General features: G+C 40.9%; 1 protein-coding gene across 2 annotated transcripts; it reads right to left on the bottom strand.

Annotated features, from left to right (window-relative positions):
• Positions 1–21,163: 21,163 nt before the first annotated feature.
• Positions 21,164–65,127, bottom strand: KDR (kinase insert domain receptor). Of its 2 annotated transcripts, XM_059161102.1 has the most exons (30): positions 64,754–65,127; positions 60,474–60,567; positions 58,376–58,572; positions 55,273–55,403; positions 54,876–55,044; positions 54,134–54,273; positions 53,327–53,504; positions 51,789–51,903; positions 51,537–51,700; positions 49,486–49,639; positions 48,442–48,565; positions 47,811–47,919; positions 46,613–46,954; positions 44,341–44,487; positions 43,851–43,982; positions 41,133–41,239; positions 40,570–40,705; positions 40,107–40,211; positions 38,658–38,771; positions 37,995–38,083; positions 36,836–36,989; positions 34,804–34,901; positions 32,459–32,581; positions 32,196–32,307; positions 31,819–31,918; positions 31,309–31,414; positions 30,103–30,254; positions 25,192–25,291; positions 24,603–24,688; positions 21,164–22,819 (listed from the first exon to the last, which is right to left on the bottom strand). In XM_059161102.1, the coding sequence occupies exons 1-30, from the start codon at positions 64,818–64,820 to the stop codon at positions 22,597–22,599; spliced, it is 4,068 nt and encodes a 1,355-aa protein (XP_059017085.1). In that variant the 5' UTR covers positions 64,821–65,127; the 3' UTR covers positions 21,164–22,596. The 2 variants fall into 2 exon arrangements, with proteins under 2 accessions (XP_059017085.1, XP_059017075.1); XM_059161092.1 differs by lacking the exon at positions 32,459–32,581 and having other exon boundaries at positions 64,754–64,964.
• Positions 65,128–72,089: the final 6,962 nt, after the last annotated feature.

Here is a 72,089-nt window from a genome sequence, read left to right as displayed (position 1 = left end):
ACTGTCCCCATAGAATTCTATATTCAACTAAAATAAATCTTCAAAAATGAAGGTAATAGACATTTTCAGATGTAAAAGGGCTGAGAGAATTTGTAGCAAACACACCTATACTAAAATAAATGTTAAAAAAATTTTTTTCAGACTAAAGATACCAGATGGAAATTTGAATATACAGGAAGGAAGAAAAAAATGAAGAAAATATGTAACATATTTCCAGTTTCTAGTCCATCAAGGAGCTTAGAAGTTGTCAGTCTGTCCTAATAAGTTAAAAACATAACAAACTGAAAAATTAGCAACTCTTTTCAGATCTGTCAGAGAAGTGAGGTCACAGGCAAACCACTGCCCCCTCATACTGGAGAAATAGACATATGAATACAGAGAACCATAACTTGTTGGAGCAGAAATTCACAAGCAGAAGCCACCTTGGGACCCAGTGCCAAGATAGAAAAACTTGAACTGTAACTGGTGAATTGTTGGGGGCTGAGTGTGGACAACTCTGAAAATTAAAAACTGAAGGGGTCCCAGGTATTCAAGGCTAGATCAACATTCAAAAATCAATTAATGTAATTCAACACTTCGACAGACCAAAAAAGAAAAACAGCATGATCATATCAATGGATGCAGAAAAAGATTTGACAAATCTAACACTTATTCATGATAAAGGAATGCTTTAAATGATTGATAAAATAGGAATAATGAGAGACTGTGGACTCTGAAAAACAATCTGAGGGTTTTGGAGGGGAGAGAGGTGGGAGGTTGGGTGAACCTGGTGGTGGGTATTGTGGAGGGCACATATTGCATGGAGCACTGGGTGTGGTGCATAAACAATGAATTCTGGAACACTGAAAAGAAATTAAAAAATAAATTTTTTAAAAAAAGAAAACAAAAAAATAGGAATAAAGGAAAACTTCCTCAACTTGAGAAAAGCTATCTTCAAAAACCCTATAGCTAACATCATACTTAATGGTGAGAAACTCAAAGCTTTCCCATTAAGATCAGGGAGAAGGCAAGGATGTTCTCTCTCACTACTCCCTTTTAAAATCATACTGGAAGTCCTACTAATGCAATAAGGCAAAAAAAGAAATAAAAGGTATAGAGATTGACAAGGAAGACATAAAACTGTCTTTGTTCTCAGATGACATGGTTTTTTATGTACAAAATCCAAAAGAATTAGCAAAAACACTCCTGGAACTAATAAGCAATCATTACATGTTTGCAGGATATAAGATTAAACACAAAAGTCAATTGCTCTCCTATAAACCAACAATGAATAAGTGAAATTTGAAATTGAAAACACTTTTTTTTTTTTTTTTTTGCTTTGTAAAAAGGCATTCATTTTGGGCTTTTAATACAAAATAAGTCAGAGAAGCATAGAAAGAAAGTATCATACAAGACAGTTATTGAAAAAAATCCCCAACAAATGAATTTCAGTCACACTCCTTCTCTTCAGCCTGGATTAGAAAACAAGTAACTGGGGCACCTGGGTGGCTCAGTGGGTTAAGCCTCTACCTTCGGCTCAGATCATGATCCCAGCATCCTGGGATCGAGCCCCAAATCAGGCTCTCTGCTCGCTCAGTGGGAAGCCTGCTTCTCCCTCTCCCACTCTCCCTGCTTATATTCCCCCTCTTGCTGTGTCTCTCTCTGTCAAATAAATAAAATCTTTTTTTAAAAAAAGAAGAGAAAAGAGGAAACTATAAGCCAACCAATGTCTGTCCCCTTGAAAAAAAACTTACTTAAAAAAAATTTAAAAAGGAAGAAAAATACTCTGTGAAATATGGCAGGAGGTTGGCCACTGGAAGCTTGTCTTAACCAACCTGATGAAATGGAATACATGTGACCATTGGAATATGACCACCTCCTTGTTTCTTTCTTATAATGCTCTTCATCCAAAGGGAGGGTGCTGGCCTGGGGACCATTTGATGCCTCTTATGCATAAATGGCAATCTGAGGTCTCAAAGTCAAGCAGGTTTAGAGTCTTCCATTTCATATCTTCACTCTCTCCCATATGTGGTTTCTTGTCACTGGAAGCAGAAAGAGTGATGGGCTTAGCAGAAGATGGTGGGGGGGAACCACTTCATTGATTCAGCAAGTGTGTGATCAGGCAACTTATACAAAATCCTCCTGCTTGTGGCATCCCACACATACCCCAACCTGTCAGCTAAGCCAACTGCTCTCTTGCTTCCTTAAGATGACCAAGAACATGTCAGAAAATTCTTCTCAAAGTTGTGCACACTTCCTTAAAATATATTATTGACACTACCACCTTCAAACATGAAATACTTATCAATGTAACAAAACATGTATAAGATCTATATTGAGGAAAACTATAAAACAAATGAACAAAATCAAAGAACTAAACAAATGGGGAGATATTCCATGTTCATGGACAGGAATAGTCAATGTTGTCAAGATGTTAGTTATTCCCAACTTGATTACAGATCTGATGCAATATCAATTAAAATCTCAGCAAGTTATTTTATAAATATCAACAAACTTAATCTAAAGTTTACATGGAGAGTCGGAAGAAACAGAATAGTCAACACAATATTAAAGGAGAAAAAAGTTGGAGGAACAAAACTTCCCAACTTCAACACTTACTATAAAGTAACAATAATCATGACAGTGTGGTACAAGCAAAAGAAGACAATAGATCAATGGAACAGAACAGAGAGCCCAGATTGAGTCCCAAATAAAGTCAACTGATCACAACCCAGTGGAGCAAAGACAGTCTTTGCAATAATTGGTGTGGTGGAACGTCTGGGCTCAGTCAGAGTAATGAAATTAGATTCTTGATTTCCATTCAGGTAATGAACTTGGAATCATGAGATTGAGCCCTGTGTCAGCTCCACACCGGGCATGGAGCCTGTTTGGGATTCCCTGTCTCCCTCTCCCTCTGCTGCCAGTCCCCTCACCCCACACACAATGTGTGCATGCCTGTGCTCTCTCTCAGAGCAAAAAACAAACAAAAAAACCCCGAAACTGGTGTGGGAACAACTGAACACCCACATGCAGAAAAGAGAAAAGAAACCTTAAACACAGATCTTAAACCCTCCACAAAAATTGACTCTAAATGATTGATCACAGACTTAAATGTAAAAATGCAAAACTAGAAATCTCCTTGAAGAGAACATAGGAAAAATCTTGATGGCCTTGGGGAGGACAGTGACTTTTTAGATACAACACCAAAGGCGAGATCCATGAAAGAAAAATCGAGAAGCTGAACTCCATTAAAAGAACTTCTGCTCTGTAAAAAACAATGTTAAAGGAATAAGAAGACAGTCCACAGATTGATATTTGCAAAATAATACCTCAAAAGGATAAAGGATTGTTACCCAAAATATACAAGAACTCTTACATTCAACAATAAGGGAAAAAATGATTAAAAATGGACCAAAGGTCTTAACAGACACCTCTCCACTGAAGATAAACAGATGGCAAATAAGCATATGAAAAGCTATCCCACATCAACTTTCATCGAAGAAATACAAATTAAAACATCAATAAGAGACCACCACCTGCCAAGTAGAATGACCAAGCAATAAACAGGCAATTCTCAGACTTTTGGAAAATATTTGCAATTCATTAATCCAAGAAAGAACTGTATCTAGAATGAAAAGAAGTCACAGGACTCAAGATAGTATGGCTAAAAAATGAGCAGAGGGCTGAAATAGACACTTTATAAAATATATCATTAGTCATCAGGAAAATGCAAATTAAAGCCACATTGAGATACCATTCCACAACTATTAGAATGGATAAAAAAAATTTTTTTAAGATTTTATTTATTTATTTGACAGAGAGCACAAGTAAGCAGAGCAGCAGGCAGAGGGAGAAAGAGAAGCAGGCTCTCTGCTAAGCAGGGAGCCTGATGCCAGGCTTGATCCCAGGACCCTGGAATCATGACTTGAGCCCAAGGCAACCGCTTAACCAACTGAGCCACCCAGGTGCTCCAGAATGGCTAAAATTAAAACAAATGACACAAATGCTAGTGAAGAATAGAGGTAGAGTGATGAACTCCTGCCAGCAGGACAAAGCCAGTTCACCCTGGTTTTGTAAATAAACATTTTTTTTCATAAATAAACTTTTACTGGAACACAACCAAGTTCATATGTTTATAAGATGTGAATAACAGAATTGTTTAGTTGCAAGAGTCCATATAGCTCACAAAGCCTAAAATATTTTCTCTCTGACCTTTAACAGAAAAAATATACCGACCCCCAATGTAAATCAGCTACAATGCTTATGCATTTATTGATAGACTATAACATGGTACATCCACTTTGGAAAACAGTTTGTCAATATCTAATTAAATTAAACATATATTTGTCTCTTTTTTTTAAAAAGATTTTATGTATTTATTTGACAAAGAGAGATCACAAGTAGGCGGGGTGGGGGGGGTGGAAGCAGGCTCCCTGCTGAGCAGAGAGTCGGATTTGGGGCTTGATCCCAGGACCCTGAGATCATGACCTGAGCCAAAGGCAGAGGCTTAACCCACTGAGCCACCCAGGCACCCTATACTTGTCTTTGATGCAGCAATTCTACTTCTAGGTATTTACCCAAAAGAAATAAAAACATACATTCACAAAGTACTTGCATAAGAATGTTCATAGTAGGGGTGTCTGAGTGACTCAGTGGGTTAAGCATCTGTCTTTGGCTCAGGTCATGATCCCAGCGTCCTGGGATCAAGCCCCGCATTGGGCTCCCTGCTCAATGGAGAGCCTACTTCTCTTTCTCCCACTCCCCCTGCTTGTGCACGTCCTCTCTCTGTCAAATAAATAAAATCTTTTTTTAAAAAAATTGTTCACAGTGACTTTATTTAAAATAACCCCAAACTGGAAACAGTCCAGGTGTCATCAATAGGAAAATAGATAGAGTCTGGCATATTCATAAAATGAATACTACTCAGTAACACAAAGGAGTGAACTACTGATACAGACAATGTGAATAATCTTACAAATTTTACGTTGAGTGGAAAAAGCCTAACACAAAGAGCATATTCTCTGCAAATCCACTTATCCAAAATTCTAGGACAAGGAAAAAAGTATTCTCTGGCAGAAAAAAATCAGAACTGTGGTTGACGTTGGTGGGGACAGGAGTTGGCAGAAATTGAGAAGGAAAAGGGCATTAAAATTTCCTGGGTCTAATGCTACTGCCTTTTTTCCTGAAAGAGGTTTGGGTTATATACAGTTTCATGAATTGTCAAAATCAGCAAATATATACTTAATATTTATGAAGATTTATTCATTTGTGTATTTTACATCAAAGGAAAAACTATGAGTACTGAATCTACTTAATGTGATGCAACTGAAATATTTATAGGGAAGCATAATGATGCTGTAATTTACTTTACAATAAGGAAGAAAATGGGTCAATGGTTAGATAGGGAAATGAATAGATGGACAGATACACATAAAGCAAATATAGTTAAATGTCAATGGCAGACTGTAGGTAGACAATGTTCAGGTATATGCTGTAAAATTCCCTCAACTATGCTGTAGCCTGAAGTATTCATAGTTCAAATCCTGGAAATTTAAAAAAGACAAAAAGCCCACAAATTCTTTAGGAAAGGGGAAAGGGGTAGGCAGGCAGGGAGAGAGTAGTTGGTGAGTTGCTCCTTCTTTGCTGTGATTCTTACTTTACAGATAGAAGAAAATACTTCTATAAAAACTAACTAAAGGATCCCAGGAGAACAGAATTTTACAGGATATCTATATTAAGTGGTTTTCAAATCCTTCCAGAATAGGTCGGAAATGTTCAGGTTCCTGAAGTTGTAGATTTCCTTGCCTGAATTTGCCATGGCCAGTTCATGGCTGGTGTCCTGTTTGGGATTGAGCTAGGAATCCCCAAATGTAGTAAGCATTTGCTTCCCAAAACACTCAGACTAAGATCTATTGAGAGGATGAGGTCTATAAATGGGCATCTCAAAAGATCTTGTTATTCTACTGTTAGCCATAGAATATTTCTTATAGAGCCCTAAAAAGGAAACAAGAAGAAAAAAAAATACACCTACACTGTAAGCCCCACAAAGGCAGAAATGCATCTATCTTGCCCACCATTTTATTTTTAGCACTTAGTTTACTGTCTAGCACAATGTCTTAAAGCCCTGTTGAATATTTGTTGAACAAACAAATCACTAATGATTCCTCCTATTGGAAATCTTGGAGTAACTTTCAAAATAAATGGTCCACACATTTCAACAAACTTCTCTACTCAGCTCTAGCAGAAAAAAACTTTCCAGCAAGATCTTGACTAAATACACAACTTTATGTCTTTGTCTAAATGGCTAGTATGTTCTCCTAATGAGAGAACAACCAAAACAATTACCATGGCTACTACCATTCATTGAGCAAGTACTATAAATCTAGGGACTATGTTAAGCACCTTACCTTATTGCCCATCTTTGCAATAATCCTGAAAGGTAAGAATGAGATAAGAAAACCAGTGCCTAGCCAGGATAAATAATTTCCTAAATGATATACTGCTAGTAAGACCCAAAACATTCAAATATAAGCTGCCTAACATCAAAGCTTATCAGCTGCAACACCTAGCATGGTATGAGGTAAATGTGTTCTCTACAATATAACACATAAATAAAGGTAGGAAGGCTAGCATCTAGTCAGCTTGCTTTTCTACATGTGCATATATGGAGAATCTACTCTTGGCAAGCCCATACTGTAGACCACTGTGTGTGTGTGTGTGTGTGTGTGTGTGTGTGTGTGTGTGTGTGTTAGTAACTGCTTGAACAATTAAAAGGAGGAAGGAAGCACATCCTCCCTGGCCTTTGGCCTCTCTCTTCCTCACCCTCTAGTAAATACAAGGCTGTCCAAACCAGAAAGCTCTTCCTACCTCTCATAGAAATAGTTGCCCCAGCATTATTATTCCCCACACAGCACACTAATATTTTTTGTTTTTGTTGTTTTGTTTTGGATATCTGTCCCCATGAGAGGACTGCTCCTGGGGTCTGCTGTTTCTCCATGCCCTTGATGAACACTCCAGAGCCCTGTTCCTCTCCCCACTGAAGGTCACTTGGAACACTAGACATGTATAAATGTTTCTGCTCTGCTCGTATGCACCCCTGAACAATAGCACAAGAATAGCACCCCATGGGGACGTGAGAACCACAGATCAGATGAAGCTCATTCTGCAGAAAATCAGGAAGTAGCTAAAATAGGTCTTAATGCAATCCTCCATTCCCTATCACAGTCTCTGTTGAAAAACCTTCCTATCGGAGTGGACCTTATTTAGAAATTAATACCTACATGGATCTGAATTAGAACAAGCGATTTCTAGGCCACAGTGAAAATGCTGTCAAGTGGTTACAAGTACAGATTTCATATTATAAACCATGGTTCTACTTCTGAAAACATACATCATATCACTAGATATAAAAATTGATCAAAAAATAAAATAATATTCCTATATATTTTCTTCTTAATATGAGATCTATCATAGTCCAGAATATTGCATAAGACTTAGATGTAGTTAAAATAATTACAAAGTTAATGCCCATATTAAGACCAAAATCCCAAGAGATCCACCCCAGAGGACAATTACCTAATTTAAGAAATTGAATATAACCAGTGCCCCTGAAGCCCCATGTCATGGCTCTCCCCAGTTACATTCTCCTGTTTCCTCATCAGAGATAATCACTATGTAATCTTTAGTGATAAAAATTCCTGGTTGTTCTTCACAGTTTTAGTATGTATGTGTCCCCAAACAGTGTAATTTGGGTTTGCCTAATTTTGAACTCCATACAAATGGACTTCAACCAAAAGAATTCTAACCTTAGGTATCTTTTTGTCACTTGCACCTGCCTCTCATTACATCTATGGATGGGATTCATCCTTGTTGTTGCTCAAATAATGTTTTAAAATGCTAAGGCTAAGCTATTTTTAAATGTTCACCTTCATAAATTTTTCTTCCTATATTGGCCTAGGTGGACTGAAGACCTCATCTGGGTAAAACTCCAAATAGTAAGCATGGGTATTCTTTCTTGCTACACACTGCCTTGAGCAGTCTTGTTGTATTTTTGACTTGCAGCAATGTCTTGAAAAAGAAAACGTTGGGGATAATAACTTCATTCTCTCTCTCTTCTCCTTTTTCTCCTTCCTCCTTAAATATCACTGGAGACCATTTTCCAGGCTGCCTACTGCAATTCATTTACCTTCCCACAAACCCATCATATGTGAGAACTGTTTGATCCACAAGTCACAGACAAAGAAACTAAAGCACAGAAATGTTAATTACCTTAATGCAGTAAGGAGCCAAGAAATGAGAGATGTGAAACAAAAATCAAGGAAACCTGGAAGACAGAATGAAAATCTCCAATCTCCAATGCACCTCTAGAAATTCCAGAAAGAACAGAAAGAGTGGGAAAGAGGCAATATTCAAAGAGATTATAGCTGAGAATTTTCTGGAAATGAGGAAATAAATGAGACTTCAGATTGAAGGGGACTCTACATCCCGAGCAGCATAGATAAAAATAAATCTATAGCTAGACTCATTATAGTAGAACTGCAAATACTAAATTCAAAAACAAAAGTGTTAAAGCTGGAAGGGAGAAAAAACAATCATCTCCAAAGAAATGGCTATTAGACAGTAAATCCTCATCAGCAGTAATAATTACCAGAAGGTAATGGAATAGGGGTGCCTGGGTGGCTCAGCCATTAGGCGTCTGCCTTGGGCTCCAGTCATGATCCTGGGATCCTGGGATCGAGCCCTATGTTGGGCTCCCTGCCCGGTGGGAAGCCTGCTTCTCCCTCTCTGACTCCCACTTGTGTTGCTTCTCTCACTGTGTCTGTCTCTGTTAAATAAATAAGTAAAATGTAAAAAAAAAAAAAAAGAAGAAGAAGAAGAAGAAGAAGAAAATGGAATAATCATAATTCTGAAAAACCATTAAGAAAGAATTGTATAACTGATTAAATTATCATTCAAGACTGAAGATGAGATAGATATCAGATTAGCAAAGGTTGAGGAAGTTTTTTCTGAGAGAGAGAGAAAGCAGGTGAGGGAGAGGGAGAGAGAGAATCTTAAGCAGGCTCCACAGGTAGCACCAGGCTCAGTCTCACAACCTTGAGATAATGACCTGAGCTGAGATCAAGAATCAAGTGCTTAACCCACTGCACCATCCAGGCACCACAAGGAAACTTTTTTTTTTTTTTTTTTTTTTAAGATTTTATTTATTTATTTGACAGAGATCACCGGTAGGCAGAGAGGCAGGCAGAGAGAGAGGAGGAAGCAGGCTCCCCGCCGAACCGGATGCAGGGCTCAATCCCAGGATCCTGGGATCATGACCTGAGCCGAAGGCAGAGGCTTTAACCCACTGAGCCACCCAGGTGCCCCCACAAGGAAACTTAATGCATAAATCCTCACAGAAAATAATGGATGCAAAAAGAAACTGAAACCAGAAATCAGAAATGAATGTATAAAGTAATGGCAAAAAAAAAATTGGCAAATTTTGGTAAAGCTGAGTATTCATTATGAAAAAGATTGTAACAATTTGAAAGCTATACATTTTAGAAGTCAACTCCTACAATTCACAATGGGAGTCAGAGCAACTCAACTTTCTGTGTGATGCTAGGAAGCTACTTTAACTCGCTGAATGTTACTTTTCCACATCTGAAAAATAAGAGTTACAGGATTTCCAAGAATCCTCAAGTAATGTGTTTCTAATGCACTCGGATTGTTTCCAAGAGTTTAATGTTCTAAAGACGCTGCCAGTAACACCTTTGTACAGATAGCCCTCTCCTACTTTTGTTTAATTCAGATTAATTCTTCAGCATAAATTCCGAGGAACAGGTTTAATAGATACACACATATTAAAGGTTTTTGATACAATTGACCAAATATATTCGCTAAATTGCTTTCCTTGATCATACCAATCGTGTCAGTTGATAAATCGGCAATAGTTATTAAAGGCTTTAAACAGTGTTCTTGTTTTAAGTCTGCCACTCTGCCTCTAGGAATAGATCCCCAAAAGAAAGAGCAACACGACCCTGTTTAACAAATTACTATTTATAATATAGAAAATGTGGAAAGGAAGCAAATGTCCAGTAACAACTATCGTAACAGGCTATGAACAATGGAATACTGTGACCATCAACAATTAGAATTTAGAAGAGTATTTAATAAAATGAGGAAATGTTCACAGGATATTTTTAGTGAAAAAGCAGATGTACAAAACACCATGTTTATTATAATTCCATCATATCCCCATATATGCATGCATTTGTATGTATATATACAGAATACACTTATATACATGTAAACACAAAATATATATATGTGTGTTTTTAATATTAATATTTGACTTGTAACTATATATATATTTGGCTTCTAATCACGTTTTCTGTTTATATATTCCATATACATATCAATATACTATATATACAATGCTATATGGATATATTCTAAGTATACATATTTATATGAATATATATATATAAATCTATATGTAGAATGTATATGGGGGTAGAAACCAAAATTTAATAATGTTATCCGGTAAAAAGAAATATGATTTTAATTTCCTGAATTTCAAACATTTTGCACTAAGAACATATATCACTTTTGTGATCTGAAAACAAAGTAGTAAAAGCCAAAGAAAAATAAAGCCAAACGTTACTCCAGTTCACATCAACACTCGTAGAGAACTATACTCCAGTGAGTGTTCGAATTGCCTACCTCATTCACGCTTCATTTTCCTTTGGTAACAGACCGGGGTCTACAGGGACACAAGGCTTCCCAACAAAGCTCTGGGCTTCACAGTCCCACCTCCAGTTCCAAGGGGATACCTGACTGGTCCTACCCAGTGATTGATTCAGAAATGGGCCAGCTCTGGCCACTGAGCTGTCAGGTGAAGTTTCGTTGGAGTTGGTGAACTACTGGGGACCCTTGGCTTGCTGCTGAGAGGGAGCCCAGGATGAGATGGTTTCTCCTGGTCTGGGCCAACGGCAGCCATCTTGCTTCCTGTGAAACACTCAACTTGCCACTGAAGATGGGGAGACATAGAAATGGAAATAACCTGGGTCTTTCAGGGGCATTGTAGTGCTGCTGAAGCCCCTCTTTCTCTGGACTTACTGTCATGTGAGGTAATATATTTCTTATTACTTAAACCAGTAGTTCTTAACTTTCACTCTGTGTCAGAATCTCCAGGGAGATTTTAAAAGCTACTAATTATTAGAAAGCTACCAAATTATTCTAAGGCAAAGTCACGGTCTTCAGGGATAAACCCACAAGTCAGGGTTTCCTTTTGGTTTCACCTGAATGCATTTTCACCGATAAAGACACCTTTGCAAACATCTCTATCCTTGTTTTCCTTAAACCTTCAAAATGGGGATTTGCTTTGGGGTTTGCTATGTAAGTTTCTCCTGGGACTGAGGTCTTTGTTTCTAAAATACATTATGACTGATGTCTAGTTCTTGGGAGCCTTATAGAACCCACCCCAAGCCTGTTTCATGTGACTGTGTAATTGTAACACCTTAAGGATCAAGGATGTGGATAATCTGTTCAATCATTCTATTAAAGCATTTATTTTTTGTTTACAAAAAAACACTTTGTCAAGCATTACCTTTAACAACGGTTTCACTGTACTTCAGTAATTACCGAGTTTAGTTTTAACTACCAAGTGAATACAACATTTAACAATTGTATGTGTTTGGTTGGTGTGTTGTGGAAGGTCTGGGCTCTGGAATCTTCACACACTCCGTTTTTATAAATTCCAACAAGCTTCAGAAAGCTTTTTTCATGCAAATCACTCTTCACTCCTCTAGAGGAGGAGTTCCACAAACTCTCAGAAATAAAATCCGGCACAGCATCCAATCTCATCACAGATTATCAAAAGCACTGTGTGTGTCTGGACAGTTGGGGGACAGGGAGTGGTGACTTAGGATCTTTTGAGGTAAACGTGGACGAAAAAAAATCAGAGAGCCACAAATAAGAATGGCAGTTTTCAAACTGACCCACAGCCTTCTCTAACCAGGAAGCAAGCTGGTCTAAGGAGAGACAACACTGCACCTCTCAGGGACCAGCTGCTCGTGGGAATAGCCACACAATTAACACGGCTGTGGGTTGCCAATAAAACATAATAAGCCAGGCCCACAAGACGGCGGGATCACTGTGGGAATGCGCTCAGGCCTACCACACTACTGATGGTTTTCGTGCCATTAAACAGCGAGGGGGTTCATAATTGCGGAGGTTTATCTCAACGCTCCCTGCTGCTCTAAACGCTTAATTCAAATGTAATGTTCATCAGCTGCTGCCAGTAGGCCAGAGGGAGAGCTTTATCAGAAAATGTAAAGATCGCTTTGAGATTCTTAGTTCACCTTAGGGCAAGGCTGCCCTCAATGCCCCCACACAGCGCCTGGTGGGACGTTATCTCCTGAAGGCTCTGGAAGCTAGTACTTCGGCATTCAGTTTTCCCTCCATGCCTGCCCCACTCCCCCCGCCCCCACACACACTTTTTCCATTTAATACTGGGCTGTCTTAAATCACGCAAAACGGCCATTGATAAGATATGGAGTCAGCTGTGTTTTCGTCTCAGCATAGCCTGGTGGACTCGATCACCTCTACTCCAAGCCCACCTGGTTCTTGCTGTCCACAAAGCCACTTACTTCCTTGCCATCCTAAGCCTAGTGGACATACTCTGTTGTCTGGTGCGCCAAACTCTCAGACGGTCACCCTGTCCCCTTGTGCGGATCAGTGCTTTACAGAGAGGGCCCCGAGCAGGACCATGGACTAGGCACTCCAGCTGCTTGTGGTGGAGGTCAGGAGTAGCCTGAGACAGACATTTAATTAAGTGCCTGGTGGAAAAATAATCTGTCCTTTCAGAGAGATCATTAAAGCTTCCTCTTAGAGTGATCTGGTCCCTAGGGAATTCCCATCCCAGGTCAGTGGATCAAAGATCCGGCCAGCGTCATGAAGAGAGCCCTTGAGTCCTGAAGCAGTCACATGACAATCTGCCCCTGCAGTGAGTGCAAATTGGATTCTCAGATCAGACATTTTTAGTGTTCAACGGTTTCTGGTTGGAAGATGTGTAAAGGCGGCTGGGAGAGAAAGAGAATGTTACCCCAAAAAAGATAGCATGCCAATCATCACCCTTGAGCATCTCACCGTCTTCAGGCATACCAGCTCCTGATAACCTGACTACTGGAGTGATAGCTGGCCATGTCAAAGGAAAGACACTGTCTAGATTTCGCTTATTAATCCCAGATTTTAACTTGTAGTGATCTCCCCAGCATCCTCCCCTGACTCTTGGTTATTTGCCTAGAAAACCCGGTATCTGTAAAATTTGAAGACACTCAAAAGCCATGATCACAATTGCTTTTCACAGATCACTTTGTTCCTTCATCATCTGGAAAAGTTCCCAAACAACATAAAGTCAACTATGACAAAAAAAAAAAAAAATCCCCACATGACTTTCCAAAGATCAGGCTAGATCAGGCAGACGAAGAGGAGATATAGAAGAGTGTATTGTTATAGACGCCACGAACATATTTTTGAAATACATTTTATTTAGGGTTAATCTTGATACCAACTGGAGTCTAAGAAATGGTAGATTTCTCCACAAGGCTTGTGGAGAGAGATTTCTTTTTTTTTTTTTTTAAGATTTTATTTATTTGACAGACAGAGATCACAAGTAGGCAGAGAGAGAGGGGGAATCAGGCTCCCTGCTGAGCAGTGAGAGGGTCTCTATCCCAGGACCCTGGGATCGGGACTACAGCCAAAGGCAGAGGCTTTAACCCACTGAGCTACCCAGGCATCCCTGGAGAGAGATTTCTTATGAGCCTTAAAGTATTTGTTATAAATTTTAGCTCTAAATCAGCTTCTGGGATTAAAACCTGTATCCACTCCTTGCTAACTGTATAACTTTGTACAAAATTTAACCTGCCTAAACCTCAGTTCTCTCATCTGTAAATTGGTGATGATATTACTACTTAACTCATAGGGTTGTTACAGGAAATACATCAGAAGATAGTTCCATAGCTGCTTAGTACTCTGCCCAGCACAGAGTAAGCGCTTAATAATTTGCCATTATTAGTATATTGAGTCAATAGAAGTGCCACAGATGTGCCACTGGTACCCTCAGTGAGGGCCATGTAGTAGCTACTTGGCCACAAGTGAGCCTTCTGTCTGCCACACTGCAGCTTCAACCCAGCCGGCAGTCCTGGCTCTCAGCCTTCACCGAGACCACCCGGCAAACTAACCGCAGTGGCAAACCCTACTTTAGCAGAAAGCACTAAGTGAGCTGGCTCCACAGTGAGCCTGGATGTGATTTATTCAAAGCCTCCCTCAAAGATAGCTCTCTGACCCTCCCAATATTAGAGAAACAAGAGGCCCGTGGGCCTTGGGTTGTGCATAGCCACAGCTCCCCCAGGTCCTGCGGAGTCTTCTGGTTGCTGCAGCTCCCATAAGCTCAGCCTCTTGGTCCGTCAGCAAGTTGTGACTCTAATGATCTGGCAGGAAAAGGAACCCCCTCTCAGTTCCCCTAGTGTGGTCTCGCATGCATTCGTGCACCAGAAAGGCCTCCCTTCCTTGCTACTTACTATGCTTAACAGCTAATTACATCTCTGTAGGGATTATACTTTACATTGTCCAGCTTTATGGAAACAAACCCCCAGGCTTCCTCAGATTCCCTTAAACAGCTCCTTATCTCTGAGAGAGAGATTCTTATCAGCGCCATATGTTAGAGGTCCTGTGCAGTTTCCAAATGACCCCAGGAAAGTCTGGGGCCTAATCCATCTGCAGGTCCAAAGTGGGGACTGGACAGAGTCCCAACCTGAGCCAGCTGGGAGGCCAAAGCCTTCCGTCATCCATAAACCTGTCAAAGGCTGAGTCTGGACCGAGTTGACCCACAGGAGCTCCTCTCCCCAAGGGACATGGGCTTCCTATGTTGATCTTCATGCAATGTGGAGCTTGAGTGTACAAATCCCAGGGGATTATGGGCTGCCTAACCCAAAGCCAAAGTGAAGTCTTCGCCCTTTCCAGGGGTGCTGTGCAGGGACCATTTTGGTAGTAACACTTGACTTTTTAACTCACAAGGGAGCTAGGCCCCTCCAACCCCCAAGGAAAGGATACTACTGTCTTCCTTTGGCCAAGATGGCAAGGTAAGCCCCAGCAAGAGAACCAACTGGTCTCACACACAGTTTTCTCAAGGCTTGGGAGATTCCCAGCCTTGGCAGACACTAAAAAACGCTCCTTCCCTTGGCATATAACCTTGTTTTAAGGAACTCTTGGGGGAGGGGGTGCGGGGAGTGCAAAGAGCAGGAAATGTCTCCCAGTGTGAGAAGCCCAGGAGCCGGAGGGGCCCTGCAGGAGCTTTCCAGCCTGTGACTCACGGGGCCACTTCCCTGCTGATCCCAGCCTGGCCTGCAGCTCCTGGGCCACTGTGTCTCAGTGCCTCTTCCTGTCTCCAACCCGCCCAGGCCACCGAACAAAGCAAAAGTCTGGAGTCCACGGCAAAGACTGAAGTGTTGTATATATATGGGCGTCATCTGAAAACAAAAAATAACTTCCCTCCCATCAGAAAAACTTAGTGAGCTCTTAGAAGTGTCTGCCTTAACCATTTGAGACTGAAACCTTGATGATCACCCCTTGAAAAAAGAAAGGTAGATAGAGTACATTCCTTTTCATTGATTCAGAATAATAGGGGAGGCATTGGTCTCGTGCTTATTGTGTGCTAGTCACTGAACTAAGTGTTTTACATTCATTACTTTATTCAGTCCTTACAGTAACCTTACGAGATATGCAGTGTCATTATCTCGGTTTTATGAATGAAGAACTAAGACTATTACTCCAAAGCACAGCCTCTTGGTCTGTGATGTGCTGGGCTGAAAAGGACCTTGGATGTCACCCTGTTCAACTGGTGCTCTGATTCCTTAACTCCTTACAACTTTTCTCCAAAACCTATAGCACAGAACACTCTCTACTGACTCCAGGGAAGGGAGAATCCATGAGGCATAAAGAAAAGGGCATGTGATTGGGAGTCAGATAACACAGAGTCGGACACTCTCATGGTTTCTGTCCAGTGATTGAATTTGCTCTTTGGGAAGACAAAAGAAAGTCAGAGTACTTTCCATGGAAGCCCCTTCATATGTTAAAAGAGAACCCTCGTATATTCCTTAAATCTTCTCCAGTCTAACTATTTTTAATTTCCCAACCATTCTTTATGTAAGATTATCCTGTTAACTTTCTTCTGGGCATGCTACTACCTGTCAAGTAACCTCTTAACTATAGTTATAAGAATGGAGCGTCAGAATCCAAGTGAGTCTGACCAGCTTGGAGAGAGCACCCTTTGGTATCTACATGTTTACTTGGTTTCACAGCTTAAAATTTTCCTCACCTCTTTGGAAACCCCAACATACACTGAAAACACAGTCAACAAAAAACCCTATATTTTTTGGCCCCTGCTGGTGCCTAGCAGAGCAGCCGAAAGCCCAAAATTCAATTTGTTAAGAGCCAATTGACTGAAATTCTATTTACCAAATGACTGATTTTATTGTTGCATTCCAAATAGTGAACCTACTATTGTCAGGCACTGTTTTAGGTGCTAGAGATAAAGCAGTGAACCAAAGAGACAAAAATGTCTGTCTTGATGGAGCTCACATTCTTAATATAATGGAACTGTGCCAGCCACTTTTGAATTCTTCTGGCTCCTTTTGAATGTCATTTCAACAATGCCTCAACTGGCATATAAGCCTAAATTCTGGCATTTCTAGCAACTGGTAAGAAAAATTCATCATTTCATGTTGATGTGATTAGCTCAGATCCCTTCACAGAATTTTCAAATTAATGGCAATATATAATATAATCTTATGCTGTAATTGATAAATATGGATGAATCTTTGAAAACAATAAAAATATTCATGGAAAATTTAAGCCTCTGTCCATTAACTTTTGAAAAATTGAGCATTCTATAAAATTCAGCTATGAAGACAGAGTAAAAAAACCAGTCTGTTACAACTTCAAAGAAATCATCTATACAAATCTTCAATACAAATTGTTCTAAACTTTATAAATAATACTTAAAGATTTGCATTTATTGGTACATTTCACTTGGTGAGTTAATCATTGGGAAAACTGATTTTTAGCAAATCAGTCATTGTCTAACTGATTTTGGCAAATTGATACTTATTAACCAATTTAAAGCTATTGCTCAGCCACAATGCCTCATCCCAAAATTGTGCAGAAATATCAAATTGATTTATTCAACTCAGGCTTTGAATTCTAACCAGTGAAGTCTTTCTAAATCCTGACTCTTACCACATAAGGGTCTCCCGAGGTACATGGCAACTAGCAATTTGTTCCTCATGCTATGAGAGTCTTTATGTGAGTTTTAAAATCTAAAGCATCAGGATGATCAGTAAGTTCCATTGGACCTGCATCCAGTTTGTCAATAGTAAATTTAAAATCTTTGAGAAATGTCATTCAACAAGTTGTAAATCTAACTTACCTAACACCAACATCATCATAAGAATATAATAATGACTAACCTTTATTGAAGGCTTTCCACCCATTGGATAGTATGACAGGTACTTTTCACACATCTCTTTTAATTCTCATCCAGATGAGAAAAGCAAGACTAAAGAGGTTAAGTAACTCACCCAAGACCATATAGCTAGTAAATAACACACTGTCTTTCTTTTGGCAGTTAGATGTTTATTACAACATTAAGTTTTATGTTTAGCCATTGTCCAGTGGATTTATCTTCTAGATAAAGCTACCTGAAAGATGAGAATACAGGAGCCAACACACGTCAGCGTTGGTGGTATAGTGGTGAGCATAGCTGCCTTCCAGGAGCCAACACATATTAACTAAGACACATAAAGGTACCGGGCCACCCTAATATGTACCTCTCATTTGCTTAGTTGATTTATCAGAGGATGAGTCGGCTCACTGTCTTCCATCAAGGCAGAAGATTCCATCCTGGCTCCTATCTCAATTATGAATGTGTCCCCAAGGTGAAAGTAGACTGGGTTGAATCCTGGCATGACCTGACCTGCTGGGCTTCAAATCTTTGCTGCTGATCTTCAACTGTGACATGGTGATAACAGCACCTAATACAAGGGTCCATGGCAAGGATTCGGCGATACAGTATCTGAGGAGTGCATAGCTCAATGCCTGGCACAGAGTAGATGATCAAGGTTAGTTCTCTGCTCTTCTAGCTACTCACAGGTGAGGGACTGCAGAGCTACTTGAAACACCTATCACCATGAAATAGAGAAACAGAGTGAAAGCTAAATCCATAATATATATTTATCTAAAAATTGTATTCTGTTACAATTAAGCTTGCTCTCTGATACATGTCATCCAAAATTAATACCCACTGGCACTTAAAGTTTATATTACTAACTAATTCTGTAAGATCAGACTCAGGAATGTTTTTTGGCATGACATCCTCAGGTACAAATGACTTCAAGAATGAAAACTGGGCTGAACACTGAAATTCACTGATGAATAAAGGTGATAAGAGAAGAATGGGGATCTTTTTTTCTCTCTTCATGACAGATCCTCAGGGCAATTTGCCAACCACACTACATAGGAGAGAGGGGGAAAAGGCACAGCAATATACCATGATCTATTCACAATGATTGAATAAAGTTCCCTTCGACCAACTTCAAGCACAGGCTACTTAAGAGGTGCTCAGGGTAGTTTATATAGGAGTACACTTTGATCTGTGAAACAGATGTACTTATGAAATGTTGCATGGTACCTGATAATATTCTGAAATACCCAAGAAGTCGTTATATAAAATAATCCCTACTGAAGAATTCCTAGTAAAACTAGTAACAATGATGGAATTTATTCTCTCTGCACTTTGGATTTTCATCCTCTGGAAAAGTTTATAAGTAGATCAGGAGTATAAAGGACAGCACAATGTTATTTACAATAAAACCAAAGGTTCCTTCTGTGTTGCCATACTATACCTGCCAACCTGGAATTCTGGAGCACTATCAGGACTTCATCTTGCTTTATAAGCCACTACAGACCTGAGAAAGCCTGTTATGTGAAGTAGCCATGTTATGTCTACTGCCCCTACAGGGAAAGAGCATGCAAGTGTGCAAAGGTGTATACGGAAACCAGAGTCTCAAAAGCTTTAGCCTCCTGTTTGCCTACATTTTATCATCTTGGAGGTTAATGTGTGGGTGAGAGGTAGAAAAACATGCTAGAGGGGGACATAGGAAAATAGGGTTAACTACAAAGTTGTGGGTTTGAGATTTCCACTTTTCTACTTTTCTTTCATTGAGGAGGACAAAGGAATGTGCCTTGTTAAGAAAACTTAGTGGGGTAATGAGCTTAAATCCCCCCACAGCTCTCTCAGTCCTGTGATGATGGAGGAGGAAGGCCGCAGTGGGCAGGGTCAGAGGGTGCGGGACAGAGGAAGGTTAGTGGAAATAGAGTAAGGGTGAAGGAAGGTGAAGGGCCAGAGCAGTTTGAAAGGAGGCAGAAGAACGAAGCAAGTAAAGGGAGAGAAGCAGGGAGGCCAGGAGCCAAGGGGAGGGGGTGGCCACACCTAAAACAAACCAAATGTCTCCAGTTAAGGCTCTGAAAATAAGAACATGCAGGAAGCGCTTTCAAAAGCCACAAAGTTCTCTTCAAGGGCAAATGAAGAGAGAAAAGGAGCTAAGAACAAGGGGCATGGAAGACAGAAGAGAGAGGAAGGAGAGAGCCAAACCTCACCTCCGGATCATTCTGCCGGAGGTGCTGAAAGCATTTCTTTATAAAGTGTGAAGTTTCAGCTGAATCCAAATTTCCAGCATCGGAGACAGCGCCAAGGGGCGCTTATGAGAAACAAAATCTCTTTTTCCTTCAGCTGAAGAAAATTCTGTTTTTCTATGAGGGTGTCCTGGTCTCTTCTCCCATTCATTTACTGGATGCCATCATCATAACAGGAAAAGACAAGGTCAGGCCTGACAGATAGTGTAACAACGTCTGTCAGAGACCCTAACCCACTAATCCTGGCCAGTAGCCCACATCTGTAATCGCTGTCCCAGGAATCACACACGCCCATGGCGACCCTCCTCTCCACCATACAACTGCACAGAATGGCTCAATGAGATGACAGGGCTTGAAAAGAGTGCAATGAGCATTTCCCCAGCCATGGAGGCAAAGAGGTACATTTAATCAAGAGTACTTCTGTGATCGACAACTGGTTGAAGAAAACGAAGCCAGATTCCTACCTCACTCCATATAGATTTCATTGTAGTGGAAGAAGAACATTTAGAACTTATTTTAGAACTGAGGCAACCTTCTGCATCAAGACTGAAAAACCCAGAAGCCATCAAAAATGATAGGTACATTTGAGGGGTCCTTGGGTGGCTTAGTTAGTTGAGCATCTGACTCTTGATTTTGGCTCAGGTCGTGATCTTGGGGTCATAGGATCAGACCCCATTTTGGACTCCGCCCTCAGCATGGAGATTCTCTCTCCCTCCCTTCCTCTCCCCCACTCACAAGCTCTAAAATAAATAAGTAAATAAAAACTTTTTTTAAAAAATGTATATTTGACTATAAATATTGCAACACTTGTATAAAAAAATACCACAAAGAGTAGGGCCACTCATGGGTGCCAATGATTTTCAGTAATCACTGAATTCAGGTAAAAGTAATCACTCAAAATGTCAAAGTTGGGTCTGACCTCTGACACTGTAAGTATAGAGTCATCTTTGAGAACTACAAGTACGCTTCACACTTCCCTGAGGTGCCTGGGTCTGGCCACCTGTCTGGGGATCTCTCACCCCCTGATTTTCATGGTTGGCAATACAAATACTGTTAGAGTACTTTTATCTCTCAGTCCACGTTTTAAGAATCTCAAAAGTGCTCAGAATATAATGAGAGTTCACACGTGCATGAATTATTTGTGTAACCAAAAAGAAGGGGAAAAGCAACTACACCTCAAGCCAGAAGTACTTTGCCTCAAAATAGTCATGCAATATTATTGCGTTGTATTTTTTTTTAACTAAGCATACATGTACTGGTTTAAAAAGTATAAACTACTTTATAAAAATATTCTTTATAAGAAGAAGGAAACAATTAAGAATGAAAAACCACATGGCAATTTGTCTGATTCCCCCTCCTCCACTTTAGGAGTAAGAGAAATGATAAGAACAGAAATGCAAACTTGCAAAGGGACTCATTTAAGTTTTTTCAATTTTTTTTTTAATAAAATGGCATCAATTGCTGAAAGCATTATGGCCTTTGTTATGCTACATAATACTGGTATAAAATGTGAATAGTACAAAGTTCATCATATATAATATAAGGTTTTAATATATTACATTTGTTTCTACATAAACAGACTATAAATATATGTGCCATAGCATGTTTTACAGTCATGGTTCCCAGCATCTCACACTATGGTACCAAATGAAAAATACATATTCTCTTTTAAAAAGGAAAGTACAAGGGCAGAAACCAGTAGAAATAGCTTGACATGTTAAAAGTCTAAATAATACAATAGATGTTGTTAAAACTTTGGCTATAAAATAATTTTGAAATCTGGCTAATAGTCCTTGAGAAAGTGAACAAACCAAATCAGCTCTTACTAGAGTGCAGAGGCCAAATTGCTAAAATACTGACTGATTGGGGTGAAAGGGGCCGAGTTCAGGGAGGGGAGAAGGAACAAAAGAGTAAAATCCCTCCTGAAACTTTGACACCACAGCTTGATACGGAACCTACTGCATTCAGGCTCAGACATATATCACATCGGGACAGATATGTGGGTTTTCATCCAGAAGAAACCAGAAGCTGGTTTATACAGTCAGAACTCTTCAACACGACAGGGAGTCTCTGTCTGAATGTCCATTCTTTCTGGTGTTCTGAGTAAAGGATCGGCCTGGGAGACAAGGAGCCAGAGCTGCATCATTTCCTTCCTGGGGCTTGGCCAAGAGACACGTAAGAGTCCGGAAGGAACTCTCATTAGGAGTCGGAAACAGCTCAAGGAGCTCTCATTTAGCCCAACTGGGAAGAGCACGAAATCTTCTAAAACCAGTAGCCTCATCTGAAGCCTTTACCTTTCCTAACAGACCCCAGGCCCACCTCCACCAGAGCCAACACAACGCATCTGCAGGCTCCAGTACACTCTCGAAGCAAGCCGACATCTTCCTTTCTGTCCATCCAAACCCCACACGTACGACTTGGCTCAGAACCCATATCCTGAACAAAGCTTCTTGGATGGACTCAGTCCTAAAGGTCTTTCCTATCTTCAACACCTAAAGCACTTGCATTGCTTGGTTTATCTTCTGGTTTTACAGAGACGTGTCAACTCCCCAGGAGCTGCCACTTCACGGAGGATGCAGCCATTCCTTGAACTTCTTTTGTTAGAACCCATGGGGAGACCCACAGTAAGAGGCATCATACAGGCTTTCTAAATGCATAAACAGAAGGTCAACACCGGGAGAAAACACAAACACATTCTTGAGTCACAAACATCTTCTCAGGAAATGCCTACAGGACTGGCTCCCTGCAGTCTGAGGTCCTTTTTTTTTTTTTTTTGAAATGAAAATCAAATGTGGCTACTTCCTAGTGATGGAAAGAACAACACTTGAAAATCTGAGCAGCACCTCTCATGTGATTTCCAGGAGTGGGGGACGTGGGTGCCTCCATTTAAACAGGAGGAGAGCTCAATGTGGGCCCAGAGTCAGGCTGGAGAATCTGGGCCGTACTGCTAACTGGTGGTCCAATCTCCACCAGCTTTAACAGTTCAGCCTCCTCGCTGGAGTACACATTGGTGTCTGTATCATCGGAGTGATACCCAGACTGGTAGCCACTTGTTTGGTTAGAGCCTTCGGATGCCACAGATTCCTTGCTTTTGCTGGGCATCAGTCCACTGTGGAAGAAAGGACAACCAAATGAGCTGGTGGGAAGAAGGCAGTTCTTTCCCGTTTTACCCTAACCTTGTTCCTGACCCCGTGTGGGCTGTAATCTCCCTGGAGACACAAGCCCCTATCTCCCCCACTTGTTAATCAACGTATCAGGTTTACTCAGACAATGTCTATTTTCAGGTACTAGCATGAGCTAGTAGTTTCAGATAAGTCCTCTTATTCAGGTCCAAGTCTTTCAAGCCTGTGACGAGATGAAAGGCAGTTCTCCGGAGTAATGCAAAGGCTCCAACCAATGGAACATTTTTATGGCATTGAAGATTGACAGGTTTGTATACAATGATAGGAGCCAAGGGGACTCTGACCGTGTAAAAGGAAATTGGGATGTTCTGAGAGTCGATTTCTGCTTTCCTCGCAGTGTTGATTAAGGATTACAAGGCCTATGTACAGTGTTAATAAAGTTCTTGAGCAAATTTAAATTTCAAAAACTTGAAGCGTGTGTGTGCAATCAAGCCAGACTGTCAAAAACTGCTTTTTACTCATCAAAAGAACATTCTTTGGAAGGACTGACGGCCTGGGTCACTCAGCAGCAACTAGAGAATGTTTTCAATGGCATGGAATCGTAACAGACCATAATCATGTCAAAGCCTAAAAGTGTAAGCTGTGCTGATCTAAAAAAATCAGGATTTACATTTTTCTCAAGCCATTCTGAGGTGTGGGCTTTTCCCCTTAATACATGTTTTACCAAATTATTCGTGTTAAAAACCACAAAAAGGATTTAATTAAGTCTATGTTCATTTACGGCTTAAAAGGTATTTCAAATAACTAGAAATACAATTTTTCTTTCAATTCAGCCTCAAGTAATTGAGTTTGGTATCTCAGACAATGGCATGGTACCGGGCACATAGTCACCACTGAATAAATATATTTTACATCAATGAATGAAACATGTCATTGGCTCTAACAAGTTCTCACCCTGGGCCTAAAGCAAATAATACAATTGCACAATGGCAATTTTTAATTTACCATTTCTTTATGTGAACATCCTTTTATTTTATTTTACCTTTTCTTTATGTGAACATCCCTCAATAACCCATGGGTGTTCCCATTTTATATAATGTTAGGTTATAAGTACATCAAAGTCTTCAATTCTCACTTAGAGTGAGTTCACTAGCAAATAAATGACTGCTCTTTATCTTAGCATTTTTATAGAGATTTTCATTTATGTAGTAGGTTAAAAACAGGTACATCTATTAAAACAACTATAAATTCCTACAGAACCACATGGGGGAAATCATATTAAAAACCAAACTTAATATTTTTTCCACAATTAAGCCAATGATAATAATAAGCCAAATAATTCAGCCAATAATGTTTAAGTATCTCAAACAAATAGATATTGGCTTATTTATGTATCACACATCTAAAGACAGATGCACTCATTTAGGTACAGGCTTGAAAATTCTTCAGAGTCCACAAAGATTTTAATCATCTCAATTTAAGGGATTACCTCCAATGACCTTTGTTACTTAGCCGGTACTACATAAACATAAAAATTCCCTGGTATTCATAAATTCTCTATAAAAACTGACCACATCCCCTAATTAATTTCAGATTCTTTTTCAAATGTGGCATGTAATTATTTGTTTGATCAGTTTCAGTTCTTCATTAGTTCAGTTGATGCAAACCAACAAAGACACAAAAAGGGAAAACTGTATCTACACTGAAAGTCCTAAGTTCCTTCTAAAAATTCCTGTTGAGATTTGTCTTTTCTATTTGACTGAGCCTTACCTAAAAGATGGAGCTAATTTGGTTCTGTCTTCCAAGGTTTTCAGCTCTTCTGATGCAAGGACCATACCACTGTCCGTCTGGTTGTCCTTTTTAAGAGACAAGGAGATGGCACAGTTGATTGAGTGTGCACACTGACCAACTACTTAATTAAACCGATTTCTTAACTCATCTATCAGACAATACGCTCCAGTGTTCCCCAGGGGCAGGTAAAGATATCATAGCCAGAAAATGGACCAGGTACAAGAAGAAACAACTGCTTCCTAATAGTAAACTCAGGCCTGGAAGAAAAGAATTCAAGAAGCAGAAACTGAGGAGACCTAATGCCATCCCACTTTTCATAGTGATACTATTTACACTTGAGTGGAACTGGGCATGAGGCTAGGCTATCTAGAACCTTGGACTAGGGGCTGTGCTTATGGAAAATCCAATGGGGGGGGGGGGGTACTGATCAGTTTCATCTCCATAACGACCCCATGACACATACCTTTATAACAAGGCTCCAAGACTCTAATGCTTGGGCTAATATTTATCTAGCTAATATTTCATCCTTTGTGTTATTTTTAAGACTATTTTTAAAAGATGTACTTACATCTGGGATTACTTTTACTTCTGGTTCTTCCAACGGGATATCTTCAAATGTTTTTACACTCACGGGCCGGCTCTTTCGCTTACTGTTCTGCAGATACTGGCTGCAAAAGAACCAATATTTTTATTTGGGTGGTGGTATATTTGGCTGCAGAGACCAAAAGTGATACCTAAATTCATTATCTTTCAACCACAAGTTTAATAGCAACCTTCAAAACATCCTTTGGAAAAAGAAAAACAAAACAAAATAAAAATCTTTCTCTGCTAGCACAGAGTGAAGGCTTCATTTCCTGTGAGGGCCTATTTAAAAGTATAATCTAAGTGAGGGGCCTAGATGAGCTTCTGTTCCTTTGAATCCTATTTCTGAGGGCTGGGGCTGGACTACAGACAACAACAGCAAACTAAGTGATCAACTGTCTTCTGCACGGTGTCCTGATTGCCTGAGATTCCTCCACTGGGCTCTTGACATATTACAGAGCATTGAACATCTTTCTGGCTACCTCCAGAAAAGTTTTTCTAGACAATGCCCACCAAACAACCATTCAGTGAAAGATGGGCAGAGGAAACACCTACAGATCTCACCCAGGTTCTGTAAAAGACACTGAACCCACCAGGATCTGGAGACAACGTCTTCTTTCTGCATGTAATGGAGGCTTAGTGTGTGTGTGTGTTGGGTGGGGAGGGGAGCTGCTGAGTCTCACAATCCCCTATTTTCAGCCCACAGAATGGCTGGTCTTGGAAAAAGGCAGTGGTTCAAGAGTTATGAGATGTTTCATCTATTTCAAAGTCTACTACTGACCACACAAACTTGGGCAAGACCTGAATATTTCCATGCCTTTACTGCCCCGTCTTTAAAATGTGTTGGCAATAACTTTCCCTCCCTCACTCACAGAGATATCTCAAGGATGAATGAGGTGGGTGGCAAGTGTCCCTAGAAAGAATGATGCTCTATCAGCCAAAGCCTGTTTTCCTCCTTTGAGTTCCAAAGGGTACCAGTTTCTTTCAGGGGTTCAAAGAATAGGACTTATCAGATTAACGTATCACCTGTTTCCTGGGGGTGCTCCTTCCCTGCTATGTGTCTTTGGGTGAGTCTGATTTTGTTAAAAGCACCAACAATCCAGTGGAAAGAAGGGAAGTTCTTTTTACAACAAGAGACAGGAAATTCACTCTCCACGCTTATCCCAGCATAATTCCTCCCCTTGTCAGGCTTCTGGACATGTCATATATATTCCTGTGTTTTCTGTGACCAAGTGGAATGAGGTCACACTTGAGCCAAACAAGGAGAATGGAAATTGGGTCTCCGTCCCCTGGAACCAGGAGGCTGGCTCCTCCCCTTACAGAAAGGAGAGAACGAGGTTCACTAGTGACATCCTCATCCTCGTTCAGGAAATTCCACAAAAAAAAGAGGACATGATAGATACGGAGACAGAGAAAAGCCCACTTCTCCTGAGTCCAGTCCCTGAGAGTGGCTGCTGTTAAAGACTACTGATACCACAGTTAATCATTCATTGATTCACTCATTCAGGAATTCTTTACTGAGAATCGCCCACATGCCGGGCACTGTGCTAAATGGTCCCCAACTGCTGTCTCATAGCATCTTCATAAATGATATCTGTTAGGGGTGGGTGTCAGTATCCAAGCTTCAGAAGAGGAAAGCGAGGCATAGAAAGGTTAAGGAACCTGGCCAAAATCACATAGCTAGACTGTTTGAGTTATGAGTATCCATTGAAGGATTTGAAGCATGAGACTGACAAAGTCAGATGCGCCCTTTAGGAAGCTGACTCTGGTAGAGGAAGGTGAAAACAGGCAGTGAGACCAATTTAGGGGCTCTTTTCCATGTCTCTAGAAGAAAGAAGGGCAGCCTGCCCAGGTGAGAGGGTGCCCACAGGGTTTGGGAAAGCAGATAAGATTCCAGAGATATGTGGCATGTAGAATCCACGAGAGGGGGTAAGTTTGGGCCATGATACAGTTGCCTTAGAAAAAAACAGTTGAGGAAGCGAAGACTTAGGGAGGAAATGGCTAGGACGGGGATTCGAAATTGGCCTTCAGATTCTAAAGCCCATTGTCTTGTTTTGTTCTGCTACCCTCCTCTACACTGACTCCCTTGGAAAAGCAACAGGAAGGAAAAACTAGAAGAGAACAATGGCTATGACAGTTCAAGTCTTTACGAAGCACCTACTACGCGCACAGCACTGCTCTCTCCCACGCAGGCACTGACCGTGGGGTGGGACCCGTGCAGGAGAGAAGACAGACAGAGGTGGAGAAAGGACAGTTTCACTGCAAGCAGTCTGAGACCACAGCCAAATCCAGGAGCATCTAGCCAGGAGGCTGTCCCAGACGTCAATCCACGAGGAGCACTTAATCATCACCAGCAATTAACCAAAATGAAGAAAAATGGTACGTGCCAAAACCTTTCTCTGGGAGAGAAAAGAAATCTTTGATAAGCTGCTTGGAGTAGGAGGTGAGACTCCCGGGGGAAATGACGGAGCAACCACAGATGGTCCCCAAACTGCCCTCAAAGAAAGATGAGTCCAATTAATATGCGTTTTCTTCCAGAAAGCATGCAAACTTGGGGCCAGAGCTGATCCACAGGGGAAATTAGAGACAAAGCGAAGTCTAGACACTAGTGATCTGTCCTGTTCACCCTTCCCCCACACACCCTTCGGCCTCTTTGCTAAATAAATGTTGAACAAATATTTTTAATTAATTTGAAGGGACAGCAAATGATGAGGTACCCACAGTGATGCCTCTATTCAGCTCCATGGCACATCAGCTCCATCACATTATAATGTGATGGGATTGAAAACTACCAAGAGGAAGCAAATGAGAAAGAATCCTCAGCTTTTCTACCTAACCGGAAATGGGGAAAAAAAAAAAAAAAAAAAAAAAAAAACCAAAAACAGAACAAGTCCACTGAGAAGTATCCCAGCCTCATCTCTGGTCCCCGCAGGGAAGCAGAACCAAAAGAGAGCCTCAAAACGAGGTGTGCCAGGTGCAGATGCCTCCATGCTGCATTTCTTTTAACCCAGATGATTAAAATGTGACTGTGGAGTCTTGTTTTTATAAAAGGAGAAAGGGTTGCAGGGGTGAAGAGGGGGCTGCCGACAAAAGATTCCAATTTCCATTTTATTTTTCAAATTATGGCTGGATAAAAGAGAAACTGAACTGGAAAGACCCATTCGAAAATCACAGACAGAAAATAGGAGCCAGGCCTGGTGTCACATTTGTCCATGCTTCTGGGGATAAATGCTAGCAGCCCTGATTTAGATCCAGCATTGCATTTGGCACTCCCATTACACAAACATGACTTCATCGACTCTCGGCACCATATGCAAAGCATCCAAGCGAGCCAAGAGACTGCTGCTCGGGTCCTCCCTCCACCTGGTCACACAAAACCCAAGGAACAGAGTTCATGATCAAATGGCTTTCTGATAAAGGAATAATTAACACACGAGAAGGCCAGTGGAGCTTGAACTAGACTTTTTAAACAGGAGAGTGGAACTATTGGCTTTCAGTTCATTCACCTTTCTCTTTGAGGGTACCTCCTTCTCAGGGCAGAAAACAGGACAAAGAGAAAGACTGGAGGACCTGGATTCATCCTAGAGATGTGATTTTCAGCAGCTTGATGAATAACTATCACCTATCGAGTGCTCTCTAAGTGCCAGGCACATAGAAGTATGTTGTTATACCATGCAATTCTCAAAATAATCATTTCTGAACACCAGCGCCTTCACCTGGGTCACAGCGAAGAGGAGCGTCAGGTCACTAAGAGGCAGACTTAGTTGTCCAACCAGTTCTATCAGACTCTAAAATCTGGATCTTTAACCACAATTGTTTATGCCCACCAGGGGGTTACTCTTAGCCTCACATGCAACATCTTCAGCAAGAAAGATAATAGTTTCTCCCTTGCGTAACTGTACCAGTTATCATGTAGGCAGAATCTGATAACGGAAGGAAAAGTTCTTCGAAAAAATGCTGAAAACTCCCAACAGAAAAGTAACCAGCGGCTTATGTGTTGGCTTCTACCCACTCTGGCCGTGTTCCTGCCATCCTATGTGATTCCACAGAACAAACTGTCCGGGGGGCCTCCTCGCCCTTGACCAGGCGGCCTGGCTAGCCTAGAGCTCCGTGTCCCGCCTGCAGCCACAGCACTCTCAAGAGTGCGGGCTGGACCCTGTGATCAGGGGAGCCAGTTACAGGAGGAAAATACCCAGGGGGAGGGGTGGGGAACAAAGAAGTCCCAGGCTTCGTAAAAGGCAATTTTAATATCATAGTGTAGACACTGTATCAACTCTTTCCTCAGACACAGGTGTTGGAAGAGAGAAAAAAAAAAGCTGCCTTCAGAACCCCTTTACAGATCAGGAGAGGACAGCAGTGCATGTGTTTTAAATAAGTCCAGCATTCCTATTATGCAAATAAAATGCTGAAAATCAGACCAGGGAGGGGCTTCTGAAGATGTGCTGTCCAGTCCAATTCGGGACACATCCCCATGGCACCCTGCATCCTAGCCAGAGAGGCATAAGTGTGTCCTCATATATGCATAAAACCCTTCCTTCCAGAATCCTTCCTAAGCCATTTAATTCACATTAATAAAAGAGTACATGGGGATAATTTAAATACAGATGTCTATATAAAATTGGTCTCTTTTTCTGGAGATTAACATACTGTGGCATTCCAGCTATTTGCAGCTGCAGGGCTTAGAATTTGAAAGGAACAGCTATGGCAGCAATGTGGACCGCAGATGGGGAGCAACTCACCTACCCCGGCCCTCTTCAAGGAGCACTTCCCCTGATAGCAGTCTCAGGGCTAAGGTTAAATATGGAGGTGAGAGGCAATCTTCCTTCCATCCCCTCCCCAAATGACCTTGAAGTGCCCCCATCCCTCCCCCCAGGGGGATGTTGACCATATACAGTACCTGATTCCTGCTGTGTTGTCATAATGGAATTTGGGGTCACACACTTCCTCTTCCTCCATACAGGAAACAGGTGAGGTAGGCAGAGAGAGTCCAGAATCCTCTTCCATGCTCAAAGTCTCTGATATCGGGAGAACAATGTAGTCTTTGCCATCCTGAAACAACAAACACAGCGTGCTATTGTTATGGCTCCTGCCCCTCAAGAACCTTTTCATGAGAAACAAAGGCCATAGGGGCTCCTTGGTGATGAGGTCGGTAGCTTTCCTATCTGAGTGCAGAACTTAAAGACAACATTAAAGATGGTTTGTCAAAAACAAAAGGGCACTTGAAAGGGATGTGTATATATGAAAGTATGTTAAAAGAGTTAATATAAAAACAAGAGGCGTAAGGGGACCGCCAACAACTGTGGTCAGGAGGAAGACAAAGCAGGCTGTGGCCAGAGATATGACAACAGGACACGGAGGGCTCAGAAATCATTTCTTCACGAAGCCCTACCTACCGAAGCCAGGTCTTTTAAAAGGCATGTCATCGAACTTTAGCCTCTACATTTCAAGGCAATGGAAAAATCTGATAACAGTCTAGAGAAAAGCAATAAATGTGCAGGAAAATGGGTCTTCTGAGAAAAGGTTGCACAATTTAACATTATTTCATCAAGAGAAAGAAAGAAAGGGCAATGTGATACCTTTAAACGTTTGAAAAGCTTACTGATAAAAACAGATTTGACCCATTGTCCCCCACCTGTTCAAAAGAAAAGTAGGAGGAAATTGGCTTCCATTCATGGTAGTAAGAGGCCATTGACTGGAGATTAAATAATTTCGTAATGGTAAAGATTACAATTCTAAAATCCTCCAGTAGAAGTTCTGGGAGTCTGGGATTTTACTGAGGAAAAGCCATCTATTTTGCGGGCTTCAGATATCATGCTGTCTGTGCAGTGTAGTAAAAATTCCTTGAAATTCTGTCCATTGTTGATAGTCTGTGGATCAGCTAATTTTTATTAATTAAGTGACTGGTTGATTTTACTTTAGAAGAGCATCTGAAGACAACAAAAAGATACATCAGGAGGAATGAGTGGTTTGGATCTCATCTGTCTAAAAGTTACAGCTTTTTAAAAAAGCATTATTGCTCAGATCTGCAAGAATATGGTGGCCATGAGAACATCTAGGGAGGAGAGAAGCTCTTGGACACACTTCTTGGATGGAGGTCACAAACCTGCTGAGCATTAGCTTGTAACAGATTTCCCAAGTGTTCCACCAGCTCAGAAAACGTGGGTCTCTGATTGGGCTCTCCGTGCCAGCAGTCAAGCATGGTCTGGTATCTAGAAGACCAAAACACTAATGTCATTAACTATCTCCTTCTTCCTCATCTGGTGCTGAGAAGAAGCACTTGAATGAATAAACATTTGTGAAAAGTCCACCATGAGCCCAGACACTAAATAGTAATATAACACCATATAAAACACATAACCCTATACTTGGAGCATCAAATATGTCTAGGAAATGTTATAAACTGACTTCCAATAAAAACTAACTGGCGGGTATAGATAAAGTGCTGTTGTTTCAAGAAGAGATGACTCTCTGCTTGAGATTATCAAGGAAGACTTCCAGAGAGAAGAAGGGCACAGACGGGGCCACGAAAGAAGTCAGTATCATGAAAAGTCTTCTGGGCAAGGGAAGTTTTTATGCATGAAGAAAGGATAGAAAGATATTTTCGAAGTCTTACATTTCTGGTGTGGCATAATCAGGGGCCCTCATTCGAGTGCCTTCTTTCAATCGCCTACAAAATTCCTCATCGATCTTTACTCCAGGATATGGAGAAGCACCTAGAATAAAACAGGAATGGGACATTATATGATTTTATTTTTTTCTTATAAAAAACCCTGACTCTTGAACATCATCCCAAATATATACATACATATATGTATGTATACACACACACACACACACACACGCATATATATATTTTAAACGATCCAAAGCTTCCAAGTAACCTTCACCAGATAAAGGTGGAATGCAGGAGAGGAAAAGGTGCACTGGGGTCACTGACTTGTATCATTCTCTTGGGAGTATGGATGGAGGGACAAAAAACAAGTGACTTACCTAGCGAAAATATTTCCCAGAGCAAGACACCAAAAGACCACACATCACTCTGAATTGTGTACACTCTGTCAAAAATTGTTTCTGGGGCCATCCATTTCAAAGGGAGGCGAGCCTAAGAGGGTAGAAGACAAGGAATCAGAACCCAACTTAGCACACATCTGAAGAGAAAGCTTCCTTTGTTCCCAACGCAGGTCCTGAAGCTTGCAAAGACGAATTTGGATCCTGCAATTTAACAGAGCACTGGGTTCATCTTTGAAACTTACATCTCCTTTTCTGACATAATCTGGGTCTTTATAAATATCCCGGGCCAAGCCAAAGTCACAGATTTTAACCACGTTCTTCTCGGACAAGAGGATGTTGCGTGCAGCCAGGTCCCTGTGGATACACTGCAAAAAGAATCGTGGGTGCGTTAGGTCTCGGCACAGCTGATGTCTTCTGCACCTGTTGTGATCTCATGCTCAAAAAAGCCCCACTTCAGAAAACCAACTGATTAACAAGCACTGGGCTAATCTCTTTCATCAACCCTTCAAGAAAGAAGTCTGACTTTTGTGGAGGCACACATCTGCTTATCGCATAAAGAGTCCCAGACTTTGGAGTTAAATAATTAAGTTATAGTATGATGACGGAGTCATAAATAGACTTCTCTTGGACACAGTTACGAACGTGTTTCTGGTCACATCCACATATCCCTTTTGCTTGGCACCATATACCGTTAAAACCTGTTATTCTAAGGAGGCCCTAGAACGCCCTCCTACTCGGAATGAATGCTCAGAAACCAGGACAAGGGGTTCTCCTTCATTTGGTGCCCTTTGTTGGTTTCTCAGTTCCATACGGAACTGAAACTGACCAGCTCTGATAAACTTTCCCCTGTGAGGCTCATCCTGTTTCAAAGTGTTGGATTATCGTAAAGGTCTATGAAAGAGATTTCAGCTTCTCATGGGTCAAGTGGATTCTCTGGTGCACTAAAAAAGGAGAAAACCAAATTCGTCCTGCTTTCTCCCCACTCTTTTCCGGTCCTCAGTGTCTCTCTTCTTGATATCCCCATCTTCATCTAACCTCTTACTACTAGCAGCTTTAGCTTCACCTGGTCGATTTGTTGGGGAACAAGAGTCCCGGGGAATATTTGTAAATGAATGAAAGGCTCCGAGGAGAGTTCTGAAGCCAGCACCGGAGTGATCACAGGAGCCAGGCATAGCCGACCAGCCCACACCCTTGTCTCCGTGTAGCACTTCCCTCTGAAAGAGGTATATACGGAAGTCTTCGGCCAAGCATGACTGAGCAAGACAGGAGATTCCAAAAACCAGAAAGTCCTCTCTACTTTTCCCCCAACCAAAGTTTCTTTATTTCAGACCAAGAAACAGGTGGTTTTCAAGAAACCAGCTGGTAGATGCAAGGGAAGTTAGCGGTCCCCACCCCATTCCCTCCCCAGTCGAAAGTTACCCTGACTCAACGCATGCTCTGGTCTTTAAAAATAATAATAAAATAAAATCAGAATCTCCAAGAAAGGCAAAGGGCCTTTTTCTGTGGGAAAATCCCCTAAGACCACTCTGCTCTCCTTTCCCCTTGGGAGAAAGGAGACAAGAGCTCTCAGGCAGAAACTTTCCAGATCCTGAGGTTCTGAAAGCTATGACGAGCTTTAAGCTTCAGAAAAAGAAATGGGTTAGAGATTTCACTCTAATTTAGGAAAACAAAAACAGTAAGTCTTTCCTTCCCTCCAGGAGGGTGCAACCAATGCATTCCGTCAACTGATCATTTTTCCTGAAGCTTAATTTGAATTCTCCTTGTTTAATATAAAACCATCCGTCCTGCCCTTCCCAGAGGGGTGACTTCAACCGACCCCGCTCCTGCCGTGGTGTTTACAGCCTCTGGAATATTTGTAACTTGTCACGTCCCCACCACAGCCTTTGTTTGGCCTACTTTTCTAATTTTAGCTTTTATAATCGCTCTCATCTGAAGCCTGTCCTTCCTGCTTTCTAATTATACCACTAACAAATACTTTTTGATGGATGGGGATGAATGTAAAATAAATTAAAAATAGACTCTCTCACACCAAGATATCTGCAAGTCTCAGTTCCTCACCTTTCCTAGGTCGCTGCTCAGATGTCACAATCTTATACAGCCTTCCTGGTCCGTTTTGTTTAAAATCGGTGTACACAAACACAGAAGTGCATGCACACACAAACATACCATTCTAGTATACTCTCTAACCCTACCCCTTTCCTGCTTATTTTTCCCCATAGGGCTTATTCCCTTCCTACCTACTATGTAGTTGACTTGTTTATATTGTTCACTGCCTGTTCGGCCCAGTAGGATGTAAACTCCATGATGGTGGAGAGCTTTGCCTGTCCGTTCACACAGTATCCTTAGCACTGCCTGCATTTAATAGATGGTCATTAAATATTTACCACATGAATTAATTAATTTTATGAAATCCTTACACCTCCTTAAATTAGCAGGAATGGGGCCTTTCCAACAGAACTCTTTAAGTAGTCCCAGCAGTGGGGAACGAATTACAGTTCCAAACAAACACCGGTGGCTGGCACTGGACATCTTACTTCCAGATCTGCGATCCGAAGAGATACTTAGGGTCCCCTCTGAGCTGTCTTACCTTCCGTGATGCCAAAAACTCCATGCCCTTAGCCACCTGGAAGCTGTAACAGATGAGATGCTCCAAGGTCAGGAAGTTCTTGTACAGATCTTCTGAAACTGTGAGAAGATGCGGGAGGACAGAGATCAGTATTGCCCCCAGAAACTATTTCTTTCTAAGTTTGTTAGAGTAAGCTTCCTTTTAACACTTGGGAGTTAAACCTCTGGAAATAAAAGCAGAGAGAAAAATGCCTGTATCTTCTGTAAATTTGCTGAATCCTCGTATTATTAGCTTTCATCATACCCCTTAGCCAAAAAATGCTGGTTTTTCCATCTTAGTCAAATTGGACCAGCAAATCCAGGAGACACAAGGGAGGTGCGTTTGGCAGAGATGGCAGAGAGCAAAAGAGGACTTTTTTAAGTCTGCTGTTTTAAATTGTTGTTTTTTTTTTTTTTTCATGTACCCAGAGGGATAAACAATAGTTTCATATCAAGAACTCTAAAAATAAAACAACAATATTCAGGGTCATTGAATCTTTTCTCTCCAGGCTTTGTCCTGGGACAAAGGCCAAAGGTCAAATTATAATCTACAACAGATAACTAAAAATATCAGAAATATATTCACTTCTCTCACTTTCAAGCTGAGAAAGAGCTGTAAACACATTAAAACAGGCCTGCGAGGATGCTCTTTTCCCTTCAAGGATATGAAGGAGAGGTGACAGGAACATCGAGAGAAAGATGGTTTTACGTAAATTGGTGGTATTTATTTCCATGCAGCTGGTACAAATAAACACTAGGACATTAATGGGTGTTTCAACATGATCACTAAACTCTGGTCAGATAAGATAAGACATGGCTTCTCTCCTAGAGACAAATACCAGAGTAAATGAAAACTCACTTGTAATAATAACCTCGTAAGTATTAAAAAGACTGAGAACTTTTTCTCAATGAGTTTTTTTAAGCTTAGGGTTAGAGGGCCCTCGGTGAGCCATTAGTGAAACGCTTTCATTTTCCAAATGAAGAAATGGAGGACAAATTCCAGGCCACACCCTTTCTTCTCCAACTGAGTAGCCCAATCCTTTGGGTTTCCAGCCCACTGGCCGCCATTTTGTGAGAGAGAAAGATGAGACAGAGAGGGCCCCACTTGGCATGGGCCCAGTTACATGAGATCTAGATGGCCTCTCCATACTCTTCTAGACTGAGACCCAGCATCATACACCCTGCTCGGCTTCTAAGAGAAAGAAGCCAGATTGAAGTTCTATCTGTAGCCTCATGTCTAAGGAAAGGGAAACAGGCTTCTTTCACTATTTCATGACTGGGTTCTGCTAAGATCATGCCTCAAGAGGAGTCAGATGTCAGGAAGCCCCATCTCTATATCCATGGGGCTGTCTCTGCTCCTTCTAAGGGAAGCAGATCGACAGTGTATCCAGGAGCTGGAAGAAATCCTGGAAATTAGACTGCGAACACAGCTCTACTCAGAGAGAACACTAAAATATCACTGGAAGCATAACTGGATATAGAAAAATATGCTTACCAGGACTCTTCCGAGGAAGTACGGTTTCAAGAAAGACTCGATAAGCCCCTTGGAATGGGGTAGAAACAGCAGGTAACCCCTACACTGCCTTGAAGAGTTTGGGTGACTTCGGCAGAGTGGGGCAGAACTGCTCAAGGCAATGTGGAGGCGATCTACTGTCAGAGAGCCTCCTTTGTCCTTAAGGAACAAAGCACTGAGCCTCACCTGCTACTAGATGCTGAACCAATGGTCTCAAAGCATTAGTTTGGTTGTTGCTGACTGTTGAGCCCGCCTGGGGTACTGGGATTTCTCAGGCTTGCCCCGTACTGTGCCTCGCAACCTAGACAGCTGCTTAGTTAGGGCTTCCACAACTCACTTTTGGGAAAACTGAATGGAAGCAGTCTAGAAATGGAGGTCTCTTCCAAATATTAGGGAGTACTGAACTTTTCCCAGGACAGAATTTCTCATAACACTCTACCACCTTCTCTTTCCTGCAAGAGTATGTGTTCATGTTAAGTGTGGAAAAAGCAATGGCAGATACCTTCCTCTTCTTCCACATCACTGAGGGATTTCTCCTCCACAAATCCAGAGCTGGCTGAGCTCTGACTACTGGTGATACTGTCCAAGCGGCGTTTGGGATCCATAGTGATTTCCCCAACGTATTCTTTCCCTTGACGGAATCGTGCCCCTTTGGTCTATAAAGAAGCAAATGGACACACTCCTTGAATACAAAAGAGATCTCTAGAAAACAATTATAGCTAGCTATTAAAAGCAGATAAGAAGGACATTAGTTTCAGGAATATGGAATCTTTGGGCTAGAATCTGGGGAAAGAGTTCTACCTAATAGATTTTCTTCCATAAAGCCTAGTTTCTTCTTTAGCTTAAAGAAATAAACACCTTGTTTCGGGTCTATTCCAGACATGCTTCTGGCATTAGGACATTACGGTGCTCTTTACCAAGGGACTGACACTCCAGGGGACCAAATACTGCTAGGAGAGAGAGAAAATAATCCAGAGAGACCAATAATCTGGTCTCTGGATTATCTGATGCTTTCCTCATGTGCACTTGACCTTTGGAGTCCCTCACTAGGCTCTCCTCCTTCTCATGGCTCTGCCCTGAAATGGGCAGTTGATAGTCAGCTAGCTACAGCATCGTTAGGGAAGGAGTGAAATACGGTTGTCCCAGAAAACTGAAGAGTTCTGCTCTGGGATGGTGCTTTTTAAGTTAATTATGAAAAGGAGGCTAAAAGCATTTTAGGAAGTGAGCCGATATATTCATCAATAGTTTATATTTTTCTGAATTGATCTGTTTGTGTCCATGTAATGGCTTGCTTTCTTCCTTACTCTTTACCATGCCTAATTCCCCAGAGGATTGAAAGTTGTTCATCACATAAATTTTCTTATGAGCTAATAAAAAAAAAGAAATGCAAAAAAAAAAAAAAAAAAAAAAAAACTTTCCAATTTCCTTTCCTTAATTGTGCCTACCCTCTCCCCTCCTTAGGCACCATCTCTAATGGGTCAGTAGATGAGAGTCACAAAAACAAAAAACCAACCATGAGAAGATATGTGCCCCAGCAAGTAAAGAGGAAATTAAAACAAAGAAGACTCCTCACAAGTTCTTCACAGCATTTTAACAGAGAAAGATTAACCTGTATTTTCCTCCATTTTACAATGTGGTCAGAGCTGAGTTCAATGACATACCTTGTAGGGGACAAATTCATTTCTTTTGTTCCTTAAGTAAGTTGACAGGTTTCCAAACTTGCAAAATTCCACTATCACCATGAGTGGCCCTGCAGACAGCACAGCATGTCAAGACAGGAAAATGTTTCCATTCGTGTATCTCATCAAGTGTTTAACACATGGATGAACCAGAAAAATCATAGAAGGACACTACAAACGGTCACCAGGACAAGATCATCAAAATCAGCTGGTCGCAATGCCCTTATAATGTATCTTTTCTTTTACCAACTGGCAATTCCGCAGCAAGAAGAACCAAAATTTCAGAAGAAAATCCAACCATTTGCTTTTCAACACAATCACTTAAGATGATTTCATTTTAGAGGGAACTACTCTTAAGGTCTTTGCTTTCAAGTTTTTTGAGAAGCTTACTTTTCTCATCTGAACCTCTTATACAAGGAGCAAACTGTGGTATAACAAGAGGGCATTTTTTAATTCACAGGAAGTTCTAGAATAATTTATAATGACCATTAAACCTCCATGAAATATATTTATATCTAGGAATCTGGCAAAGTATCCTAAGCTAAGGAAATCAAGGCCATGGGAGCTGAGTGGTTTCCTTGAAACACCCGCAGAAAATCATATGCCAAAATCATTAGGCAACCAGAACCATGCACAGATACTCACCTCCTGGCTTGGTACAGGCTCCTAGAAGATTGACCACATTGAGATGATGGCCAATATGAATGAGGATCTTGAGTTCAGACATGAGCGCTCGGTGTTCACTGTGTGTTGCTCCTTCTACAAATATATGGCAGAGTGAAATCATAAATGTGGGCATTAGCTTAGGAGGATCAGTGCCCCACTGCATACATGTGTGCAACTTACCCTCTAGGGATAATAAACTGTAACCAAATTTACAGACTAGGTACATTGAAAGTCAAGTATAAATTCTATTTCCATGTCTAAATCCAATCCTTACTTTAAGTGCACCCAGAATGTTTGATATTTAAAGGAATCCATTGTGAAGTCTTTTGCAAAGTGGGGAATACATCTGCAAAGGGAATCATGCCCAGATTTTCCTCTCTGACAAAATTGGATTTTCATATATCAGGTTGACTATGCTTCTTAGGGCCTGATTATTTCAGTCCTTCCTGGTAAGGAAGCAACACCATGTATTAAATACCCTTATGTGTTAGGGGCTATGCTGAAGTTCCCGCCAATCAGTGCCAAGAAGGAAACTTAACAGGGGCCAGCTGGCAAGGCCAGTTGGCACAAGAGCCTGATGAGGCTAGAACTGCAAGTGTGATTCTGCACAGACCGGTACAGTTCCCTCTAATTCACACACATGGTCCACACCTCAGACCCTGATGAGCCACCTCAAAACTACACACTCCCTCAGCCACAAGGAAGAATAGGAAAAAGGAGAGAGATGGCTTTGAAATGCACACGACCTACTGGCCAAGGGTCTGTGGCACTGGCCTCATCATGGAAGCACATCACAACTGGAGCCAACAGCTATAGATGCATCACCTCCCCAAATTAAAATGACAAGACCAGAATTCCATTACATTAGGGCAAACCATTGTTCATAAAGCTTTTAAGCTCTTAACATGTCACCTGTGGTCCTTTTTTTCCCTAGTGCAACCATTATCTTTATAGGAGAAAATCTTTCACATATTCCAATTCTAGGAAACATGCTGTTTTTGTGCTCTACTATTTTTACTTATTATATTAAATCTCTTTCCATGTCTCTACATGGTCTATAATTATCTCACTAATGCATCATAATAAATTAAGAAACAATCTTTACATAACCAAGGTATTATTTTCTTATAGTCAGGACACTAAGTACAGTTGTATAAGCTATGCCCTGCACAAGGGCTCTCAGGCAAGTTGGGAAAGTGGGTGAAGCCGCAGCCCATCCTCAACTTTGCCTGCCAGGCCATGCACCTTGCCAGGGGGCTATAAAAGAGGAACTTTTCCTCAATCTGTACACAGGTATCACCTAAGCCAGCTGCACACTTGGCTAGTGGGCTCACCTAACCACAAAGGTGCTGATGCAAGGCTTTCATCATGTTTCCAGACCAGACGAAACAGAGAGAGGGATATATCACCATTTAATTTTGCCTTTACCTTTTAACATTTTGACGGCCACTGTCTTGCAAGTTGCTGTCTTGTCGATTCCAAAGGCATCTGCTTCAATCACTTGGCCAAAGGCACCACGGCCAAGAGGTTTACCTACAGTCAGTAATGACAGGAAACAAAACAGACTTGGACAAAAGTGGCATGCAGAGATTCCGACTAGATTGAGTCATCACACATCCCAGTTTAACTTGGAAGAATTTAGCTCAACTCCCTTATAGTGGCTTCATTATTTAATACCTCCCCCTTTGCTCTCCAAATGTCCTGCTTTGGATAATTGTACAGGGACCCTACTTCTAAGTGACTAAAAGGATGATTACTCAAATTCAAAAGACAGAATAAATATTCTGAACCTGGATCCAACATGTGAAGAGACTAGATTTGTCAACATCCTAAAGGAGGAAGAGAAGTCCTAGTAAATCCAACATCAAATTAATACCACTTGAAAACACACCTAGTTTCAGCCGGTCTCTGGGGAACTCCCACTTGCTGGCATCATAAGGCAGGCGTTCACAGTGCTCATCCAAGGGGAGTTCATCTGGATCCATGACGATGGACAAGTAGCCTGTCTTCAGTTCCCCTCCATTGGCCTGGAAAGCATTATTCCTTCCAGTCACATACACTCTGTTGTCTGGCTGTTGTTTTTTTGTGCTTATTATTGTTGTTTATAGAAGCCCCATTCCTGATGTCTCATTTTAAAAAAACTCATGAAGTTTGAGAGTAAGTCCTATTATAATCCTGTATCCAGTGTCCCCTCAACCCCAAATGAGCTCAGAATGAAGTAGTTAAATCTTAATTACACTAGACAGTCCAAGCCCTTGTCTCCTCTAGTGGCTTCTATCAATTAAAGTCCAGTGGTCCAGCCAAAAGAAAGTGGGAAAGAATGTTATTGTATTGAAATAAAATTGTGCCCATTGAGCCAATAACAATGGGAAGAAACAACTCAAAGAGCCCCAGTCAGCTTTCATTAATCATGAAAACCAATGTACATGGGATGGAAGGAAATGATTTTGTTACCCGCTTAACGGTCCGTAGAACGATGACAAGTAATAACCAGAAGAACATGGCAATCACTGCTGTGCCTACTAGAATAATGACTTCCAAGTTCGTCTTCTCCTGGGCACCTGGAAAGATGAAATTGAATGAGTATCAACAGTTGAAAACTCATACTTTTTGATATAAGATGACAAAGTTCTACACTAAAGTAAGATCTCAAGTTTACCAACTTGGAAAAAAATCCTAGACAATAATAATCACAAGCCTCTAAGTTGGAGGGAGTCTGTAACATTCTTAATGGATAATTAAAGTTTGCAAAGCACTGCCCATGAAAACTTCCAATGATAAAATTCCAAAGTTTAGGATAGAAATTATTTAACAAATAACATGGAGGACATGGGGAGATGGAGAGGAGAAGGGAGCTGAGGGAAATTGGAAGGGGAGGTGAACCATGAGAGACTATGGACTCTGAAGAACAACCTGAGGGTTTTAAAGGGGCAGGGGGTGGGAGGTTGGGGGAACCAGGTGGTGGGTATTGGGGAGGGCACGTATTGCATGGAGCACTGAGTGTGGTGCAAAAACAATGAATACTGTTATGCTGAAAAGAAATTTAAAAAATAATAAAAATAGAAATTAGGGACATCAAGGATTGAAATGTTTGATGTCTTACAAGAAAAATATACGAAGTGTTTGGAGGAAGAGGAGACTTTAATGGAAAGAAAACAGATCACATTCTACAGGGAAGAAAAGAAGTATGTTTTAATTCACAGTCAGTTCTAAAATAATTTATAGTGACCTCTTTCTGGGGAAAATGAAACTCTGGTTCTACACAGATAGTCTGTTTTCATTTGTATAGAGTTTGAGAAAGGATAATATGAGAAGACAAGCGGCCAGTGAGTGATTGGTTGCCATGCAACCCCTAGGTGCTCATCACTTTAAATACACCATCCCACTTAATCTTCTCAACAACACTCAGCTTTCAGATGGAGAAACCGGCTCAGAGAGGTTAAGCTCCTTCATTAAGGGCACACAGCAAGCTGGGGGAATGGTCAAGAGTTAAACAAAGTCTGTCCAACACCAGTTAGCCATCACACTACCCTGCGCTTGTGTGGCAGGAGCCTGAGTTAGGAAAAGAGAGAAAGCCGAGAAGAGAGCATCCCTCACAGCCTGGCGAGAAAATGAGTTTAAACCACCCATGAAAGGTAAAGCAGAGGTCGGCCAGGAAAGCTGTACATGCTCAGAGCTCCAGAGGACAGCTCTGAGTGGAAGAAATTAAATGCCAGCGGAGGCTTTCAACTAGGAGTGATTAGCAAAGAGGTGATAAGGAAGCAATTATCACCTAGGGCCCCCCATTGGATGAGTGCAGTGTGAATCAAATAAGCTGTTCAAGTGGCCCAAGGCAGCCTCAAAAAGGCAGAAGGACAAGGAATGAACTAGTTAGCCAAGTAAGAGCTAACAGTGAGAACCAAGGACCAAGCATGGCTTGGAATTCGATACTGTTTCCCCGGTGGTCCTACTGAAATAATTTTCTTTTTATACACAGAGGTCTAAAAGTCCATTATACATATAAAAATTTCAAAGATTCAACTGTCTATATACGTTAGTGTGTTAATATTTCCATGTTAACATTTGGAAGGCAGCTATGCGCACCACTATACCACCAACGCCCATGTTAACATTTGGGAACTTAACAGAAGAATTAAACATGGATCTCTCTCCTTCTTAGTATTCCGTTTTGGGTACGAAGTAAATATAAGCTCTGCGGGTAGCCCACTGCAAACAGCCAGCAGAGGTGAGGCAGACAGAGCATGAGAGAGAGCTAGAAGTCCCCACTAGGATCTGCCCTCAACATGAAGCCCCTTGGGAAGTGACAAAAGCACCATGACACTTGAAATTGTTATTTATTTCACGCACTTGAAATCTTTTTTCCAAGTGCAGTTCATGAAATGGTAATAAACCTACAAATTGGAAAACAAGTCATCAAGATGTAACAGATTTGACAGATGAAGGGAACTAAAATCTAGACTTTGAGAGACAAGTTAGGATGAGTTCATAAAAATTCATCAGTTGTTCCTTCTGTTACCGTGCTTCTTTCTTCCCCTTGCATACCATTCCTTTCACCCACATAATAGAGTTTCATTGCTCCCCTGATAGATTATTTTTTAAAATAGGAATACATTTCTGAAGAGAAAATATCCTGTCACAAATTACCTTCCCATCTGGGGAAATGCCAGATTTCACCTCCCTCCTCCATACAGGAGTTTCCTTTCACATTTAGACACACTAAAATTCCACGTCACAGAAGCAAGGGTCTATTGTTCACAAATAAATTTTAATTGTCTGTAGTCCAAGGAAAACTGTGAACCCTTGTGATTATCTGGATGACATTGATTTTGATGGTTGAGCAGTAATTCCAATGTTTTTCCAAGTAAATACAGGGGTATCGCTTCCGCCACAAGTTAACCGAGCCATTCAATGAAGAAAAAATAAAGGCAAGGTGGGTATTCCACCTGTCGGGCTAAGAATTTTTCCAAAGCGAGAACTGCAAGGATAAGAAATGTGATCCAAGCAGAATTAAAATAGCATTGATTATGGTTTCTGGTTAAAATAATATGTACTTAGAGTAGAACATATACAAACTACAAAGATTATTAACAAATCACCCAACGTGTGTGAGTTTATATACGATACAAGCTAAGTTCTTAAAACCACCTAACGTGTCCATGCAACTCCACTGACCTTCTACTATGAAAAATGCCTCCACTTTTGCACACCCAAGAACACTGCATGCCTGGCAGGTATAGAGGCCTTCGTCCTCCTTCCTCACCCTGCGGATGGTTAGGTTCCGGTTCCCATCCTTCAGTACAATACCTGAGAGATAAGAAAAGTAATTGTTTCTATTTGTGATGTGATCTGGTGGAGTTTTTCAGGAAAAAAAAAAAAAATCTAAAAATATAAATGGGGTCCTTTCCTTGGACTAGTGTCTGATTCCAAAGCGTGGTACAGGAGACACTGCTGACTCATCACCCCCGGCTTCCCTGAGAATTCAACAAGGCTCTAAATACTTTAATTCGGAGTCTAGAAAATGAGCCAGACCATGGACACTAATTTGCTTTTTTTTTTTTTTTTTTTTTTAACTATCTAAAACAAATCTAGACATAATGTGGGGTTTGGGGCATGTCTCCAGGAAAATTCTGCAACCAGTGAGAGAGAGACATATTTTATTCACCTGAGTCTTCTACAAGTGTCTCATTATCTTTAAACCAGGTAACTTGTGGAGGGGGATTCCCAGATGTGGTGCATGAAACTTCAATGGTTTCACCAATGCTTGTAGTCTGATTCTCCAGGTTTCCAGTGATCATGGGTGCCACACGCTCTATGCACACACACCAAAAAATAACACGTTTAGTTATAACTTTTGAAATGGTTTTAGCATCAGTAAACTAATAAACAGTGTAAACTTCATAAACAGTAGGCTGTTGATTTACTAAACTGCAGATACACAGAAGTTGATGATAGTACCGTTGGTCACTGAGTAAAGTTAAATGGAACAAGTCAGGATGGTTGAGATAAATCACTACATCTCTTTGAACAGTCCTATTAGTGATTCTAACTGGTTGTCATATCACAAAATAAAGGTTGTCACTTTTATGTTTTTTTCCTCTAATTAGACACAATTAGATTAATTAGCTTCCCCAAAGAGAAACTTTCCCTCCCATGAAAGTTCTAGCCAGTGACACCCATGAATTCCACCATGTTTCTCTTGGAAAGTGTGAAACTTCAGTGTAATTCAACAAAGAATGCCCTATATTTATTTGGCACTTTTTACAAAACTCACTTACACTATTTCTGTTGCTCCCTATCAATCTCAGAATGGACAATAATATTAATCTTATTTCACAGATGAAAAAAAAAAAAACTGCAGTTCAGGAGGTAAGCAACTTGTCCAAGTCCCTGTAACTAAGTAAGTGTCTGAACTAATAACAGAATCTGGCAAACCTAAAGGACTAGTCCAGTGCCATTTCCACTAAAACACAAATGAGCGAGACAACCATCCCTAAAGAAAGTCAAAGGTTTCAAGAAAATTAAGCCCATGGGTATTTCTTGCAATGTACAGCAAAACTTGAGATTTGCCCTTCCATTAAGGGTTTATAGAAATATCGTGTCCAAAGTAATCAAAAGGAATCTAGCTGAAAGGATCCACTTTAACATTTAACAAAATAAGATTACCTCACTGGTGAACTACATTGGGGTTTAAGCAAATGTCCTGGGCTCTAGTCTATTCTAAGAATAGTTCTAGGAAAAGAACTTGGGAGTCGCTAGAGAAGCAAACCAGTTCCATGTGAGCACAAATTTTCCAGGCATGTCCTTCACGTCTCTTTCTGAATTCTTCTATTACTTTGAAACCAGACTGGTCACCAAGGTGAACAGAAAACACATGGTCCTATATATGATATGATAAGAAGGGCTCTGGGAATGACTTCACCCAAAAATTTTCCTTCTTTTAACATCTAAGTCTTAACACTAGCAAACACTATCCTAGAGTTAGTCTGTCTGAAGATGACTCTTAAAATATGCCAAGCCCTCTGAGGAAGATAGTATTCTTCTAAAGCCTTGGTATAGATTCACTCACCTGGGCAGTTTGTTTCTCTTCTTAAGAGTAAAATCAGACAACACCTGTCTCCCAGAAATTGGGAAGGCACACGACAGAGAGGAGAAAATGGAGAGAGTGGACACAAAGAGATCTTCCTAAATTTGTCTGATTTCCCCAGAGACAGAGGCATGACTGCACAGCTTTTGTGTAAGACCCAAGTTAGATGAGGTGTGGAGAGTGGCTCCCTGGGGGAATTTACAAAGCTACCTGCTCATTAAAATGATCATCCCATAGATCTCTATGCTGGACTACATAGGATGACCCAGAGGGACAGGTGGTCCCATCGGCTCTCACATGTCCTAAACAACCCCCTAATCATCCTCTTCATGTGGCAGACACCTTACTGAGCACCTCGTATGTGCCACTATGTTCTGTGATGTGAGCTACAGCAAGGAGTAAGACAGAAAACAATTCCTGTCCTCATGGACACAGAGACCTCAGTGTGCCATGACTGTCCAGTGGTTGCCTACATTCTCATCTCGTCTACCTACTCACCACTGTGAACTTCTGAAAACTTCTTAGCTCACAGTAGGCATTCCATCAGTATGTGTCGACTGAAATATACTAATGTCCAGAGTGAAGCAGGAATTTTCCCAGTTTAAGCTAATCCCTTATAGACATTAGTGAAATCCTATCATCAGAGCTGGAAAGAAACATGTTATTTTCTCTCTTTAATACATCACTTCACCACTATTCGCCCCCTTCTGCCTCAAGAACCCTCAGTGAATAGGTAAGTGTGCACCACTCTACTTCATAAGCTCCTATAGGACAGTAATCTTATAGTCCCTAAAAGCACGACATTGAAGGCATTCCAACTGTCTTTGATGACCCCAAATTGCCTCCCTACCTAATACCGTGAGCTGTCGGACCACGCAATGTCTTTTCTTGGTCTTCCTGTCCTGGGCAAAGCACACATAGTCTCCTTGGTCCTGCAAGGATGCATTCTGGAGCTCCATGATCAAAATGTCACTTGTGCCATTAGTGAACTTATAGGCATTCATTTTCCAAAGAGCATCCAAGTTCTTGCAAACAGGTGTGGGCAACTCTCCCGCATGGCTTGGCAGAGCCTGTGAGCTAATCTTGTACCACGTGAGGTCCTCAAACATAGTTCTGTCTGCAGAGCACTGCAAAGACACTCTCTCCTGCTCAGTTGGCTGGGCATGAGGTTGCAAAGTGACTTTAGGGCCCCCTGAAATATAAAACCCATGGTTAGAAAATGATGATTTAATTTGGGCAGCACACGATTCTCTCCTTATTGTCTTCAGACTGCTATAAAGCATCAATTAAAGTGAAGCTCTAGCAATCCCAGGCAATGTAATACAAGAAAACAATCAAACTAGACAGTTCCGGCCCTAAAATGTATTATTTTACCAAAATGCAGTCCACAGATACACATCAAATCTCCACCTTGAGCTCTAAATGCAGTTTTTTGAGATTGAAAAAAAAAAAAAAGCACCCCAAAACATATTCAAAGCAGATAATTATAACATGGAACTTTAAAAATTAGTTCCTCATTGACAATTCACACTCAGTGACATTAGAGCTGTATTTATGAAAACAAATTAGCTCGGACTGAATTCTTTCACCTAGTCCAGTCAGCTAAAGCTTATCCATAAAACTGAGATGAACAGGCAGAATCAGCAGCATTGGGAGGAAACTGTCTCTATGCCATTATAATTCCCTCCAGAAAACTCAATGCTGTCAACTGTTCAGCACCAAGCCCCCTGAAGGAACCCCAAGAAGCCAAGTGCGGTGTTACACTTGGATGGTGGAGACATGATTACGATGCAGGACTTGTGGCTAAAAACAATGTGAAACAATTCCCTTTCCTGAGGGAATGGGAGTGTCAGTTGCACTGACTTCACATGAGCCCAAGAGCTAGCAGAGTCTTCAATTACAAACAAAAGCACCCAGAATCAGTCCAAGTCCTCTCCTGAAACACCATGGCACTCAGGAATGGCAAGGATCACAGAGTATCAGAGAGCTTAGCGCCAGCTGGTGAGAGACCCCACACCCCCTCCCCCCACACACAGAGCGGTACTCACTGGTCACATGGAAGGAGATCACCCTCTCTCCTCTGCCAACTTTGTTGATGGCTTCACATTTGTACAAAGCTGACACATTTGCCGCTTGGATAACAAGGGTACTTACAGTCTATTTAAAAATAAAAAAAAGAAAACCCAGGCCATAAACCAGGGAGGCTGTGTTTATGCACATGAATTCAGACTAAAATTCAACCTGTGAGACCTGCGTACTCCATTCATACTACTGCACTGACCTCTCTCAAATCCACACAATTATAATTACGCTCGTGTGGTTCATGCATTACCCAAAACAGACACTGGAAAACGAAAAGGAAATAAAGTGTTTTAACACTATGCATTTTCTCATTGCCGTATTTGTAAAATCAGAATCACCTTACACAGATGTACAGATTTAATGGCACATGTGTTTTACCATCCTCTGGTAAGATATTATTAAGTCGATGGCACTTCTAAAAGTCAGTGGTGTTTTCAAAGTAACTTAATATGTTAGTATTTTATCGTACAATTAATGCAACTATCCATCTCCAATATCCCTCCCATAAGATTGACCTTGGGCTTCCATTCCATCCTTCTATCCTTCCAGAAAAGAAAAAGAGAGAGAGACTTTCAAATTAAAGAACTTCAAACTCACTTTGTTTTTTCCCTCAATTATGGCAAATTGATTTTTGTTGACTTCAATTTTATTTCCCCCCTGGAAGTCATCCACATTTCTCCATCCTGTACAAGTATGTGGGTTTGTCATTAAGGCAGCGTGGCTATAAGGAAGAAATAACAGCTCTTATTATGACTTAATTTTTCTTTAGTTCAAATCCACAACAAGGAAAGGAGTCCGAGGTTGGTTATTATGTTCTTAGAAATAACTTTCAGTGCACCCTACTGCATTACACAATTTGGCGCCAATTAAAAATAGGCCTCTGCAAAGAAGGAAGAGGTTCTAGGTAGATTCTTCCAGGATACAGGAGGGAAACAGCTATTCTGGGAACAAACCTCCATTCATAAATTGAATCGACAAGACAATTCAAGTTAATTTAGTTCAAAGGAAGACAAGGAAACTAAGAAGTCATTGGGCTTCTTAAAGTAATCTCCCTGGGACCGCAGCCTTTGTGTAGGAAATGGTCAGCATCTGAGGAAGAAACTAGTAGTGGCCATCTCAAAAACAACAACAGGAAGTGAACTGCTCGGGGTGGTAGTGGGTGGCTTGTTGTTTTGTCTTCCTAAGGATGTCTGGACTTGTGTGAGAACCTGATAAGCTGGGCCTGAGAATCCAAAGGCTGCAGCCAGGTCTGAAGCTCCCTCATATCAACCAGCTCTTCCTCTGAGATGGACCTTCTCCCAGATAAGAAGGAGAGAGAGCGGTATTCACCAGTTGACTGGTGAATATAAGGAAAAACACCAAAGTTTAGCAATTGCAAAGTGAGCAAAGGGCCTGCGTTAGGAGACGTCTGCGCACCAGGGCTAAGTTAGGGAGAGAAAGCTAGCTGATCTCAAGGTGGGACACCCCAAGGAAAGACATGTCCTAAAACATAAGACATGGAAATAATAGAAGGATAGTGAAAGTATAACTTGGGGCATAACTTTCTTAGGAATGGCCTTCTCGGGGCGGAACGGCACCATACCACAGTGTAGCTGTTAAGAAATGCACAACAGCAGGAAAAAGAGGACGTGGGCTACTCACGAGGGCTTGTAGGCGCACTCCTCCAGCTGCCAATACCAGCGAATGTGATGTGGCGGGGGGACAGAGTAGACCGTGCACGTCAGCATCTGTGTGGTGCCATACTGGTAAGAATCCACCAGAGAGATCAGGGACTTCTCGCCGATCTGCGGTGGGACTGGACAAGGGGGAAGCCACATTTTAATGGTCAATCCACTTGGAGAAACAGAAAGTGGAAGTTTTCATGAACTGAAGCCTGTGTTTCTATAAGCATATGATTTTGCCCTCTTTTTCTTTTTCAAAGAACATCTAGACTGCGAATTGGGAGATATGACTTCTAGTGATAACCATCATCCTCCTAAGTGGAGGATTGTGTGCAAGTCTGTCCATCCTCTGCCTCAGTTTTTCACTGTCTGCGTGACAAGGTTAACTCTCCTTGGGCTCCCAATCTCAAAAGATCAGAAAGAAAGAAACTCATTGGGACTAGCACAGCAAATACATTCACTAAGTGCTAGCCATTGTTACAAGTGCTCTGCATAGATTAATTCACTTAATCACACAGGAGAAGAATGAAACAGAAACATTAAATGACTTGCCCAAGGTAACCTGCTTCTCTTCCTTCTCCCTCCTCTTCTTCCACTTCCTTCTCCCCCTCCCTCCACACACTCTCCCTCCCTTCCATTTCTTCCCTCCCCCCTCGCCCCTCCCCCCTCCCACTTTCTCACTTTTATTCTCTCTTTCCTTTTTTTTTTTCTTTTTCTGGTTCCAAAGTCATTAATGCAAAACTATTCCCCCATTGCTACCAACTTAAAGCCTCAAGTTATACTCTCAAATTTTGACTTTTTATATTTATCTCATATAGCAGGGTAAATGCTAGGGTGAATCATATGTTTAGTGACTTCATGAATTCTTGAGATGGGGCTATATACAATGTTCCTTTTTACATCTTTATTTTGTGTTCATCTTCTTCTCCCTACCCTACTCATTAGCTTTTCAGCTTCTCACCATTCCCCAATGTCTGACTCCTGAGTGGCTTCTGAGTGACATTTCTGAAACCTGTTCCCTTTAAAATTCTCCCTGAAGCTGATGTCCCAGAAAAGAAATGAAGCAAAGCTCCGCAGACGTACAGAGTGGTGGCAGGATATATAGGGAAACACTTTAATTTACAAAATAAGATCCTGAAGTTTTCATATGCCAGGCCAATATGGAGAACAAAGAATTCTAACAGAAAAGCATTTCCCAAACTGTGCATGGGGCAAGAGATTAATGGATGTCCAGGGTGAAAAGGGGATGCTCTGGTCAAATATCTTTGTCAAACCCTTCATACTCTATGTGTCTTTCCCTGGAGAATGGCAATATACATGAACACGTTAAATAAAGGTCCTGATAAGTCCTGCTATAAAGACACCTGTTGTACATTGACTTAATATCTCCTACACTTACTTGACCATATACTGTTTTATTCCCTACCCAGAACACTTTCAGTTTGGGAAAACAACGTTCAAATCACCCTAAATCAAAAACTTAGTATCTTCCCTTTATAGCCTCAGAGTCAGATAGATCTTGGACTCCTGTTTAAGAAAAAAAAAATAAAAATAAGTTTCAACAAGCCAACAATGTCAACCTGCAAAAGCTTTCTGAGTTGGAACCTGTCTTTGCATCATACTAGCAGCTTCCCACAAAATTCAAAAAGACTCTTGCACATTTGCATGCCAGGTGCAATTTCATAGGACAATCTCATGAGATAAGAGCAAAGGTAGTACAACAACTGTCCCTGTAGGCATTCTTACTTCACAGCATAGAGCCATCAAGTCTATCATCTATGTGAATATCGCACTTGACACCAAACAGTCCATTTACATGGCCTCTTGGGCAAACATATCCTGAGCGCACTGCCCTACACCCCATTTCAACTCCACTGCTCCAGGTCATTTTTTAAAAATAAGAGCCTATTCATGATGGGAATGGAATGCTGCAACAGGTGACAAAGGAAAAGTGGCCTGGCTGTTTAAGAAGATATAATCGTACTATTTATCATTAATTTTGAGCAGAAAAGGAAAACTGAATAAACTCACCATTCACAACCAGAGATACCATGTGGCTCTGTCTCTCCTTTGACATGGGGTTTGTGAGGATGACAGTGTAATTTCCTGTATCTTTTTCACTCACTTCCGTAATAACCAGTTCCTTCTCCCCTTTTATTGTGTGATTCGACTCAATGGGTTTTCCATTTTTATACCTTGGAGGAAAAAAGTTCCCAGAATTAGTTTAATTTAAGGGTTTGCTTTCAGGTGGAACAACGCTTTGCATTTATCTGCAATACTTACCATTTTATTTCAGGGGTAGGGTAAGCAAGGTACTTCACGGGGACTTTAACACGGTCTCCCACTGTGGCTTCCACCAAAGATTCCATGCTGCTATCAAAAGCAATAAAAGGTTTTTCTGGAAGAAAATAAAAATAGTTATCCTCATAAATGTCAACTTGTTATAAATGGTCATTTGGTTTAGTTTTTCATGTCGAGTGAAGAGTCAAAGATCTAGGGAGTCTGAGCTGCCACGGGGCAGGGATTTCCCCACACTTCCTTTCGTTGGTCACGGTCCAGCTTCTCCCACACAACTGGCCTCTGCATTTGCTTTCCTCTCTCTCCAGGTGCACATTGCAAGCCTACTCTACTGACTGCTCAAGTTTCCGTTCGAGAATTTGCTCCTCTGGGAAGCCTTGGAAGCCTCCAAGTCCTCCAGGGACCTTAGGAAGCTCCTTCTCTACTCCCAGGGGACCCTATCCCTTCCCACCATACGTCCCAGGACTCAGTGCTCAGCCACTTCTCTTTAGCTACACCTTCCTCCAGGCTCAGCCATAAAGTGCCATCCACATTACTATTACACTTGTATTTCTTCCTCTGACTTCTCAGGGCTCAAGGTGTATATATTAAATATCTCTATTTGGATGCTTAGTGGGCGTGTCCAAATAAACAGACCTAACACTGTTTCTCCAAATCTTACTTTCCTGTCAGTCTTCCCTCTCTCAGTAAATAAAACCACCATTCGCTCACTAGCCCACATTGATTCAAATCATCTTCTATTCTTTTTCTCTTACCCCACCCCCCACAGCCACTGAGTCAAAAGGCAGATCCAGCTGGCTCTATCTTCAAAAATATATCCAGAATCAGATCATTTCCCCAAGCCACTCACCATCTCTCACCTGGATGCCTGCAACTAGACCCCCACTGGTGTCCCTACTTCTGCCCTTACTTCCCTAAAGTATTTCTCAAAAAATACATAGGAATCCTACAAAAACATAAACCCAGAGCATGTCTCTGCTCAAACTCTTCTATGAGTTCCCATATTATAAAATCCAAAATCTTTACCAAGGCCTATAAGTTGAGTGCCATATGAATTATCACCTAAACTGAGATATTTATGTGCTATTATGTGACATTATTTTAAGTGGAAGAGAATAAATAAGAAATTAGTTATTTGTTCAAAGCCCCAAAGACAGTAATTAAATCCAGGCCTCCCCAATTACAAAGCCCATGAATAAACACAGACCTCTCAGCCTTGCCATAAAATGAAAATTTAAAAACTATCTTAGATCATAATACTTTGCTTATTATACTACTAATCATCAACAATAATCACAACAAGTAAAACTTAGTAAGTGCTTACTGTATCAGCTCACCTCATTATTAAAGTTGGGATTTGAACCCAAATTGTGCTTTTGGCCTCTAGGTCATATGGTGTCGCTAGCAGGAGCTCAAAAATGTCTTCTGAATGAACAAAGTAGGAATCACTAGCCAACCTAAATTTATTTAAAATATCTCACTTTTCAAGGCACTGCATAACTCCGAAGGAGATCTTAGCTTACCGTGGACCCTGACGGACGTGTTGCTTTTCACGGTCATCATCCCACTGGAAGCTTCACAGATATACTGCCCTTGGTCACTCCGGGTTACACCATCTATAGTCAAGGTGCTCAAAAATTTCTTCATCTCACTCCCAGACTGGGTTTTTAGGTCCCGGATGACAACTTTTTTATGCCGATGCTGAAAAAGAGTTCACTGAACTTTCAAAGTCCAGCACAATATTACCTGGTAGCTTTTAGATACCCCCAAGATCAAGCCTTGGCCCTTGGAGAACACTATTCATGCCAAAAATAAGGGACCTCAGCACATTTCATAACATCTAGACAACCAATATATTTGGTTTCAGGAGAAATCAATGGGACCAACTGAATTAAGGTTTCTAAAGATGAGATGGATATGTACTGCAGAAACACAAGCAAATACGACCACTGCTTAAGGAGAAGTGGGTTTTATGCCCTCTCTTGAAGACAAATTCCCTTAGAGGGAAAACAGAACAAAGACTTTGGACCACAGAGAAATAATGCAACTTGGAAAGATGTAACCTAGAGAAAATTCATCTTCACAGCCTGATAGTAGCAGAGTGGGACCAAGTTCTTGGCGCTGCATTAGTTTTCCGTGGATGCTCTATGTTCTGCGGTTCTTTTAAACTGTGTGTGTGTGTGTGTGTGTGTGTGTGTGTGTGTGTGTCTGTGAGTGAGTTAAGGGCCTTACATTTTATCTGGCCAGAGAGGTCCCTATCTCTCAAGTCAACTCCATTGTGGCTTATTATCAAAGTATTGAGAGGCCTGGCTTTGCAGTGTTAGTGTTACCTTCGAAGAAGGGTATTCCCAGTTGAAATCAATCCCCACATTTAGTTCAGTCCTTGCTGTACAGTTTAAGACAAGCCTCTCTCCAACAGACAGCTCAACTTCAAGAGGGGGGCTGACAACCACATCATAAATCTTATACCCTGGAGCAAGGAAATTGAAAACACAGAGAAAGAGAAAACAAATCTATAACTTAGCATGTATTTTTTCAAAAATGATGCAACTTCAAAATGTGCCACATCTTTTTTCCCTGAGGGCCTCACCAATACTTGGTACTTCCCAGCAAAATGGTCTACAGAGACTTACAAAGCAAAACTAGAGACTTACAAAGCAAAACTACATCTCAAAGATGTAGCTCAGTGGCTAGAAAAGCAGTACTTGTGAATACTCAATAGCCAACAAAGCCATCCTTAGTAAATTATAGAGCTTTCCATAAAGTAGGTATAATTAAAAGAACTGATGCCAAGCAATGTTCTTAACATTGAATTTTCCATAAAATATGCTCCAATAATAACACTCTTTTCCATCCTTGCTTTTGGCAAGAAAATAGAAAAACTCAGTTGTGCATAGGTTTATTTAGTAGAGAAGAGTAGATGTAATGGATTGCCCCACACTAGATCTTGAATCAATATATTCTCCAATATCCTTTGTGCTTCATCCAGTACCTTAATCTCCAGGATCTTAATATAGGAAGCTAGTCTTTAATGTCTGATTTAATGATACAGAAAGAAAACTGTCCACTTACCTACAACCACAACTATGTACATAATAGACTGGTAACTTTCATCATTAATTTTTGCTTCACAGAACACCATGCCAGCATAGCTGATCATGTAGCTGGGGATAGAAAACCCTTTCTTACTGTCCCAGGAAATTCTGTTACCATCAGGAACAAACCTCTTTTCTGGATACCTCTGGGTAGAAAAGAAATATCAAATATTGAATAAAGTGCTATCCAAAAGTGAAAATCATGTAAAATGATCACTAAAGAATTCATCACTAAAGAATATAAACTGGCTTTATTATCATTTTGACCCTTCCCAGCGGATCTTTAAAACATACGGCTGATAATGTATTACATATAGGCTACCCACCTTAACCTTATGAAAACATGAGAAATGACTGAAAAAGATGTAACTTACTGCACAAAGTGATACATTGAGGTTGGAAATGGACCCAAGACATGGAATCACCACAGTTTTGTTTTTCTTCTCAGTGATATAAACAACTTCATGTTGGTCACTAACAGAAGCAATAAATGGAGATCTGTAATCTGGAAGAAAAATTAATTCCCTTAGTTAATGGCATTTACTGAAAAGTTGATTTTGCTTCCAGTTCATAAACTCTAACCAGAGAAGGAAATGATTGAGAATGACATTTCACAGCAGGCAAAGGAATCCACAGACTGGTCCGCTGGTAGATCTCTGGCTCCAAAGATATGCTGCAGAAAGGGTGTGTGTGTATATGTGTGTGTGTATGTGTGAAAATCTGAAATAAAACCCCTAGAATGAAATTGACTCCTTTCATTAGGATCATCAACAAGTAAAATGTATTTTATAGGTTCCACATTGAAACAGATGGATCATTATGATTTTTTTCAAAATGAAGTAGCGTACTTCATTTTTCATATACATTTTCATATACACATATATATTCTTCATAGACACTAAATATTTTTCAAGTACATTAAAGTAATTTTTTTTAATTTTAAATTAATTTTGAAGTTAAATCTGTAGTTTACCTACTGAATTTTATTGATGCTTACAAAAAAAGCATATTCTCTTTTTAAGCAAATAATGTCCAAGGGCCATGAAAATAAAGCAATGGATTCCAAATGATTTTTAAAATAAGCAGAAAACAACTTTTTGATTCAATTATTCAAGAAAAAAATGATGTGGGTATTTTAAGATTGTGAGCACTAGGTATGGGATTCTTTATAAAATAATGATCAGTGGTTTGGGGTTCAGTTTAAAATTCAGCAACCATTAAATCTTCAATGACAAAAACTCAAAAAAAAAAAAAAACCATGGCAAAAAATGAGAAGAAAACTAAAGAGATTTTAATGTCATTCAAACATTGTTCCTACGTATGAATACACCTCTGGAAAAATAGTCCACTCCCCAGAGACAGAGTCGCTGTACTGTGAAATCGTACTTGAAATCTCACAGAGATAATGACTCAGACTGCTATGCCCAACACACCTGATCGAGCATTTCCAGAGCTCTTCAGGATGTCTGGCCAAAGTAAAGAAAGAGTTAATTAAGCCAGAGGGAGAAAGGCAGCTAATTCCCTGCAACAGCAGAAGTTTGATTTCCTTCCCAGCTGGAAAGCACAGAAAGGCAGCCAATCCAGCCCACCACATGCCATAGCCATTATCTTATGAGGCCAAGACCCACTTCCTGGCTCCATCCATTGCTGGAGGGAATGGGGTCAGAAGATGAAGGAAGCAAGGTAGGGACCAGAAGGGACATTAAAGGGCCGTCCATAAGGAATACTTCAGTGCTTTCTTTCTCATTGTTAAACCTCATAACAAAAATCTTGGATAGCTCATCTCCTAGAACATTAGGCTTAGACAGGAAGCAGAATTTAATGGTATACCCAAAGACAGGCAATGCATAAATAAACAGTGCCAGGGATTGCTACTTCTGAATATTACCTACTTTCATCCACATACTATGAAATATTACCAAGCTTGCTTACAGAACAAGTCCTTGGGAGCTAAGTTAACCCCTTACGTAAGACTAAAGCTATTCAGTAAATCAGTTCTATTTCAGTATTCCAAAAAAAGGAAATAAACAAAAGAAACCCAAACAACCACCCATCCTCTCAAAATAAAATATTTACTGTAACTCATGAAATGAATTTTCACATGTCTTCAGGTTTCCTGACTTGGGGAGAAGGAAATAACGAGATACTATGGGAGAGGTTCATCTTGTAGTATTTCCAGACAGGCTAAAAGCAGGAAATCCTTGCAATCTTCTGAGAAAGCCTGATCTCCCAAGACTGCCAGATCAAAAGGAGCCAGAAATTCTCGAAGATCTGAGCCTTGTCTCTTTCAAATTCTGCAGAGGAAGGAGGAGGGCATAGAATTCTATCTTGGACTGTGCTCACCCTGGGCAAAAAAAAATCTCAAATATTGTGCAGTCCAGGAATGACATACGTTATTTTGATGTAGTCTCCATTTTCCCACGGCACTGGCCATATTGCACTATTGATGTGTAAATGGAGATATCCAAGATGCTTCTGGAAAAAAGTCTAAGCTATCTTCACCTGCCTCAAATCCTCTGGGATGAAAAAATTTATACAAATATGTAAATAAAATGTCTAAACAGCTCATTTTCACTGAAAAGAAAAATATTTAGTATACCTAAGCAAAGTACTAACTAATTAGTACTAATTATTGTTAATTAGCACTAATGTTAATAACACTAACATTCCCCAAAATTGTATGACAGAATTATAACTATCATCAGTCAGGTCAGGTTTCCACAGGAAAATTAACATAGTAAAAGATTTTTGAAACACTAAAGAAAAATAATTTATATTGTACATACTAAATACATGTAACATTGTGTTTTATTCTACATGGATGTTAAATTGACCTCCATGGTGTCGATCCCAAATTGCAAACTCAAGAAAGATGTTGTATATCATCCAATACCTCACACCACACCAGCAAAGGAAAGAAACACTGTCCTCAAAAAGCCCTTTACGGCAGTATCTTCATTTGCACAAGAGGATGGAAATTGTTTTTCACGAAGTGTAAGTCAGAAAAGAAAAGTTCTCATATACATAAAAGCTCCAGAGCCCTTGGCTGTTTCCCTGGACATTCTTGAGAAAATCTCCTACCCTGTTGTAGATAACCTATCTCTCCACAGAAACCTCTCCGTAACACACCCCTGAAGCCCCCTTTTCAAGGATTTCAGGTTCTTTTTCTCAAATGTCAGAAGGCTTTTTATAAATCCCCGTAGCCAATTGTGAACACAGATTTCCCTTAGAAACAAAGAGCAGAACCACACTAACTGGGCAAGAGATTTAACGGGCCCAAGTTCCAGGACGAAGCAATGAATCTGATTTTCTTTCTCAGAGGAAATCTTGAGAGAAAAGAACTTTGTGTATTCCTGTTGGCAAACAGCCTTTGGAGCAAGTCTTTTGTCACATTCCATTGTCCTTGATTCTTCTCTGCCTGTGGTGTTTTATACCTGGTAAATCAGCTTGGGAAATGAATTTGATGTAACTACTTACCTTGAACATGGACATAAATGGTTGAGGCCTTGTCAGTGTCCCGGTAGAAGCACTTGTAGGCTCCAGTATCATTTCCAATCACTTTTGGGATTGTGAGCGTTTTACAGAAGGGGCTGTCCTTGCACTCAGTCACTGCCACTCTTTTCTCAGAGCCACTCTGATTGTTGGGCCAGAGCCAGTCCAAGTCCCTCTCTCCACTGAAAAATTAATTCCAGGGAAGTAATCATGGGTAATGCCACACTATGAGGCGGTTTCTAAGAAAACAGAAGGTTTGTTTCTCAAACTTTTATAAACTCAACAGATAGATTCACCACCTTCTACCAATGACAGACTGAATGGGCAAATGACAAAAAGCCATAAACTCAGCTTCAGACACCACTTATAAGAATTCCTGAGTTTTCTATTAATTAACTTATTTACTCAACAAATATTTCTTAAGCGGATGCTATGTGCCAAGTGTTGTTAAAGTCTGGGGACACAACAATGAACAAATCAGACAAAAACCTATGCCTTTATGGAACTTCAGTCTAGTTAAAAGAAACAGGCAATGAAATAGTAAGTAAACCTCAATGAAGCTGAATTTTTTTTAGTAAAATTTATGGTGTAAGTAAAGTGTAAGGTGGTGATAAGTACTGTGGAGAAAATATAGAATATGCAAAGAGTAAAGAGTTCTGGAGGGAGGGGGCTTGATGAAGCCATAGAAACACAGGGAAGAACAGTATTCCAGGCAGAGGGAACAGAAAATGTAAGGGCCTTGGGACAGGAATATCTGAAGTATCAGGGGAATGTCAAGGAAGCCAGAGTGGTCAGGTAACAGTGGCAGGCAGGAATATAAGAAGTGAGGTTCAGAAGGAAGAGGGTGCAATTGTTTCAGAGCCTCACAGAACCTTATACAGACTGCATTCAAACACAGATTACTTTCATTGTAGCATTTCCCTGCAAAGCCCTAAGAGAGATAGTCCACATTAAAAAAGAAAGAAAAGCAACATCATTGATACTTCTTTCAAAGAATCTGAACTTTCCACAAAGTTGCAGCTACATGAGCAAAGTTACCTTAACACACTCCATGGCTTTTCCAGGACCTAAAAAATTCTTTTGTATGAGTTTTAAAAGGAAGTATGGGATCTTTGGGGATTTTAAATACCCTCTGTTATTGAAGATGGAAAATCCACTAAGAAATGTGTCTTCGGATAGCAAAGCTGGAGAAATAGCACAATTACATGTCTTTTCCCAAGGGCTGGATATGGGTTACCTACCCTTGATAAGGGGATGAGAGTATCCTTTGCAGTCTACAGTCTGAAATAGACCTGTGTCATGTTGACCACTGGTGTTCATCAAGTGTAAGCAATGGCAGTAAGCTAACCAAGGTTCTCTGTGCACCCCTGGTGAGGGCAATATCACCACCCCACATCTCTGCCAAAGACACACTGAGAGGTTCCTGAGACATCTCCAGGTCACTGCATTAAACCCCCAAGTCTTCTACTTTTCCTTTGGGGGTTGAGGCTATGACACAAAATCTAAATGCTTCTCCCTTTCAAAGAACCTGGCTTCCCCTGTTAGCAAAAAATCAATAGCATGACTTCTTGCTAGCAAATCTTGCTAGCAAAATTCCAGAACATCAAGCCGAAGCATGAAGTCCATTACCTGTACGGAACATGCACTCAGTAATATTAATGACCAAATATCAGACTGCTACTACAGTCATAATTTCATCAGAAAGTAAAATTCCTGGCAAGGGCTAAACAAATGTCGAAGAGCCATTCTGAATATAACAAATATGGTCCCAAACTCCTTCAACTCCATCCCTTAAGGGTAAAAGGGAAAATCCTCAATTTCACTTATTTATTCAATATTTATCAAATGTCTACTATTTACTGTGGGGGGGAGCAGAGAGGAGCAGGAAAACAATTCCAGAAAAATCATACAAAATTTCTGAGAGAAGAGCTTTCTCATGTTTCATTATTAAATCACTTATTAAAAACCTCACTATTTACAATTACTACAACTCTACTACAATTCTGCTTATGCAGATTATTTTTCCCTCAATAAACAAGGAGTTACTTAACATAGGAAATCTGAATGTAAAATGAATCCTTACCTGCAAGTAATCCGAAGAGTTGTATTAGCCATAATTGTAAGTATGTCTTTCTGTACACTGAGTCTGGGTAGATCAGGGGAAACACTAGGCAAACCTAGAAACAAATTAAATAAATGAATATGGTTGCCACTGAGTCAGACCCAATAGGAAACACCTTCCATAAACAATGCACACTCTATACTTTAAAAGGCCTCTTCAGCAATTCATTGTGTAAAACTGTGAATTTACTTTTCACCATTCCCAGTAAAAGTTCACAAACTGTGTCATAACAGGAAGAATGGGCAGATGGTCATAAACCAACACAAAAGTTCTGCAATTCATGGAGCTAGGGTGGAGTTCCTGTTTTCCTGCATTGCCAACTTCAAGGTCTTACAAAAGGATATAGGACATTGAAACCAAATGAACCTTCATCTGATGATCTCACTCCCTTGGGAAAGGACCCACTGACATTTCTTATAAAGCATAGGATGCACACAGTTGACTAAATTGCTGATTAATGAATACCACTAAGAGAGATTTCTATACAGTTCATCTATGTACCCTGAAGGGGGGAGGAGGGCCCATGACATTGTCTCATTTTCCTTTATCAATTCTCCAGAGCACTTCCTCTGGTAACTGAACTGCCAAAGTTGGAAAACTGTACATTAAAACTAGGTGAGAGGAACTGGGCGGGGGGTGGGGAGGAGGGACATTTGTCCATATCATACACCTTTAATACACTTTTCCTTAGAGAATGGAACTAAAAAAGTGTAATACTAATGAATTAAAATTGGGGAATCTCAAGTTATTAATCAAAACTCTGAGCTCTCCCTGATACCAAGCTTAGGATACAAGACGCTGTCTTCACCTAAAAATACTGCAGGACAGATTCCTCACCATGGATCACTCCCCAGCAAGAAAACAGTTCTTTGTGAACTACAAGCGAAGAGCTAATAAATGATGACAATCTATCCGAAAAAGAAAAACTGTCTGTTATGCTAGGGCCTTAAGAACAAGATCTCTAAAACATCACCTTAAAAAGTGATGGATGCTGGGTAAGCTTGCAGGTTTCATACGATCCTTAACTCACATCAACTAAGAACAAATGATTCTCTACCCAAAGAAAATGGAAACACTAATTCAGAAAGATACATGCACCCCTGTGTTTATCGCATCATTATTTACACTAGCCAAGATAAGGAAGTAACCTAGTGTCTGTCCATCAATAGATGAGTAGATAACAAAGAGGTAGATGTCATGGGATATTACTCAGCCATAAAAAAGAATGAAACTTCGCCATTTTGCAACTACGTGGATGGAGCTAGAGAGTATTATTCTAAACAAAGTACGTAAGTCAGAGAAAGACAAATACCGAAGATTTCGCTCATTTGTGGAATTTAAGAAACAAAATAAACAAATAAAAAACAGACTCTTAAATATAGAGAACAAGCTGATGGTTACCGGAGGGGAGGTGGGTGAGGGGACGGGTGATACAGGGGGTGCAGATTAAGAGCACACGTATCATGATGAGAACTCAGTAATGTATAGAACTGATGAATCACTATATTGTAGACCCAAAACTAATAGAACGCTGGTATGTTAATTACACTAGAATTTAAAAAATAAGTAAATAAAAACATTTTTAAAAAGAACCACTGACTCCCAAGGCCTAAACTGGCACTGATCTTGGTGGGTAAATAAGACAGTATTAGCAAATATGAAAAAGTATGAGTAAAGAGACTGAGCAAATATCCAGTGCAAATATCCCATATATTGAATCTGTGGACCTCAATGTGAACAGCTGCAGACAAAATGAATAACTGCTCACACCTATTCCTACACGCTCACTCAGATGTGCAAAGTAGGTTGCTGACACACCTGTAGATTTGTTGATAAATATCATAGGTTTTTTTTTTTTAAGAAAAAAAAACTAGAAATTAAGTTATATCAATAAATCTCAGAAACTAATTGGTATCGGTACTGATTTGTGTTTGGGCTAGTAATTCTTAAACTTTAGGATGTGTAAGATATCCTGAGCCCTACAAATCTGCATTTTCACAAATATTTCAGATGACTCGATCACCCACAGTCATAGGACACTCTTGGACAGTTATTGACCTGGCTTATCATGTTCAGTTACTTAGCACAGCATTTTTTTAATATGGAAGGAAATAACTGCACCCAAAGTAGATAAACAATAAAGTGAAGTGTTTAAAAGCAATAGAAAAGACTTTTAACGATGGTATCTCACTTTAAGATGAGGAAAATGAAAACAACTCATTTGGATGAGTACAAGTATCAAACCTGTCTGGGAAACACTAGGTTAAGAAACACACTGAAAACAGTAACTTAACACAATGTGTACAATAATCCAAATGAGAAGGAACTTAATTATTCACGCACATGAGAAAGAAAATGGTAGTAAAAAAAAAAAAAAAAGCTCTAAATAAGCCATGTTCATCCTACCACCAAAATAAGAGGTTCTTGAAGATCTCTCTTAAATGATTATCAGAGATTATCTCATATCTAGACTCACTTTCTTATGTTCAAAAAATTAAAGATATGCTCTCCATTCATCGGAAGCTAAGACAATACCATATTATTCTAGAGACATGTATACAACAAAAATCTTTTCAACAAGGCTTTATCAATAATGATATCTTTAAATTCCTATCTGTAGACCAACCAACATTCAATTTTGTTTTTCTCCATTAAGCTTCATTCATTTTCATCGGCAAGTTTAAGTTCTACTCTTCGGAAAATTCTAAAGAAACAACTGTAAGAAGCACATATGCTGCTACTCAATAAAAAGCCCTTCTATGTTCAAATTCCCTAACCAAAATTAATTAATTTGTGCACTATTACCCTTTCAGCTCAAAGACAGGAAGGAAAAACAACAGTGCCTCTGTTTCTAGAATTTGATGGCACCAATTACAGCCCAATCCAATTAAGCAAGTCACACACTCCAAAAGGGCAACCTCATCATTATATTCAGGACAACCCGATTACAGTTACTAACGCTGCGCTATGAAACACCCCAGGCTTAGAAGCAACTCACTTCTTTGTGGGATACAGAACAACCACATGTTCCAGACCATAAAGGGGGAGAGAGGTCTTGTCAGGGACAAATGAGCGTCCCTGGTGGAGCTGGCCCTGATGAACCAAGTCATTATTAAGAAAATTTAATAACTATAGACAGATGATCTTTTTACTGTATATGAGTGTCTTTTTTTTTTTTTTAAGACATGTGATTCTTTCATTTCAATATAAGGAATTTCTCTCTGAATTATTTGACTTGTTTTCCCCTCCACCTTCTCCCCTTCCTCGCCCTCCAAAGAGTGGAAGTCTGGAAATCAACAAACTGTGGCTACAGAAAAGAGATATGAGAAAGAGGCATCGGGCAAGGAAAGCGAAGAGAGAAAGGCAGACATTTGTTGCATCAAGAGCATGGGTGTTCTTAGTCCTGAAGGAGTTTGAAATATACGTGGCAAGGAAAGCGCGGAGTGGAGCTAAATCTAGCTACCTAGTCCCGCAGAGTTAAGTTTTTAGAACGTGAACTTCTGACCATGCGCTTATCCCAAGGACCAAAGCTTTGAAAGGTGACTGTTAACTTGGAGACATTTGGGGAGGCTGTCACAACCCCGGCTTGGAGCCCAATTTCACCTCCTCTCTGCAAGGGAAGTATCATCTTGCACCAAAGAAGGGGGGAAAAGTTTCCCTGAACTGCACCTCATACAGTGGGTATGTTTGTGGGTTCCGACCAGAAGGGAACAGCCCACCGGGGTCCGCTCGACTCCTGCAGAAGCATAGCTGAGCGCACCATACAGGCGCTCCGAGCAAACCGGCTTGCGCTCCCTGCAAGGCGTCCTTCCGCGCGCCCCGGGCTGGAACCGTGCAACCAGCGGGACAAAGTTCCACCGCCTGTTCCCGCCTGCGGGGGCACCTCCTGCCTGCCAACCCCGGGCGCCTGCCTTCCCAACCCAGACCTCTCGAGAGCCTGAGGGTGTGTCGGCCCCGCAGCACTCGCTCCAGCCCGAGGCCCGGTCGGAGACCATAGTCGGGAGCGTGGGGGAAAGGAACTGGGCTCGGGAGACCACCAAATCTCTGGATAATCTTAAGCCAATCAAAGAGCCTCAGTTTCCTCATTGGTAAATGAAAAAACTCAAAGTGTCAAGTCACTTTTCATCTTTCCAGCTCTCTGATTCCGAGTAAGATCGGCCTCCAGGACCTCTCCGCATCCCCCCATCTCTCCGCCCGCACCCGACCTTTCCGCCTTCCTTGAGTGGGAGTGGGCTCCTTACCCACTGAGGCAGCCCTGGTCTCCACGCAGAGCCACAGAGCGATGGCCAGCAGCGCCTTGCTCTCCATCCCGCACCTCGCGCCGGGCGCAGTGCCCAGGACCCGGGCGCCGGTTCTTTCCCCCTGGGCCTGTCCCGCGAAGAAGGCGCGGAGGTGGAACGGGCGCCGTAGTGCAGGACTGTGGGCGCAAAGGGGCGGGTGCCCTGGCTCCGGCACGGCTTGCAGGAGCGTCTGCGGGGGCCGGGAGGACAGGAAATCCCCGCTGCGCGACCGCTCCGGGCTTTCGGCAGCGCGCAAGTGATGCTCTGCGCGGGCAGAAGAGACACAACCACCCACCGCCAGCTCTCCCGGGGTCCCGGGACTTAGTGCAGTGCGAGAGCTGGAAGCCGAAACTCTAGAGCTTGGGGGCGGGACTGTGAGGGGCGGGGCTGGGGCGGGGTTCCCCTCGGCCGCCGGCCCCGCCTCTCAGCCGGGTACCAGGCCGCGACCCGCTGCTTCCCGTGCGGATTCGGTCTCCCGGCTTGCCTGGGACTGCGTGTGGCCCCGAAACGTCCCAGGCGCACCAACTCCCGTAAGGGCTTCCGAAACACTCCAAGCTTGAGTAGGCTGGGGCCCTCCGAGAGGCGGGTGGGGGCTGCGTGATATCGAAGCAGGGGACAGCGCTGCCAGTGCAGGCGAGGGACACGGAGCCTTCAGGAGTACCGAAATTTGCGACCATCTTCTGCGCCCGCGCGTTCCTGAAGTGGCTGGGGGACAGACCGTGGATCAGCAGCAGGTTGAAGCGACCAGGGAAAAGCGGATACTGAGCCCAGGAGAATGCAGGATCGCAAACCGGCGGTGACTGCAGCCTAGTTTGCTTGCCTAGAAAAAAAAAAAACAAAAAACAAAACTATAGTTTAAAAATCAGACTCTGAATGTATTTAGTCAGAATATACACATGCTAAATTCTCCAGCGTGTTTCCTCTTTCTTTCCTATTTCCTCTTACACCTGGCATCTTCGAATGTTTTTAGGTTACCAGCCTCGTCCCCAAAGGCACTTAAATTTGAGACCCTTTACCGGGCTTTCACCAAAAACCTACAGCAGAGAGCTGTAGGCACCCAGGGCTCTAGCACACCCGCACTGTGAGAGCCACCGATCCGAGTGAGGCGCTCTCCTTGACAGGGGACTTTTGTCCACCTTGTTACCTGACAAGGAGCCCCTACTTGACTTTTCCTGAGCTTTTGACCAGGCCCCTTTTCAGGACAGAGCTCCCAGACAAGATACCCTCAGGCCGAGGCAAAGCAGGCCAGCTTCATTGGAGATGCAATGAAGCAAATGCTCCGGGATCAGACTCCGGGCACAAAGAACACTCTGTACCAAACCTCACAGCGATCTCTCTGCATGCGTAGACTCCTCATGGAGCTGTTTGGAGAATTCAGGTCCTTTAGATGCTTTTTCCCCCCTTCTTTTCTCTCCATTTCTCCTCACCTAGAGAGAGACACCAAATTCCTCAAACTTCTTTAAATAGGGATCTTGCAGATCTCTCTGTCTTAAAGGACCATCCTTCAGGGAGATGAAGAGGTAGAATTATTAGATCTGCATCTAGGCTGAACCCCCCTTCCTGAAATACCCAACGTGAAGTATTGCTTTTCTTCTATGTTTAAGATCACCAAGGGTGGCCTGGGTATAAGTATTGTGTGTTGGCTTTTTTTAATTTAAAATATAACTTGAGGGGCGCCTGGGTGGCTCAGTGGGTTAAGCCGCTGCCTTCGGCTCAGGTCATGATCCCAGGGTCCTGGGATCGAGTCCCGCATCGGGCTCTCTGCTCAGCAGGGAGCCTGCTTCCTTCTCTCTCTCTCTCTGCCTGCCTCTCAGTGTACTTGTAATTTCCCTCTGTCAAATAATAAATAAATAAAATCTTTAAAAAAAAATAAAATATAACTTGAGGGATGTCTGGGTGGCTCAGTTCACTAAGCATCTGCCTTTGGCTCAGGTCGTGATCCCAAGGGGAGCCTACTTCTCCCTCTCCCTCTCTCTCTCTCCTAAATAAATAAATAAAATCTTTTTAAGAATATAATATAATATAATATAACTTGAAGATCATTCTACATCAACCCGTAAGGTTCCATCTTATTCTTTTTAATAGTGGCACGATGTTTCCCAATAGAGATGTACTAATATTTGATCCAGGAGATAGTTACTGGGAAGAGGCACAGATCTCCTTAAAGAAACTCCTCCCTTCCTGCGAATAAACTTAGCAAATAAAACAGGACAGGCTCTGGCAAAGCTGGACTGGGGAAGGGGGTTGGAACCTGGCTTGGAAAAGGCCATTTTACTCCATTTCCATTTCCATCTCCAAACAATTCTTTTTTTCTCAGGCTTATTTACAATTCATGACACTTCCTCTTCCAGGTCTCACTTAGGAAGATAGTGTCTCCTCCGAATGCAAACCAGAACCTGCAGGCCCCTGGTAATAGCCCCCTTTAGAAGTCTTGGAGGAAATGATGCGTCTTTGATGGCCACAAGACCAGAATTTGGCAGGGTCTCAATGAAATCAGTCTACCACATTCCCTCCCACACAGTACTTAGAAGTGCCTTATGTTCATGAAAAATGACAAAGTCTGTTTTTTGAAAAACGCCTGGTCTATGGGCAACACCCTCCCATTATCTGGCACCAATGAAGTAATTTCGTGACTTAATCCTGCAGTACAGGTACAGCCACGGCCTATCAAAGTGCCCAAGTCTGTTCAGTGCTCCAGAGATGGGATTCAGACACATTTGGGGGTGAAGCAGCAAAGAGTGCCACAGACTCTGGGACCACACTACCTGGGCTTAACCCTCAGATCTACCTCTTACTATCCATGCAATCCTTACCTATTTATTGGTCGCATACCTATGAGACACAAAAGATGATAATAGTACCTACTTCATAGGGTTTTTTGTAAGAATTAAATGAGTTATTTCACATAAGGCACTTAGAATAAGACCCAAGAGCTGGTGAGCACACTTAGTACATAGTAAGCAACTAATACATAGGAAGCATTCTATGAAGATCAGTCATGCTACATACAGTGTGTGGCCGCCTTTGTGCTACAGAGATCTACACTGAAAATAAGGCTCACTCATTCAATAGCAGTTTTTGAGCACCTACTATGTGCTAGGCACTATAATAGAGACTACAGGGTTTTGGTTTTTTTTTTAAGATTTGTTTATTTATTTATTTGACAGACAGAGATCACAAGGAGGCAGAGAGGCAGGCAGAGAGAGAAAGAGGAGGAAGCAGGCTCTCCGCTTGAGCAGAGAGCCTGTGCAGGACTCGATCCCAGGACCCTGAGATCATGACCTGAGCCGAAGGCAGAGGCTTTAATCCACTGAGCCACCCTGGCGCCCCTAGAGACTACAGTTACAATGCTGAAAATAAAGGCAATATGAGCAGAAATGAGCTGTCATCACGTAGCTCCCTTTAGGGCAACTTTAACTCAGTCACAGAGTGTTCTATATTCTAGCTACTTCTTTGGGTTTCATGCACACTGAATATACATTGTTCATATCACCAAAGCACGCTACATAAATTATGCTCCATGATGCCAAATTTGGCTCCATCACTATAAGCATTTTGGACTTCATATGTTAAAAAGTAAAAATGAAGACTAGCAAAAATTTAATAATTGTGGAAACTGGATGTTGAGTGTATATGGGTTCATTTCATTTCATTTCATTTCTCTTTACTATTACATGTTTAAAATTTTCCGTGCTAAAAAAATTTTAATGTAACTTACCCCAAATGATGCCTGATCTAGTATACTGTCACTAACTTTTCCACATCAGTATCTTGACATTACCTCTGGGACATGGTTGAGACAAAGAGGCAGATGGATGAGAATTTGCACTTTTTATTTCATATATTTCTATACCACTTCATCAAAAGAAGAAAGTGTTACTTTTATAAATAAAAAATATAAAGATCAACTCTCTCTTCTAGTGTCTGTTATATTTTCAAATACTGCCATTTGTTGATTACCTATTTGCATAACACTTTCCCATGTTTACTTCTTTTAATTTGTGTCCAATATTTGTTTATGTTGTAACTTACAAGAGCTTATGACTTGCCAGATGTTGGCTTGATTTCGTAGCACATCTGTACTCATGACTATCATGTCATGGGAGATTATAAACATGCCCTTTATCTCTCATTCACCTTCCTTCCACACACACATTTATTTCACTCTCTGTGTGATTTATTTTTTTAACTTAAACTTAAAATATATGTGTATATTCAAGGGAAAAAAAGGCTATGTCCCTGCAAAGCCAGGTTTGACTTGCATGTTTCTATTAGTGGTTGGTTTTATTCCTAAACTCTAACATTCTAATAAATATAAAACAAATTCCTTTTTGTGAAATGGATGAAACAGAATCTAATTACTTGCCACCCACAAAGGAAAAATCCCAGTTACTTTAAATAATTATGTCTATGTGCCCTCCCCAAACTATCCCATTCAGTTTCTTGTTATAGCTCACATACATATAAATAAAACCATTTTTTTAAAGTGGAAAGCAAGCAAGGAATTTAAATAATCAACTGAAAATTCACACAGCACAAGAGAAGGATGTTAGAAAATAATAAAAGTAGCCAACATTCATCACGTACCTCCTTTGGGCAGACACTGTTCCGAATACTTCACTTCATCCTTTGCTTGATCCTTAGAACATCCCATGAGGGCAGCAATCATTATTAGCAAATCTTAGTAGAAAAAAGAAGTAGGGGTGCCTGGGTGGCTCAGTGGGTTAAGCCTCTGCCTTCGGCTCAGGTCATGATCCCAGAGTCCTGAGATCAAGCCCCGCATCGGGCTCTACGCTCAGCAGAGAGCCTGCTTCCTCTCTCTCCCCACCTGCCTCTCTGCCTACTTGTGATCTCTGTCTGTCAAATAAATAAATAAAATCTTTAAAAAAAAAAAAAAAGAAAAGAGAAGTAAAGACAAGAAATTTTTTATTTTTAACTTCAGTAGTATTCCTTTGCCTTCCTAAAAGTCTTGCCCCAAAAGTGCTTTATCTGTTTGCAAATAATGGATGCATAATTTTCTCACCGTTAATCAATGACATAATAGAAGCCAAGACACTCTTTACTTTTTTAGAGAAGAAGGAGGTGGAGGAGATTTGGGGAGCACTTACTATGTGCCAGGTAGTTTCCTTGGATTATCTTCTTTTAACATTTACAATTACCCAATGTAGAAGATACTCATAGTGGCTTGTGGCAAGGGGCGGGGGTTGCAGGAATGAGGTTTAGTTTTAGCTTTTCTAAAATCCCACAACAAGAGGTGGAGTCAGAACTGAAAGACAGAGAGGTATTAAACACCCAAGAGAGATCCCTCCAAGCACATAGAGATAGTTTCTTATTGAGGGTTGGTCTCTTTCAAGGGATGAGACTGTCAGTCAATGCCACTGGCTTCCTCAGCCTCTCTATGATGATCACTTCCATTTTCCCAAGCAGATAGTAGGCCAAGGGTGACTTAGGAGAATCACTCTGGGACAAATGACCAAGAAAGAGGAAACAAACTGAGGGTAACTGGAGGAGAGGTGGGTGGGGGGATGGGGTAACTGGGTGATGGGCATTAAGGAAGGCACGTGATATAATGAGTACTGGGTATTATTTACAAATGATGAATATGAACTCTACATCTGAAACTAATGATAAGTAATTGAATTTAAATAAAATAATAATAAAAAAGAAAGATATGTTCTACACAGGGAGAAAAAAAAAAGAATGAAGGGCAGGATCTCCCCTTTACCCACACTAGGAATCCCAACCTGGTGGATCCTCACGTTGCTTCCAACCTCTGTCCCACTGATCCTTTCCTCTAAAGGAAAGTAGTTTTTACTATACACATAATTATTTGTGCATTTAAGACTTGGGACATTTCTTTTCCATCATGGATTTTTATTTATTTATTTATTTATTGGTCCTTTGGTCTCCTGGAAAAATTTTAGTCAACCTTCAATACTCAGGTCAAACGTCCTTCCCAAGTGGTATGTTTTAGTTTTCTGTTTCAAGTCTTCTTCGATTGAAATCTTCTCAGAAGAAATAATCAGGGGTTAAGTCTTACCTGAGCAAGTAGTTGAGTCTAAAAGGATGGTTTTAAGTTTTAATAAGAATGGTGAAATGCATAATGATTATGCTTATTTAGTAAAATATATCTTCTGTACTATAGACTTATGGGGACATGCCTAATTAAATAGAGCTATTGTCAAAGATACCATGGGGTGCAAATTATATATGCTAGCTATGTATCACATATCTTACATTCTTAAATTCACATTTAAGTAATAGCCATACATTTAATAAATATATCCAGAGCTTTGTTGAATTTATACTTTTTTCTAGACAAATCAATATGAATTATTATGTTATTCACAGAGCTAAGAAATTGCTTTCCTTTTCCTATATACACACAGCACTTACATGATATGATACATAATATATTCATATGTTTATGTGAATGATTCGCCCTCAAAAGCAGACATTAGATCAAATTCATTTTGTATCCTTAGTGCCTAACATTTCATGCATACTCACCTCTCAATACATTGATGGATTTCAAATGATTTTTGTCATCTTCCTTTCTGCTGGTCTTTATTTTTCCTTCGCCTTTTCCCCCCCAGAATCACATGTCTCTTGGGTATCCTCACAGTTATCTTTACAGAGCGTGACTTGTTGAGATAAAGAAAACTATACAATGGCAACATAGACACAGGCCGAATGAAAAAGTTCTTAATTTCTTAAGCAGGGTCCATTGGAGTTTTGTTTTTGATCTTAAGTAATGAAGAAAAAGGAAAAAAAACATTTATTAGATTTGCATGTGCTATACAAGAAATGTGTGACTTGAATTTCACGCCAGTGTCTTTTGCAGATTGTAACCATTTTCCAGTGAATTAAGACCATCTCCCCTTTTAAAAACTTATCAAAATTTTTCAAGAACTGAATAATGCTTTTGTTTTTTAAGCCTTTGTTTCCCAGCGAATAGTTACAAGTCACTCATCCTTCATAGGAAAAATACATGCACTTCCAGGTTAGTCGTACAAGATTTCAGTGCTGTTCACATTTTTACAGAATAAAGAGTGTTCCCAGTAACGTTGCTTCACCAGCACTAAGAGCTAGTCAATGACAGCAGAAAAGTTTTATGTTCTTTGTATATAAATATAGTCTTCAGAGTTTCCAAAACATTGGTGAGTAGTCCCTTGAGGCACAAGTAAAAATTCTCTCTCTGAGCAGTATTTTTGAACATTCACTTCTAATACTTCATTACCGTGGTGCACATTTTAAAAAAGAAGAGAAAAGAAAACCCACCAAATGAAACTACTCA

This window comes from Mustela lutreola, chromosome 1 (assembly GCF_030435805.1).
Source record: "Mustela lutreola isolate mMusLut2 chromosome 1, mMusLut2.pri, whole genome shotgun sequence".
Taxonomy (NCBI): Eukaryota; Metazoa; Chordata; class Mammalia; order Carnivora; family Mustelidae; genus Mustela; species Mustela lutreola.
The sequence above is the reverse complement of the archived record's forward strand: the minus strand, read 5'-3'. Positions and strand labels throughout refer to the sequence as shown.

Bases quoted from the DNA above. Each gene is read 5' to 3' on its own strand.
- KDR (XM_059161102.1), bottom strand. From the start codon at position 64,820: ATGGAGAGCAAGGCGCTGCTGGCCATCGCTCTGTGGCTCTGCGTGGAG. The intron at 53,505-54,133 runs GTAACACTAACA...ACTCTTTTTCAG, and splicing joins GGGAATACCCTTCTTCGAAG to CATCGGCATAAAAAAGTTGT. The intron at 47,920-48,441 runs GTGAGTTTGAAG...ATTTTTAAATAG, and splicing joins TAATTGAGGGAAAAAACAAA to ACTGTAAGTACCCTTGTTAT.